At 43.8% G+C, this 51,934-nt stretch overlaps 1 protein-coding gene and 2 non-coding genes across 3 annotated transcripts; 2 read left to right on the forward strand and 1 right to left on the reverse strand.

Annotated features, from left to right (window-relative positions):
- Positions 1–17,919: 17,919 nt before the first annotated feature.
- LOC111869102 (protein extra-macrochaetae) lies at positions 17,920–31,727 on the forward strand. The gene is made up of 2 exons (XM_023860326.2): positions 17,920–18,483; positions 29,123–31,727. The coding sequence occupies exons 1-2, from the start codon at positions 18,040–18,042 to the stop codon at positions 29,177–29,179; spliced, it is 501 nt and encodes a 166-aa protein (XP_023716094.1). The 5' UTR covers positions 17,920–18,039; the 3' UTR covers positions 29,180–31,727.
- A 13,571-nt stretch (positions 31,728–45,298) lies between these two features.
- Positions 45,299–45,370, reverse strand: Trnad-guc. Its single transcript has one exon. It is a non-coding gene; the product is annotated as a tRNA-Asp (tRNA).
- A 379-nt stretch (positions 45,371–45,749) lies between these two features.
- Positions 45,750–45,821, forward strand: Trnae-cuc. The gene has a single exon. It is a non-coding gene; the product is annotated as a tRNA-Glu (tRNA).
- The last annotated feature ends 6,113 nt before the right edge of the window (positions 45,822–51,934 follow it).

Below are 51,934 nucleotides of genomic sequence, written 5' to 3' on the forward strand. Positions count from 1 at the left end.
AAAGGGGGGGGGGGGGGAGTATATTTGTCACTATTTCATAAAGGCTTCGATCACAGTGACCGCGCGGTCTAAGGCATGAACTGTTTTCGCCTGCTTAAACACTGGGATCGTGGGTTCGAATTCCACTTCAGACATGGATATCTGAGTGCGTTTTTCCTGTGTTTGTGTTGTTCTGTGTCTAAGTAGCGGCCTTGCGGCAGGCTGATCCCTCATCAAAGGAGTCTTACCGGCTGTGTATAGATTAAGGAGCTGAAAAAGTAGCTAAGGTCCACAAGAGCTGTAGAGCCATAGATAGATGGATAAATTTCATGAAGACGTATGGGGGAGTGAAGATACAGTTCCATTATTCTTGACCTGGGTATTTGAAATAGGTGAGTGGTGAGCTTCACGCCCTGGCCATTTTATCTCTGCTGCAAGAGCCTGCGGTACCCATTTGGTATGAGACCGGGTGGACCCCAGAGTCGGTATGGACGCTGTGGAAAAGAGGCAAATCTTGCCTTTGTCTGGATTCGAACCCCGACCGCCCAGCTCGTAGCCCGTCGCTATACTGACCACGAAGGTTACAAAATGAAGAGCCTCATACGCTGTGCTTCTCTCTCAAAATATTGGCGATTTGTGTTCATTGTGCGACTCCGTCAGCCAGGTTCTTCAGCGTGTTTGTATGATGGCGGATGAACCGTCTGGACGTGGAGAGAAGAGTTTCAACCAAAGTCACTCACTCTACAGCCTGATGCAGGCACGCAACAGTTTGCAGAACTGCACTTTCCTCCGACCGGTAGCGATGGTGAAAATTTTAGGGACCGGGATATCACAAAGTTTAAGGAACCCTGTTTGAACTGGTTAGACTTTTTACACTGTATGTATCACTAGCTTTATCATTAAAGAGCTCTCCATTTCCGTCACAGACTGTATTTGATTTTCTACAATCCTCAGAATAAACACCAATTATCTCTCCGTGTGGACTCCTATTATCACAGCAGAAGCCATTACAGCTCCGTCCAGTGTAGACTATTTGTGAAGATTGTGTTTTATGTTGGTACTATACAGAGAATTTGTCTCTTTAGTGATGACTTTTATTCTGATAGCGTTCTGATTTTAACAAAAACAGCCGTGAAACAGTGCATGAACACAGGTGCTAGGTCTCATGTGTGTGAAGTTTTTTTATGTTTTTAATGCTTGTCTTAACTCTCACAGATGGTTTGTGTTGCGCTTGGTTTATACATAAAATCTGGATGAAAGGTAACCAAAATAAAAAAAAATATCTCTGAAACTAATTGTTATACACGTATCCGGTCGATATCATCGGAATTGAAAACTCTGAAAGTTTCTTTTTTCATGCCCGTCTTACGCGCTTGCGCCAGCTGGTGACCTTCGGGGAGCTCGTTAACAATGTCGACACCTCAAGAACCGATTCAATGCGTGTTGTGGTTAGCAGAGTTGCAATTTCTTACGGGTGTCCAGCGTCGTTTCAGAACGCAATATGGACGTCAACCTCCTACACGGAAAATCATTCGGTTCTGGGACAACAAACCGATGACTGCAGGTAGTCTGTTGCGCGTAAAATCTCCTGGAAATACACGGACCTCTGAAGAAAATGTCAATCCCATTAGAGAGGCATTCCAGCGAAGTCCGCGCAAATCAATTCGTGCTGCTAGCTTGCAATTACAAATTCCACGTTCAACAGTGCACGATGTGCTACACAAAAGGCTCCGCCTCAGAGCGTACAAGATTCAAATGATTCATGCACTAAAACCGAGTGACCAAGTAGCACGCACAAACTTCGCTGTGGACCTGCTAGAAAGAATTGACGCGTCACCCGATTTCCTCCAGCAAGTGGGCTTCTCGGGCGAGGCGACGTTCCATGTCAGTGGAGCTGTAAACAGGTACAACTGCAGGATATGGGGCTGTCAAATCCATATGTCACATGTTAGTTGGAGAGGGGCAACCCCAATAAGAACGTGTGGGCCGGTTTAATGCACGACAATTTGATGGAACTGTTTTTCTTTTCGGAAAACACTGTGACCGGACGTTCGTACTTGGATATGCTGAAGCTGTATGCGCTGCCCCAGTCACCACCTGAAACTATCCTCCAACAAGATGGGGCGCCGTCATATTTCTGCCACCATGTTAGGAATCACTTGGACAGAGAGATGGCTGGGAGATGGATCGGCAGAAGTGGATCAACCGCTTGGTCTCCTTGGTCGCCAGATTTAACTCCACTGGATTTTTTTTGTAGGGTTATGTGAAGAGCATTGTCTACCAAGTTAAGATCAAAGACTTTCAACACCCAGAAGCCCCCATAAGGGACTCTGTGGCTACGGTAACGCCAAACATGCTTCAAGCAACGTGGAACGAGGTCGCATACCGTCTGAATATTTGTCGTGCCACCAAGGGAGCCCACATTGAAATTTACTGAGGAAACTTACACAGGAGAATCTCTGATAATTTCCTTTTGTAACGGTGTAACCAATAAATGTGTATAATACATGCTTTCTGAGATATATTTTTTCTTTATTTTGGATACCTTTCATCCGGACATTCTGTATGTCCTGTCTTGTGCTCCGGAGGCGGCAACTAACTGATATCGATTGGACCCAACTGAAATGGGTTCCACCTGAAGACGGAGACAGAACCCAGTCTTCTAAACGTTGTGTATTTAAATAAAAATAGGACGATGGATAATGTCCAGAAATACAATAATTTAGAAATTATTTCTTTCAGCACACACAGCGTCTTTTCTTTTTTAAATATTATTTAGATGAATTCTCAAGCTTCTGATGGTTCGCTTAGTGGGGGCTGGAGTCCAGCTGGGTCCACACGGCACGGCGGCTACTGATTGGCCTACTGTAGCCTGCCCCGAGTGATTATGATGATGGAGAATTTTGTGGAATGAAGATTGGCAAGGGAAACCGAAGTACTCGGAGAAACCCCGCCCCAGCGCCACTTTGTCTACCACAAATCCCACTTGACCAGACCCGGGATCGAACCCGGGCCGCTGCGGTGGGAAGCCAGCGACTAACCGCTTGAGCTATGGCGCGGCCCAGCCAGCTACTAACCGCTTGAGCTATGGCGCGGCCCAGCCAGCGACTAACCGCTTGAGCTATGGCGCGGCCCGGCCAGCGACTAACCGCTTAAGCTATGCTGCGGCCCAGCCAGGAACTAACCGCTTGAGCTATGGCGCGGCCCAGCCAGCGACTAGCCGCTTGAGTTATGGCGCGGCCCAGCCAGCGACTAACCGCTTGAGCTATGGCGCGGCCCAGCCAACGACTAACCGGTTGAGCTATGGCGCGGCCTAGCTTCCGATGGTTACTGGAATTACGGAGAAGAGTCAGAAATCCGGGACACACATCTTGGTCCTTGTATGCATGCTCCGTGCCTGGCTCCCTACGTATCCTTCCAGTTCTGCGTCGCGTCTGAAGTACAATGTGATGTTTACTCTAGGTTCATATGGAAATGAGATTTCATCTTGCGATTTACTGTTGGTTCTTTAATTAGTAAGATTTACTCAGATGGCGCTTACATACCTTTCCCACTTGTAAACAATTCCAAGAGTTTTGCGCAAAAAGGACGTAACTCCAGTCTTACACGCTTTTGGAAACAAGTAGAATTTGCAGCATTTCAGGTTCTCAAGAGGTTCTGCTTGCCACCTGATTTGACACTGGTTGTCTTGCTGGGCATATTGTTCGACCCTGAGGATGGAGGCGATATGTTCCTCCGAAACTTCGGTTGACTTTAAACGGATTAAGTGGCGTTATATCCAAAAAAGATAGTAGTCTTCAAATAAAAATTCAAAAACAAAAACAGGTTAACGTAAGAAATTAATTCATATACCCTACAGCGCCGAAGTAACTAACTCAAGTTTGAGTACGTGTGAAAGGATGTGGTCACGGTCTCCGTGAATATCCCACCCCGACCTGAACTTGAAGAGATAGAGCATCATCAAAACCTAACTCGGGATGGCTTGTAATGTGACCGAGATTCGAACCGGATTCCTCTCCGGAAAGTCAAGGCAACGTCAATCTGCTGAGCTTTAAACCAGTCGATACAGAGTGTTATTATTGGATTGGTAAACGGATTTATTCACCACTTTCAGGTCGTAACTACCCGTACAAAAACTATAACACTATCACTATTGCCACACTGTACACTTCATTAGAGCACACAATACAGTGGTCTCACTCTGTTACTAGACGTTTACTTGTAATGGCTCCAACCATGGCTATTCCTCTGCCTCCAGCTCAAATACAGTCTACCGTACAGAACTCACTATCAAACGACTAAGCTCCACACCTCCCGGTTATAACATCTGGGCACGGGACACATAGAAAATATAGTTCTACTGTTATGTGCGTTACCTAGCAACGGCCTCTCTTTACAAAGTCACGGCTTAGCAAAGGGTATACTATAAGGTACAATATTATTATCATCATCATCATCATCATCATCATCATCATCATTATATACCAGAAAATTCGTCCGCTAAATTAATCACTGACGAAAAGCAGTGTTCACCGCTGTGGACCTATACCCTCTTTGCACCAAGCCACGCATTTCTCAGAAACAAAGGCAAATATTTACAATGTGGCAAGGGCGATACGTGACGGGTTATGCTATCTAGAACCCACGTTTCAAGAAGGCGCTTTGTGCCGAGAACTATATTCTGCAGAGTTATGTGTACGAACTCCCATGCCTCAGAAGTCAGTTCTGGCAGCCCGTAGATGACATCTGCAATATAAAATTAAAGGCGAAGTTGTTTCACTGTGCTTCATTAATTAAGCATCACGCCATGAAGACGAATGGGGGAGTGGAGGCATAGCTCCACCATTCTTCACCTCGGCTCTAGATGTAGGTGAGTTGTCAGCTTCGCGGCCAGGCCATTGAATTGGACGTTGGGTTGACCCCAGAGGCCGTCTGGACGCTGTAGGGAAGGGAAAAATTTCTTTCACATGTTGGGAATCAAATCCAGCCCGTAACACGTCGCTATACCGACTGAGCTATCGTTATAATAACTAGAAATAAGGTCTCTTTATTAAGCTTGTGGATTCCACTTCTGTTTTGTGATGGCCCCAGGGCATCTGTTGCGCTGACCACGTGACACACTCTATCCGCAAAAGTTGGCACTAACGTCGCCGACAAGCGGCGGTCGCTCGGTCGGCATAGTTCGCTTGCGGACTACAGGCGACGGATTTTTTTTTGTTTGGTGGTCCCAGGGCAAACGCCCTGGTCCCTCCTCAAGAATCATCCACGGCATACAAATTCAGACATTACCATAAGTAAAGTCCATCAAGGATTACTGGAGAAGCAGAAAGTAAGGCGATTTCTCAAAGCGCCCGTGACCTGATTAAACACTAGTAGGCCTTGCCTTTTATTGAATGGATGTGTATCCAGTATTACAGCTGCAGCTTACACAGCAGAATTAACATCTGCAAAAGTGTCTACATTTCAACGGGAATTCTCTTCGCTTATTACGTAAGCTTTCGTACCTTTAACTTCCCATACTCTCACGTATTTTAGTGACTACAGACGGGGGTTAAATTGGTGAATAGATTTATTGAACACTCACAGGTCGTAACTACAAATAATTATAAGATTCTCACTGGTTTGTGAGCAGGGGTAGCTCAGTCGGTATAGCGACTGGCTACGGGCTGGACGACCGAGTGGTCGGAGTTCGAGTCCCGGTATGGTCAGAGTTTTCTCTTCTCCATTTCGTCCAGACCGGCTCTGGGGCCTACCTAGCCTCCTATCCAATGGGTAGAGGGGGGCTCTTTCCCGGGGGCTAAAGCGGCCGGGGCGTGAAGCTGACCACCCGCTTCCAACTAGTGACGAGATCAAGAAAATATGGATCTATACATCCACTTCCCCATACGCCTTCATGGCGTAGTACTTAATTAGTTAAGCTCAGGGACAGCTTTACCTTTACCTCACTGGTTTACACAGTCTGCAGATTACTGTGACTACAGCACACGAAATAAAGTTTTCTGTATCTGCTTTCGCTACTCGTTGCTTGGTGACGAATGGAAATCGAACCCGAGTCCTCGGTTGTCGAATTCGTAGCCAGTTGCTGAGTCAGCCTGAGTTAAATATATTAAAATGAACAGAGACAATTAATGCCGATCACAGTGGCCGCATGAACAGTCTTCTCCTGCTCGAACACTGGGATCGTGGGTTCGAATCCCACTAGAGGCATGGATGTCTGTGTTTGTGTTGTCCTGTGTGCAGGTAACGGGTCTTGCGACGGGCTGATCCCCCGTCCAAGGAGTCATACCCATTGTGTGAAGAATCAAGAATCAAGCGGCCAAGGTTCAACAAAGGGCTCTAGAGCCATGGATAGAGACAAATAATACCAATATGTCGGGTGTGACACAAACACCGTTGTTCTCTGTGGTGATCTTGTATAATTATGGATGTGAAGGAACAACATGACGGTCACGTGTAAAAAGCACGGGATAGTTCAGTCAGTACAGTAACTAGGCTGCCCTCAGAGGCGTCCTGACCGTCTCTCGGGCTATCCACCCTCCCACCCAGCGAGGACCGGGGGTAGAGGGTAGAGCGGTTCCACTCATCTCAATCTATTGCTGGGGTTATGAATAAGTGGAGCTATGCCCCCACCCCTGTATGTTTCTTACTGGCGTAGTCGCCATTAAACACAGGGTAAAAAATAAAGTTGTCCCTGTGCTTAACTAATTAAGCACCATTCCGTGAAGACGTATGGGGGAGTGGATGTATAGATCCAAGTTTTCTTGACCTCGGCACTAGTTGGAGGTGAGTGGTCAGCTTCACGCCCTTGCTGCTTTACCCAGGGGAAAGAGCCTCGGGCACCCGTTGGATAGGAGGCTGGGTGAGACCGGACCCGGTTCGGAGGACATGAAGAATTGAAAATTCTTGTCCCCATCGGGACTCGAATTCCGACCCACTGATCTTTCAGCCCGTAGCCACTCTCTATACCGACTACGCTATCCCGGCTCTATTAAACACTGAGAGAATTTGGTCATGATTCCCACGGGACTCGGAACTGGCGAGGGCCAGACCAGACCAGACATTAACCATGATTCCTGAGACCAGAGGCTGGGAAGCACTAAAATATTCTCAAATCGAGATTGGTACAAGAATCTGCCGCAAGGAAAGGAAAGTTCCCTATCGATAGTTATCTCGCAACAAGTGTTCTGTGTGTTCGTTTGGCCTGTAGCGTTACGTGTCTTGTCCTGGCGCCCAGCTGTGTCAAGGGGGCATCACAGGGCCACAAGAAGAATGAGTGTTGACCTCTTCTTTACACAAATTCTGACAGATTATGATTTAATATATGTTTTATCATCTTGCCTTAATTAGATGCAGCGATATAGTGCGCTGTGGTTGGCGTCTTGCAGTAGCAGAACTTGCGCAGTCCTAATTACAGTACGGTGTCCATGCGTCTTTCTTAAGAAACGCTGGGATGGCGTCATCTGCCGTCGAACTTCTTACAGAATCGCGCGTTTATTTATGGACAGGCCTAGTAGAAATATATATGTAGGTCGTCCCGAAAGTAAAGATCATTTGGTGATTAAAAAATAAATAAAATTAAAAAACTATATCATTACGGCAGACCTTAAATGATTTCTTTACATAATCCCCGTGAAGATTCATGAGCCGGGTTATCGTAATTGGTATAGCGACTGGTTACGGGCTGGACGACCAAGGAGTCCGAGTTCGAATCCCTGTGGGGGCAAAAATTTTCACTTCTCCATGTCTCCCAGACCAGCTCTGGGGTACACCCAATTCCTATCCAGTGGGTACAGTGGGTAGAGCGGCTGAGGCGTGAAGCTGACCACTCACCTCCAGTTAGTACCGAGGTGAAGGAAATGTGGATCTATACATCAATTCCCCCATACGCCATCATGGCAAGGTGCTTAATTAGTTAAGCACAGGAACAAATTTTACATGAAGTTTCGGGCACCTGATTTGTGTGATGAGTTTCTGTATGCCTGCGTCGTAGAAATCTGCCTCCAGTCCACTGAACAAGCCTTTAACAGTCTTCCCCACTGCTTCATCACTACGCATGCGTGTGGCGCCCAAAAGCGTGGTCCGGAAAACGGGAAGGATGTGCAAAAAGAAACGTCCCATGCAAAGTCGGGCAAGCAGCATACCTATGTCAGCGACCCTTACTTTCTCGGCTACCCTCGTAATTTCATGTTGGATCTGGATTTATTGGTAAAACACAATATTGTGACGTATAGACCATTGCTAGGCAACGACTTGGTACAAAACATTCCCGCGGGGAATCAACGCGCGCAACAACAGGACGTCTATAACTAGATAACGAATCAGAAAACACGTCTACAATACGGAACACTAAAATACGGTGATTTCGTTGGGGTCCGCCCCCGTCCAAGGGAGTAGTTTCTTGTCAGAAGTTGAGAGAGTTCAGTTGAAGGAGAGTCCATTTGAGTGAGTTGCTGTCAAGAGATGGGTCTCCTTCTGGAGATGGCAGTCTAAGGTGATTGAGAAGAAATGACAAGAAATTAATTAGACTGTGCCAAGAAGACACCATGTGTGATTTGAAGTGACAGTGACACTGTTAAATCCGTTGTCTGGATACGACTAGTGAAAACTGAGAATCCTAGTGCGTGTGAAAGAGTCAACTTAAAGTGTGTAGATCGGAGATAGCGCTGTATTGCCTGTAGTTCCCAGTTGAATGTATAAGGTGTCAATAAATCCAATCATCCAATCCTAAACCCCTAGACGTGACACCATACGACGCAATGGGACATATTACTGAGCCGAAAACACAGGTCCTTTTATATTACAGAAAAAGTAAAGTTGCCCCTGTGCACTACGCCATGAAGGCGTATGGGGAAGTGGATGTATACATCTACGTATTCTTGACCTCGGCAGTAGTTGAAGGTAAATGATCAGTTTCACGCCCCGGCTACTTTACCCCTGGGGAAAGAGCCCCTTGTACCCATTGGATAGGACGCTGCGTGGACCTCAGAGCCGGTCTGGACGACGTGGAGAGGAGAAAATCTTGCCCCTATCGGGATTGGAGCTCCGACTCCTCGACCGTGCAGCCCGTAGCCAGTCGCTATACCGACTGCTCCATTCTGACACCTCATAGTTTAACTTATAGACCTACTTACTTAGGTAGAAAAAAAGAAAATTTAAAAGAAAGATTCTTTATGTTGTAGACATGAATCTCGATTTCTTCTTTTGAGAAAAATGGATCCGAAAGTTTATGACCGCACGAAACTGTCATTTAAAAACCAGTAACTCAACGCTCCAACTAAAATATCCTTCATAAGAGCCTGAGAGCCTGTTTTTCTGTAGGCTACGAGTTTGGCGACCTGGAGTTTGAGTTCGGCTAACAGCCGGGAGAGTTGAGCCGGAGTGACTAGGATGCGGGCTCGAGGGCTGGGGTCTCTTCCCGGTGGGGGCAAGGGAATTTTATTTTCTCCACAGCATTAACGCCGCCTCTGGGGCCCACTCAGCCTCCTACAATGGTTGCCAGGGGCTCTTTCCCCGGGAGTAAAGCGGCTATGGCGTTAAGCCGATGGAGCTATACCTCCACTTTCCTACACGTCTCCATTTACATAATTAAATACATGGATAAGTTTACCTTTATTTCGCCTTTTGCCCAGACATTCCAATGCTTCCAGTTTGCTCCAGGTATCCATGGAGATTTCGAAATGTTTCCAGCCGCTGTCTGCAGTAAGCCTATCTCTCGCCTCAGCTGTGGGGTCAGAGGTCAGAGCAGAGCAGAGCAGCTGGGCTCCAGTCAGTACGGGTCGTGGCGCGAGTGGCGCCGAGATATCACCCTCCGTCATCATTCTGTCCCATGTGGACACGCGGGTTATCAAACCATGGCCCGAGCTCCTGGGACAATTTGTCCTGATTGACAATAACAAATCTTGTTATCAAAATCTTGGCTATATTTAAAATCCTGTGGGAGGTTTATGGGGTCAGACACCCCGACCCATGATTATTTAGATTTTGCAATGTATAAAAAATCCTGTTTCTTTTTCATACAAGAATCATCTAGACAACAGAAAAATCAAGAACATTTGGGAACAAATAATTGTCTACTTTCTTTCACTACATCCTGAGTGTATGATACGACACGGACGGCATAGAGAACACCGCGTCCAAAAGTTCTTCTACTTTTGCACGTGTACTATTTGCAACTGGAACGTATTTACCAAACCGTTCCTTAGTAACGATAGGGGGGATACATAGACAGTAAAGTGACGTCATAAGCCTCCTTTATAAATATTCCAAAATCGTCATATTGTACATAAAATTATTAATGACAAAATACAGATCTCACTGAGATGATCTTTAATTAATATGGGACATTTTCGATGTCGCTCCTAATATAAACATTACGACATACGAAGGAATATTAACGCTTTAGATCCCAGTTGTTACTGTACAGGTATGTATTGCTTGCTTTAACATACTAAAACTCTGCATTCTGCCCACACAGTGTATTTGTGTGTTCCGTATGGTTCTCACAGCAAACAGTGACTGTTTCCCTGAACACCATTAACCGGCTGGGCTTTGTACCGGAGACGTAATGTGTTTCCTGTGAGGTACGGACTGAATTGCTATATATTCTGCCCACAGAGTGTATCTGTGTGTTCCGTATGGTTCTCACCATAAACAGCGACTGTTTTCCTAAACAGCATTAACCGGTTGGGTTCTGTAGCGGAGACGTAATGTGTTTCCTGTGAGGTACGGACTGAATTGCTATATATTCTGCCCAGAGTGTATCTGTGTGTTCCGTATGGTTCTCACAACAAACAGCGTTGGTTTCCCTAAACAGCATTAACCGGTTGGGCTCTGTAGCGGAGACGTGATGTGTTTCCTGTGAGGTACGGACTGAATTGCTATATATTCTGCCCACAGAGTGTATCTGTGTGTTCCGTATGGTTCTCACAATAAACAGCGTTAACCGGTTGGGCTCTGCAGCGGCGACGTAATGAGTCTGCTGTGAGGTAGAACTGATTTTTTTCCCCCTGGCACTACAGCCCCAGTGGGCCTAGGCCTACCTCCATGAACTTCTCCGTTCACTTCGGTATTTCTAGATCTTACACATTCGGTAGGACTCCTTGGGCGGGTGATCAGCTCGTCGCAAGGCCTCTACCTGTACATAAACACAGAAAAACGCACACAAACATCCATGCCCTGAGTGGGATTCGAACACACGATCCCGGCTTCAATACAGTCCTTCGAGAGTTTTCATATGCTCCTTACCGTTACAATTGGGGGCCTGTTGCCCCAAATGAAATAACAGGAGAAGTACACGATTACGTGTTACACTGCCTTGAGCCAGAAATTATTTATTCCTATTTACATAAACATTCGCTGCATAGAAACAAATTCAACTGTGAGTTGTATATGATAATGAGAGCTAGGTCCGTATTTATGACAAGTTTTGTATAACGAACCTTTTGTCTCAACTGTATGCAAATTATGTATTATTTTAAACCATCATGAGACGAAATTTATTTATTTAGTTATTATTTCATGTATTAATTTAGGTGGCAATACAATGACATTTGTCTGTCTTGGCGGTTCATTAGTCTTGCAGCAATTAATTTCGATAAGACTGTACAATAAATGACAATTAAGATCAATGTGGAATACGTTATCGTAAAGAACCAAATTCTGTGTCCAAATATTTAAGTTTACATTTTCAAACTGTCTTTTTTTTTTTTTGCAGACAAAGCGATATCTGTGACGTCACATTTTAAATAACCGACCTGTCAACAAAAATCTTACTCATTGTGTAACCAACAAAGTGCACGGTCAGAGAGGATGTGATACTGTGTCGCGTGGTCCGGGCTATTGCACAGCATGAATTCGAGCAATGGAAGGGGAAATCAGGTGAAACTACGAGAAAGACCTGCTCTAGAATCACTTCGTCCACCAGAAATCTTACATTAAGTCACCTGGGATTGAAGCCGGGCATAAGAAGCCAGCGTCTAAAGGCCTGAGTTTATTTAATAAATATAGATTTACTGATATTTTGTAGTAACATTATAACTGATTACCTGAGTCAAACTGGAAACTGAGGACGAGTAATAGTGCCTAATTAGACCTAATAGGATTTAACGAAATGCTTTATTCCCTTCGGTACATTCGTACATCTGACAGAATGGCATGTAATCGTACAGATGGCAGACGGATAGCGCAGGTATCTTCTTTTTTGTTCCCCCTGTTACGTCTTCACGCTACTGCCGTGGTAACCAGTTTGTAAGTGGTTGCTTACCTCATTACGTGAGGTGTGATCAAAAAGTGACACGTCAGGAGTACTAGCTTCTGGGATGTAACGTCGAGTAATCTGATAGGTTACTGAAATTTCGGAGGAACGTACTGCCTCTATCATCAGGGTAGAAGAGTAAGCGAATTAACAAACCAACAAAAAACAGGCATTTCGCGGATCAATTAAATGGTTCCATGAATATAACCGAAAATTATTATTAGTGGGAAAAATTATTAAAATTCTTACTATAATTTAGTGCTGAAGGTTTATGCCTATTCTTGCTGAATACGCTTAACTGGGGCCCTTTTCCGCATTGTAAAGCGGCCGGAGCCTGACGCTAACTAACCACCTGCTTTTAGTGCTGACAATAAGAAAGTGTCGAACTACACTTCAAAGCTGAAGGACAAATTTAGCCTACCTTTACTTTGGAAGGAACAGGCCGTGACCTATTTTAAGTAAATCACGCAAAATGTACTACAGGAGAGCCGTTGTCCCCTGATTCCAGCAGAGTACATTCCCCGCATTACCGTTACACTGAACATTCAATTGCCAGTCTTTACTATAAACCTATTTGTTGATGTAACGTTAGCCCAGTCTTTCCTAAGTTTGCTCAGAGATATTTTTACTTATTTCCTTCTTGCATAATTGCGCTTTACTCTTTCAGTGACAGTCTTCGAAGACTCAACATACTATCCAAGTTTGTATTAAACGTCTCGTCAAATTTTCTTGAATTTTGGTTTTAGTTTAATTCCATGAATATATTCTTTATAAATTCCGAGACCTCTATCGCCAGAAGGTAGTTGCATGGAATAATTAGCGACGGTGAACGTATTGGATACAGAGAATCGATCTTATTGGCGCTGGCATTTTATGAGTTCATATTTTTATGAGTAACGGGGTCCACTCAGCCCCGTGAGGAGAATTGAGGAGTTATTTCAAGGAAATAGCGGCTCCGGTCTAGAAAACCGAGATTAACGGCCGTAGGGAAAAGTTGCGCTGACCACGTGACACCATCTATCGGAAAAAGTTGGCACTAACTTCGCCGACAAGCGGCGGCCGCTCGGTCGGTTTAGTTCGCTTGCGGACTACAGGCCACGGAGTTTATCTTTAGGAGTTAAAGTAATTAAGGTTGCATTTTGTTATTGATCTTTCTTATTCTACTAAATATTTCCAGGTCATTCCTTTGATGGTTTCCAACGAAAATGTAACTCTACTCTGTTTACCCATGCGTGCGACGTGTCTCATCCAATGCATATTTTATTAACTGAAATATTTCAAATGACTTCAGAGTAGTTAGTTAATTATTGGAGAGGGTGGGTGGACCAGTATTGGTCCATTGTGCTTTCCTCTATGATATTCTACCAGTCTCTATTCCCTACCGATATTGGTGCGTACCATCAGTCCCGACCGAGCCAGCGAGTTCGGCATCTACTGGCTTGGCGGTATCTATAATGCTTCCCCCATCTATCAGAGGCGTTAGAGACTACTGTTGGGCGGGAAATGTCCTTGAATTTAGCTCAGTGACCTCCTTTGGAGATATGAGGTTCTTTTACGTGCCGTAAAGCTACGACATGGGACCCACGGCTTAAAGTCCCTCCCGGAGGACTTGTTCCCTGAATTTTTCCGCCCTTAAAAATTCCACGACCTCTGCCGGGTTTGAACCCGCGTACCACGAGTCATGAGGTGGGAACGTTACCTCTAGACTACGGAGGCCGCTGACTTCAGAGTAAGAGTGAAAACTGTGAAGCTCATTATTACGCGAATTTCTCAATTCAGACCCCGTACATTTTTATCACACCTAATTCTTGAATTAAAATTCCCATTAAAGCGGCTTTCCTATTAAGGAAAACGGTTCGTAATTTTACAGCTTCCGTTTCTAAAACATCGTTTAAGCGTATAACAAGCGAAATGATTAATATACGTAAATTGGTTTCCAATACCTCGACCTACACCGCGCTCGGTAACATCTTAACAAAGGTTCTGACGCTTTGTATTCTAACAGTGAATGAATGAGATACATTTCTTTTCATTTTTATCACAGGTCCTGCAAATGACCTTACATGTAATAGGCCCTATAGAGTCTGTAGGGACGGATTTAAGGGTGAGTGACAGGGGCGACCCCCCTGGGGGCCTCCACAAAGCAGAAATGGAATCCATAGATTTTATTGAGATATCTGCTTTTCTAAATCATGAAAAATTAGTATTATCAGTTTGTTTGAGAAATAAGAAAACACATTAAAAAGTTATTGTAGTAAACTAAATTTGTCTTTACTGAAAAGGGATCTCTACATTTTGGTTGCACCGGTGCCCCCCACAATTGTATACCCGGCCTTGGACTTACAGGGGTTCCTCATTGACATCAGTTATTTATTTTTCCTTCCTATTTGCCTATTTGTGGGCACTCATCCATCCATCCATTTCCTGTTGTTCCCACTTGGAGCTTAGGGCATCCGTGAAACTCTTCGTTTCATTTCCGTTTCTGAATCTTATAGACAGTCGATAGGACTCCTTGGACGGGGGATCAGCCGGTCGCAAGTCCGCTACCTAACACAAACACAGAATAAACTCAGGCAAATAGTCGTGCCTTGAAGATGGAGACAGTGTACTCTACCAAAAAGTTGGTTCCTACTTGACAGACTACAGTGTCATAACCTGCAAGACCACAACAGGAACATGTTTAGAGGGTTGCAGCGTCAGGCGTGCCAACCTGCTCGATGCGGTAAGTACTCGTAGGCACTCCGGAATGAATACATTCCGACGAAAAAGGAGGAGACAATTGGGTTCAGCCCCTGAAACTTGTCATCACCACGGTAACCATCAATCCACGGAATAAGAAGGAAGAGAAAACAAATTCATTAATTTTTTCCTACAAAATTTTTGTCGTGAAACAAGCATTTTCACTAGACATCGAACTGTTCACGAACTCTGATCATTTCTTATGTGAACCTGCGAAATAATATTTGATTTTTATAAAACAGAACACGTTGCTACTTCGGTTCAGTCGGCGATAAAACTGGCTACCGGCTGGACGACTAGGGTTCAATTCCCGGTAAGATTTTTCTTCACCATTCCTGTGTCCAAACTAGCTCTGGGGCCCGTCCAGTGGTATCTGATGTTCTCTCCCCGGTGGTACATTGAAGGAAGCTTTTACTTCAATATTTACCTTCATCTGGAAGCCGGGATAACGCAGTCAGTATAGCGACTGGCTACGGGCTGGACGATCATGGGGACGGAGTTCGAGTCCCGGTGGGGACAAGAATTTTCATTTTCCAATGTCGTCAGACAGGCTCAGAGGCCCACCCGGTCTTCTAGCCAATGGGTACCGAGGGCTCTTTCCCAGGGAATAAAGCGGCCGGGACGTGAAGCTGACCACTCACCTCCAGCTAGTGCCGAGGTCAGGAAAATATGGGTCTATACTACCATTCCCCCATACGCCTTCATGGCGTAGTGCTTAATTAGTTAAGCACAGGGACAACTTTACCTTTTTACATTTGTTCACCTTAACATAGTATAGATTTATATCAGAATTCATCTACACCATGACACTTGAGGCAGATTCTACTGTAATTCTGCCAATAACACCGCCCTCACAGTTGACACAGCATCGTTATACTCAAGGAAACTGTAACAGATTGCTTCTGACAGTTTGGACAACACTGGAAATATCGGCTCAGGCGTAATGGAGTCCACTTATCCAACTAGTTGCTCAGGTGCGAAAATCAAACCATTCCTAAGTCTCCGAGAAGAAAGTTGTATGAACAAGTGTGCTTGTTGCGTAGCAACCAAGTAACGGGACAAACTATAGTTGCTTAGCGCAAATAGACTGATACTAAGAACTCATACTCGTCTAGGGAATATGTGGACCCAATGGGGGGTGGGACATTACGAAGTTGAAGACAACTGCAACAAGAGCATGTAGCATGTATGGATTGCGTATAGGTTATTGGCGGGAAACTACAAGGAAAGAGACCACTAGGAAGACCAAGACGTAGGTGGGTGGATATTAAAATGGTAAACTAATGTAAAGATGTTCCTATCGCGGTAGAGTAGTTGGTTGAGGCACTATGCTACAAGCCAGAAGGTCACGGGCTCGAATCCCGGTGAGGTCACTGGATATTTCAATTGACGTATCTCTTCCAGCAGCACTATGGCCCTGGGATCGACTCAGCCTCTAACAGAAATGAGTACAAGGAATCTTCCTGGGGGTTACAAGGCGGCCGGCGAGTAAAGCTGACAAACTCATCGCCATCTGTGAGCCGATTGTCTAGAAAATGTCAGAGCCTCGACGTCTCACAACCCTATGGGCCTCCACGGACTGTTACAGGGACAGTTAATTAGTTAATTAAGGACCACGCAAAAAGACATACGGGAAAGTGGAGGTATAACTCCACCGTTCTTGACCGCGGGCACTAGATAGAGGTGAATGGTCAAGTTCACGCCATAGCTACTATATCCCTGGGGAAGGAACTTCCAGTACACATTCGATAGGAGGCTGGGTGGGCCCCAGAACGGGTCCGCACACTATGGAGTCGAGAACAATCTCTTGCCTCTCACAGGAATCGAGCCCCGTTCGTCCAGTCCGTAGCCCGTCGCTGTGCCGACTGAGCAATCCCGGCTCCTATTTAGATGGATCTTAGAGAAATAGTACGCGGTGGTATGGATTGGATTCATCCGGCACAGGACAAGGACCGGATGAGGGCTCTTGTGAACACGGTAATGATGTTTCGAGTTCCGTAAATTAGGAAATTCTTGAGTAATGAGTCACTGGCAGCTTCTCAAGGGCTCATCTCCATGTTCTTGTTATATTCTTTTAGGAACTACTGAGAAGACTGGCCCAGAAACAGAGACAGAGCAAGTTACTGCAGTCAGGGTAGGGCCATCCACATTGAGGGGGCAAGGATCCTTCTGCCCCTGTCCAGCCAGGACGCGGAACTGTTCCCCAGGAGATAAATCGGGCCAACGAACCACCTTAGTTTAATTCTGAGGTTAGGAATGCTAGCAAGAATGCGTGGCAGCTGGTTCCTCGCTCACGGATTTTTCTACTCTGAAGATGGAGGCGATACGTTCCTCCGAAACGTAGGTTCACACAACATCTATACGGCGCCACATCCCAGAAGACGGCTGGCTTTCTTCACAGTCACCGCCGTGAAAACATCAAATTTTACAAAGAATGCTAGCAGTTTCGTCATCATGTCATTTTCAGGATGCAAACTTCTTATCTCTCAGCTCCTCTGTGTTTCACTTGGACCCAGAGTACATGATTATCTTCGTCAAATTATTCGCTGTGTGAAACCTTTACGGAAAGAAAAGTCGTGGAGATATTTCTTGCCCTTATAAGCGCTGTATTTATTCAATTGAAGGCCGTCTGTGATTCCCCTCCCTCACACTAGAATTATATTCATTGACTACTTGTTTTGAAAATATTTTTCCCACATACGAAATTACTCAATGGCACGAAAGCTAACTTGCATTACGCATCACAGATGTCTCTGCAACCCCAACTAGAGGAGTCGGTGATTTCCTCTTCCCCCAAACGCTTACAACGTGACCCTGCGATTGGGTACAGCTGTACTAAACTCCACCTCCGTCATTGCTGCGTCACTCCTTGATTGGATCCCTTTTCGTGACGTCATAATATCGAGGGAGTGGTAACAAGTGTTTATAGGGGAAACCGAGGGTATGTATAGTAGTGACAGTGCTGTTGGGGAGACATTAGCTGGCTGGTTTCATCATAGGTGTGTGCTTCTAGTTTGTGTTGCAAACGTACCTTTCGAAGTGTGAAGTGAATTCATCGCTATTCAATTATGAAGGCTATCACAGCGGTTTGTGCATCAGGTGCCGCGAGTGTTGGTGGGGTAACAGCGGGCCGCGTGCATCGGCAAAGGCGCGATGTTGAAAATGAGGAAATACAAATGTACTTGTCGAAATTGAAAGAACTTGTACCGTTCATGCCGAAGAACAGAAGATTATCCAAACTGGAGGTGATCCAATACGTCATAGACTACATTTGTGATCTCCAGTACGCCCTGGAGACGCATCCCTCTGTCGCGACGGCTGTTGGCAGCGTCGCAACTGCAGTTACCACTACGACGACCACAACAGCAGCGGCTGCCGCCCCAGTCCAGAGGCTTACGAATTCAACGACTGTCAACACTGCTGCAATGAGCCCCAGACAGCCCCTTGGGGTCCTAGCACCAAATACTATAGTCCCCAATACGTCGTGCGCCACGCAGGAACAGATCTCAACGGTAAGTCCCATTCAATTCACATTATCACCACAATTCGTATCATCACTTAATGACATCCCTTTGGGAGTCTTCCAAATGCATTGTTTCAGTACATTTCTCGCCGTACCAGAGCAGATATTGACACAGCCTTACAAACACTCCACATGTGCCTATGATACAGTTCACAAACCAAATGTAGACGTAACACATTCGTATAGTAATTTATGTGTAATGTTTTTTAACGAGTCTGCAAACAACTCCATAACTGTGGGACTAAAGGCATCAGGTGATCCGATGTCAGTGAATAGGAAGGAATTGGAAAGGAAGTAGCTCAGAAGAATACTACGAAATTTCGAATCGGGCATTATGTATGGGTTTTATTGGACCAGTACGGACCAAAACGTAATTTAGCTGATCACTCAATGTAGATGTCTGTTTAGGTTTTACGAATGTTCATTAGGTAATTTGGGTGGCCAGATGTTTGTGTGGGGGAGCGTCAGACAGAAGGGTAGTCATGAAGTATCGTCACGATCATGATCTTGTTTCGTATGAATCCATTTGTCATACCTAAAAACACTTTGCAGCTAAATATTCTTTCCTGTTTCATGTTCGCTATCTCCTGTGTACCAGCAGTGGTATTTAAATTGTACAGAAACTCGTTCACTTGGGAAGGAAAGCCATTACATGTTATGCCTAGTCATTTGTTCGTCCACTTGTCATACTTCCGGTAAGGTTTTCAGTTATCCAATCACAAACCGGAACTAAACACCCGTGACGGCACTGGGGACTACCGAAACCGTTTCCTGCGGGTCGTATTAAGTACAGTTAATGACGTGTATATATATAATGTTTTTAGGAGGCTCCGATGTGCATGTACAGAAGATACTTGACGGATGCTTGATGTCTTGAAGCAAAAGGAAAATATGACTAGGGTGTGTTGAGATTGACACCTCCACATTGCTCTGAGCAATTAGGAATTCTACCCCTAACAACATTAACTGACCAACATTTCTAATGATGCTGTAGGCAACAGCCGAAGTTGTGGAATTTGTTTCCCTTGCTGCATTTCCTGTAACTTTCTACCAGCTGAGACACCGCAAAACGTCCTGTTTTGTAATCTAACAACAGATCAGATTTCCATTTTTATTAACATTAAGAATTATTGTCTTCTGGTGTTATGACGCCATGTAGTTTGGTAGATTTTTTTTACCAACGTTTGAAGGAATGTGGGACCGGGATAGCTCAGTCGGTATAGCGACTGGCTACGGGCTGGACGACCGAGGGGGCGGATTTTCTCTCCAGATCGTCCAGACCGGCTCTGGGGTCCACCCAACCTCCTATCCAGTGGGTACCGGAGGCTCTTTCCCCGGGGGTAAAGCTCACCACTCACCTGCAGCTAGTGCCGTGGTCAAGAAAATGTGGATCTATACATCCACTACCCCATACGCCTTCATGGCGTAGTGCCGAATTAGTTAAGCACAGGGACAGCTTTACCTTTCGAAGGAATGTGCTGCCTACGCTGCGTAACATTCCTGAAGAAAATAACAGATACTGCCACGAAAGCCTCATCTCGCATTTATTATAAATGAATTGGTGAAATGTAGGCTTTACTGGTTCAGTTTAGTTTGTTGTAATGAACTGATTAGATTTTACAAACTTGGGAGTCGGGCAGTCAGTATTTTCAGCTGATGTTATGCTATTTTTTAGTTGTAATTTGTAGAAGTCGTCCAGTGTGTCTATGCTGCCAGCATGTTTGCATAAAACCTTTCTCGTGTCTTAATAATGGAACACTTACGCACTAAACTAGAGCAATTCTTCGATGCAGGACAAAATGTCTTAATGAAGTTTCGCCCAATTTCTCGATAATTTCTTTACGGCGATACCGGTAAGAGAACGCTGCAGGCAGCCATGCACGGTTGCATCTACACCTGCAGTAAATGACTGAATGATGTATATATTATGGAAGGAAGTCACTTAAGTTGCTGGGCTGCTGACTAACTTATATTTAAGTCACTTAATAGTGAAGTTCACAGGATGGTAATATTTTTTTAATTTTATTATTATTATTATTATTATTTAGTTATTTTTCTTTTTGTAATCCAGGGTGGATGCTAGGTTTGTGTTCCCCTCCCAACACCCCCGCTGACGCCTTAGGTGAGAGGGGACAACCGACGAAGTAGGATAGGCTTTTATACACAGCACTGAATGAATGCAGTGTCTTAACCTGGAGGTGTACGATTCTCATTATCACATTCAAAACGTACTGATTATTTAAACTTCGTCTCCAGCAAGACAGTCTTTTCTGCAGCTGCTACAGACTTGTAAGATTTGAACTTTTCACGACGGTGACGATGAAGAATGCCGTCTTCTTGGATATGACGCCGTGTAGATCTTGTGTGAACCGACGTTTCAGAGGAACGTATCGCCTGCAGACTGCAGCCACCCTCTCACGCTGCTTCCTCGCTCGCGGATTTTCTGCCCTGAAGATGGAGGCGATACGTCCCTCCGAAACGTCGGTTCACACAAGATCTACACGGCGCCACATCCCAAAAAAAACGGCATTCTTCAACTACAGATTTGGGAGAATTAAGAACAATCTTGAGACAGGGATTCAAACGAGGCTAGAACAGCGTTTTTGATTATTTTGATTAGTCACAGCAACGGGCCTATTATTTTATGATCATGCCCATTCATGGTACACTTTCTTGGCACCCGGTACATGAATCCAATCAAGTCCATCAAGTGCCGAGGTTAAAAATATACGTGAAGGTATACCTCTATACCTCATGTCGTGGTGTTTGGTTAAGCATAGAGACAACATGGCCCTCCTGCAACACAAGACATTGAAATCATAATTACCTCCGGGTGGAGGGAGAATTTGCTTTGCATCCTATTTCAAGATTTCAGAAAACAATCTACGGTTTGCAAGCAGTACTTTCATTCCTGTGTTGTCTGCTCGCTGTGAACTCGCGGCAAGACGGGCCGGTCTAACTTCGCAGTTATCTGAGAGCAGCGCACACCTGTGTCCTGGATTTCTTGCCGTGCGCGTCCGTAGCCACGCTGTGCTTGGCACGGTACAGTAACCGCACACCTGGGAAAAAGGACTTAAGGCTGCTCCTTATCGTAAGTTCGTAATCCACCGCGCACCGAGAGAGCAGTGCTTCAGTCTTCCATTATTTAAAGGGGGAGATGTTAGGGCCGGTTTCGTAATTTCTGTTCAGGGCCTGCAGATTTAGAGTCACAAAGTGCTTGAGCCTAATGATACGCATTAAAATAATAATATAAAAATATCACAATGTTCGCATCACAGTAGCAATTTGTAAACGAGTATAGAGAACTGGTTTTCTGACGTTCGTAGTCGCATCTGATGCGGGTTTCCTGTTTCGGAAGCTCTCCATTTTTTTCGTATGTACACAGATTGCCTCTGTGGTCTTAATAGTCACAGTTCCTGGCTGCAGAACAGAGGTCTCGGGTTCGATTCCCGGCGCAACCAGATTTTCTGAGAAATCAGCCTCGTAGCAACTTGAATGGAAAAGTAGTGGCTCCGGTCTAGAAAACCGAAATTATGGATGTATAAGGGTTGGTCCTTCTCGGCCCTTGCACCGCTCAAACCGAAATTAACTGCCATGGGGATCCGTTGCGCTGACGATGTGACACCCTCTAGCCGCTGAAGTTGGCACCAACTTCGCCGACAAGCGGCGGTCACTCGGTCGGTATAGTTCGCTTGCGGATTAAAGTCACGGAGTTTGCTGTTGTGCACAGATTAAAGAAAAAACCGCGGTTGGCAAAGCTGGAAACAAATTGAAATACGCGGGTATTTGAAATCTCAGACAGCCGAGAGAACTCACATAAACAGTACTAAACATTCTTGTAAACATTTTGTTCCTGATTCAAAGAAAACTTCAAATTTCCGTTTCATATTCAGACATATCGCATTTCTGCAGCAACAGTCTTAGATTAATTATGTTTAAATAAAATGTATAGTGATCCCGACCTCAGGGACACGTAAGGGGGAATGAAATAGCTTCACCATTTTTAACCTCCACCCTGGATGGCAGGTGAGTGGTCAGCTTCACGCTCCTGCCATCTCATTCCGCGGGGTACCAGGCCACGGTACCCACTGGATGAGGCTGGATGAGCCCCAGAGTTGGGCTGGACGTTATGCTGAAGAGGAAACTTTCCCCTGCCTGGAATCGAATCCCGATTCCTTGGTTATCCAGCAACCCACTTGCTGTACCAACTGCGCTAAGTAACAGTGGTTTATTCAGGGTATCAAGCGAAGTGTAAAACTGGGCCCGCTGTGTGGGCGTAAAGCCCAGAGTATTTAAATGTTCAAACATTTGATATAAGCTGGCAAATCATTGGGCCTACCTGGAATGATGACGGTGGGGCTCGGATGTTTTGAAGAGTGCAACGAAGGAAACTGGTGCAGTCCATATCGCATGACAACTGAAACAAAATTACGTTACTGCATAATTGGAAGTTGCTATTTAAAGTTGATTTGCCTCGAGGAGGAGGGCCACCGTACTTCTCAGCATCTCAAAATTCAATGGAATAGATGATCATGGGCTTGGTGCCCGGAAATTAGTTTCAGACGCCACGCTTCACAAAGGAGAAATCTACCGGCCGTGGAGGTGACTGTACATAGGAAGTAAACATTACGTCATCATGAATAGTTTTAAATCTCTCCACGAGAGCACTTCGCTGTCAGGCTATTAATATATTTAGTGGCTGTAGGGAGTGTTGGAGAGATTTTTGGGATATGACGCCGTATGGTCTAGTACAGTGGTTCTCAACCTCTGTGAAACCGCGGCCCAGTAAATTCTTTTTTATAACAGGAGAGCCCGGTATCGGGACGCGGTCCGGCGGTTGAGAAACACTACTTTAGTGCGTACGATTTGGAGGAATCCACCGTCTCAGATGTTTAGTCGCCGGCTTCCTACCGCGGCGGCCCGAGTTCGATCTCACGTTAGGTCATGCGGGATTTGTGTTAGGGTAGCACTGAGGGTACGTACTTCGGTTCACCCTGCCAGTTCGCAGTCCATCAGCTGTTCCACACTCGTCTTATCATCTGGGGCTGGTACAATAGGCCAGTTAGTGGCTGACGTACCAAGTGGACTCAGTCTCACCCCACCTCAGGAAATTAAAAATTAAAACCTATCACCATTTTAGGGTCGAAGAAACGAGCTGTACCGTTATGCCCTCCTTAACAAGACACCTGCACCTGGAAGATATTCTTCAGTATGGCGTTCATAGTTACCACGTCCTGTGATATATATAAAAAATACCATGCCTCGATAGCCTGTAATTCATTCGGAGCATTAATGACCTTTCACCGTCCCTTCAGCAATCGTTCTGCAAAATCAAACAAACTCCGTGATTTTAGTCCGCAAGCGAACCATACCGACCGAGCGGCAGTCGTCCTGCAGATGGAACAATTCTACTGATTCTCATACAGAGTAAGTGTTGATGTACGCAGACCCACTTGTCGTGTATGGAGGCGTGAAGGTTTAGCACGGAAATGAGAAGTAGTTCACAGGGGCATGACATGACGGCCTTCCCCATTGTGACATGATAATAAGTGCAGCTATGACTTCTCGACCTTTGACACGGTAGGCAGACAATAGCCCCGTCCGGGTTGTGGCATTGAAATGAAATGTTACAGTACAGACCGTTTTACGTTCCATCGTCTCAATGACGTGGGGCCTGGCCTCAGTATATGAAGTTCCTGTGATCAAGATATGCTGCGGTTGTGAGGACGATAAATCTTAGTGTTCTGAGTTTTTATTTGCGTGATTTCACATTTTCGGAGCCTATTTCGTTTAGTCTCTTCTTCGATCTTACCCCCCTCATCAATGATTGGGCCTCACAAGTGTTTTTCGTTGATTTCTTATTTGCCTTTATTGGTAATTTTCGGCTCCAATGTCATAACCTTAACGGAAGGCATATATGGACAGCGAGACTGAGTTTGGCGCATATTGGCCATAGAACTAGCAAGTTTACGATCTACTCCACTGAAGTATCATCAGAAATGATTTAGACTTGGTACAGTTACATCCTAAGGTTGAGCATGGCTACTGGACCTACGGAGAAGCCCGCCGCTGGGTACGTTATTAAACCAGTTGCACCCAGACATGATTTTATGAACGTACTCCACTATAACACCGACATTACGGGGGAACATAGACTGAGGGTGTTGAGAATATTTGGACCGAAGAGGGATGAAGTGACGGGAGGTTGGAGAAAACTGCATAATGAGGAGCTTCATAACTTGTACTCTTCTCCACGTATAATTAGAATGATCAAGTGAAGGAGCATGAGTTGGGCATGGCATGTAGCTCGAATGGGGGAGATGAATGCATATAGGATATTGGTGGGAAAGCCGAAAGGAAGGAGACCACTGGGAAGACCAAGGTGTAGGTAGGTGGACAATATTAAAGTGGATCTTAGGATAGGATGGAATGGATTTGATTGGATAGGGACCGCTGGAGGTCTCTTGTGAAGACGGTAATGAAACTTGGGTTCTATAAAATGCTGGGAAATTGTTGAGTAGCTGCACAGTTGGCGGCTTCAAAAGAAGTGCTCGGCTCCCTCTAACATGCATCCGAAGCCATCTTTCAAGTTGGTAGTTCAGAAGCCCACCGCAGTTGGTGGAAGCTGAAGGTTCAATACCGTGATCACAGGAGTATGCCGGAGTCAGTTTTAATTCAATCCACATCCTTACACCCCGTTTTTTGAAGATTCCTTATGATAGTAGTGTCCCATCTTTGTCTATGTATCCGAAGTGAGTCTCTTCAGGGGTTTTCCCTCCATTTCTGAAAGTAACTAAACATTTAAACAGCTGACTCAAGAAGGTCTATAGAGTAATCAGTACGAAGGCGACCACCATGTATACACAGCTGGCCAAGTGTTGGGAAATTTTGAACACGCTACGAAATGAGTCACTCGCAACGTGTAGAGGGTGACGAAAATCGTACTGTGATGTCATTCGTGAAATTTCACATAGCAGACACTCCTCGTTCAGTCAGGACGATGACAGGTGCAGACTAATATGCGGGAGTCAGTGTTACCAGCATGACAGCAATTGAAATCTGTTTCTTTATACAGGTTCCGTGTTGTGAAAACAGTAAAATGGGATTGCTTTGCGGCACTTCTTAATCCAGATTTTGTGTGTGTGTATGAACCGCATCTTTTAAATTGATAGTCGGCAACCTGCAGGAGTGATTGCGTATTTATATTAGGGCCTATATGACAAGTTGACATGATCAAAATTTGTATTTGCCGGGGGCGCATTCAGCCTTCTATCCAGTGCGTACCGGGGCGATTTACTCCGGGGTAAAGCGGCCGGGGCGCGAAGTTGACCACTTCCATCTAGCCTCCAGTCAGAAGGTGGAGCTACTATACATCCACTCCCTCATACGTCTTCATGGCGTAGTGCTTAATTAAGCACAGGGACTTGTGTATGTTTTTTTTGTTCAAGGGAAGATATTACTGGTAATAGTGTTGAAAAAAGGCAAAGCTGTCTCTGTACCAGACCCTGATGGCCCATAGAGTTGTGAGACGTCGAGGCTTCCAAATCATATAGACAGTCGGCTCACAGATGGCGGTGAGGTCAGCCTTACGCGCCGGCCGCCCTTTACCACCTGGGAAGATTCCTGGTACTCATTTGTTGGGGGCTGAGTCGACCCAAAGGCTATAGTGCTGCTGGAAGAATTAGGTTAATTGAAAAAATCCAGTGACCTCATCGAGAAGCGAACCCTCGACCTTCCGGCTTGTGACAGTGCCTCAACCAACTACACTACCGCGTGCCCCTAATAACGTTAATGCTACAGCCATGATGCAGCTGAACATTTATAAACTGGTCAGATGAAAGTGCCACACATTAGCGGAAATGTAATTCGTACTGATATGCTCTGAAATATAGAGCAGTCGGTGTAGCGTCTGGCTACGGGCTGGACGACGTGGAGAGGAGAAAGTCTTGCCCCTACCGAGACTCGAACTTAGCCTCTCGGTCGTCCAACCCGTAGCTAATTGCTGTTGCCGACTGCGCTGTCCCGGCACACAGTTTCGCTGTGTACCTTTTGAAAAGAAGTAATGATAAGGAGGGAGTGATAAGTGACTTAGTTCTGTCTTGCAGTATGGCCTTAAACGTGTCTGAACGCCTACGGTATGCAGTAATTGTCAGACCACACGATTTCACGTTCGCTACAGATCACGTTTCCGTTGTTACTGAGGTCTTTTTTGAAAGAAAAAAAAAAAGGAATGTATATAAAACGGCACGAAATTTGGACTGTTGTGTTTGTGAAAACACCTGTGTGAAGAGATTGGAAAGCCGTGGTTGTCAGTTGTTTCTGGTTGCTGTGTTTTCCCACCACCCACTTCGGCGAGGTGCAGCACCGTGCACGGCAACTGCACCGCCTAGCCTATTTCTTTCAATTAACCTTTTTTTTTTTTCTTCCAAGTCTCACCTTCCTTCTTTTGCGGATTGGAGAAAGTACGTGGTATCTAGGAACGTCTGTCACGCTCTGCGATTGGTTCATTCACTTGACCGATCACCTGTGCTTCTGAGCAGAACACCGTTATAACGTTACAACTTCCTTCGATATAGGAGCCCATATTTCTGTAACAGCGAATACGTGTACCAAATCACAGCTACATAGTGGCATATAGGACCCAGAAGGGGACCCCCCTGATTCCTGTGCCTAACCACGCCGTTACGGGCGAGGGGTCGTAGAGGAAGAGATCCACGCATTCAAATTTCATGTGATGTTTCCGCGCGGTGTAAGCATGAACTGTTTGCCCGCTCAAACACTAGGATAATGGGTTCGAATCCCACTCGAGGAATGAATGTCTGTGCGTTTATTCTGTTTGTGATGTCATGTGTGTGCAGGTAGCGGCCTTGCGACAGGCCGATCCCACATCTAAGGAGTCCTACCAACTGTGTAAAAGATCAAGAAACTGAAAAGCGGCCAAGGTCCAACAGAGGGCTGTTAGGGCCATAGATTGATGGATGGATGGATAGATAGGCTGATAGATGTAATCAGACAGCTTTCAGGTGCAAATGCACTAGTTGTGGGCCACTCCCTCCTATGCCCGATCATGACATAAAGGCGTATAAACATGGGACGTTCAGATTCAGTGATTCTAGACCACGACACCAAAGAAGTTAGCATCACGCTCAGACCGCTTAACCTCCGGGAATATGTCCTTTGGTTGCGAGGCTTGGTGAATGGTTCTATTGGTCTACGAGTGCGAAATGACCTTTTGTGTCTAAGTTCACAGCCAAAGGAGAATTTGTATAAAATGTACGAAGACTTCTTTAAGGTACAAGTCCGCAATTGGATTTAACATCCGTTTTAACTGTTAGCCAGTCAGCTTCTCCGACGCTTATAGTTGTCAAACTTCTGGACATATTTCTTCCATTTTCGCCCAGATCAGCTACACGAATCAAATATTGTTGAGACACTTTAAGCAGCGTAAGAGCCTTAATGTTTGAAATCAAGCCCCCAGTTACTACTGCAGATGTTATACGTATTCATTCGTGATCTAGAGAGAGGGGTTGATATTTAAATAGGGTATAAAGAGCGTGGTGAAAGTTCCCACGGAGCCAGCCCACCCTTCTGTCACTCAATATAAAATGCACTAATAATACCCATACACACTCTCTCCACACACACAAGCTGGTCCCGGCTGGCTGGCCGGCCGACCATCCTCATGTAGTAGATGAACACCTGGCATCCTAGCGAGAATGACTTGTGAGCGGCAGGGGGGGGGGGGTTGGGACCTCAATAACGGTCATGGGACCATCTGCAGACCAACACGTGCAAAACTTCGTGTTCATCTGAAACAATCTTAAGTACTCCCTTCCTACTTCTATGACATTCTTTTGATACTGTGATGTCTGACCTCAAGTGTCCAGCTGTAGGCCCAGCTTTTGAATATAGGTTATGTGCGACAATAGGGATTTAACATAACCTCATAAAATGAGTTTTATTTTAGAACATTACTGTAATTTTCCCGACATTATTTGAATTTACAAGGTTTATATTCATATTCTCTGTGGTGTAGTGGTCAAGAGTTCCTGGCTACAGATCCAGAGGTATGGGTTCGATCCCGAGCGCTACCAGATTTTCTGAGTAGCAGTGGGTCTAAAACAGGGTCCACTCAGCCTTATGAGGATAATTGAGGAGCTATTTCAAGGAAATAGCGGTTCCGGTCTAGAAAACCGAAATTAACGGCCGTGGGGATCCGTGCCGCTGACCACGCGACCCCCCCTATCCGCTAAAGTTGGCACTAACTTCGCCGACAAGCGGCGGTCGCTCGGTCGGTATAGTTCGCTTGCGGACTAAAACCACGGAGTTTGTTTTTCTTTTCTCACAAAATATTTAAACCTATTAAGGTTTATTACTTCAGAATGTTTTCTTTTTGTTATTGTGTGTAACGAAATAAGACGAAAAAACAAACTAAGGCATGACTGAAATAATGTCTAATGTGATTGATTTTACAGCTTTACATTCGTGTAGAAAGGATGCAGAAGTGACACACTAAATAGAAAAAGGAAATGTGTTATGAAAATATGTTCACTGCAGTGAGAATATCTTTAGCTTTTGTTATGTGCCTGCCTGAAGGAAGTCTTTAATTGTGTTTCCCTTGATTGCAGACACCTATTCATCTGGAAAAGGTGACACCTCCTGACAGCCGACCAGTATCCTGTTGAGTGAAGTGTCATCTGTCATCATCATCATCATCATCATCATCATCATCAATAATATTCATCAATTAGTTCCATCAATTGGTGTGAACATTTGCATCAGAGACACAGAAGTGACTGCAGATTTTGTTTTGTTCCTGATAAGGTGAAGATGCTTCATCTGATATTGTTTACAGCTGAATCATGGGATTGAATTGGTGTGTGTTGGACGTACTGTTTTCCAAGTACTTTTTAATTTTGTAATTACTACCCATTTATTGCATCATGAACGACAGTTTAATTTGAATTGTTTTATTTTTGTATTAATGCATATTTCTTGAAATAATTCCAACATCTGGAGAAAACATGATATGAAATGAACAAACTGATAGTGCACTTGGTAACATTTTCTAGTGACTTTTATGACAAGCTTATGCTGATAATTCCAGTTGTCAGAAATTCAGCGTGAATATTTAAAAGACAAATCTCATGACGTGTGCAATTTTGTAGAATTTAAGTCACATTTATTTCGTGTAAGATTTTTTGTTGTAAGGCTATTTCATGGTATCAGCCCACATGACTGCTTGAGACTTGCAGGCTGAGCAATATGTCAACATGGCCAGTTCATGGGGTATATATGTTACGTCCAGGTTGATTTGTTAAGTTTTCCCCCCTTAAACCTATTCTGAATTCTGTTTTCATTTTGTGGGCCCATTTTTGTACTGTAATTTATGAATGCAAGCGAGGCTGGGTGCACATTTTGTTCATTTTGGTAGAGAGCAAAGAACTTGGAAAAGTTTCAGTATTTACATTCGATAGAAAGGAAATTCGTTTGGTTTTAGAAACAAATACGATATACAGATTTCTGTCTTCTGGGATGTGACACCATGTAGTCAGCTGTGGATATACTACCTCTGTCTTCAGAGTAGAAGGTGGAACAAGGGGGTTCCTCCAGAAAGGTAGATCATTTACTGGTCCAAGAAGACAGACTTCATAATTACCAACATGAGAGCCCCAAGTTTTATATAAGTATGATGTATTTTACATGAAATTAGTCAGTTCCCAGTTATCAGGTATCCATATATCGAGAATTCTCATCCAGCTGGCAATTGAGCTATTCAAAAATAAATTTTCAGTGTGCATATATTCACCTGCCACTCTGTAATTCCAGCTGCTATACAGCACTACCCATCATTTCTGTTGTGCAAGTGCTGTTACAGCAGAGGCAAGTTGAAGGTGTGTGTGTGTGATTTAGAATCTTCAATCCAATGTCATCTACGAAGACTGCAGTGAAAACATGTTTTGACTTTGAATTGGGCTTGTGTAAGGGTTCTTATCGAGCAGCCAACAAACTTGATTACCCCATGACTGGCAAATAAATGGGAGTTTACTGTGTAGTCATTTTTTCGAAGGAGATACTCGAGAGAAAAAAAGTTGTTAATACCTGAGCTGTTATATAACAAATTGAAGGGTGAAAAGAAAGCTTCAACAAGAATGTTATTGTAAAAGTTAACAGTTTACACACAGCACTCCTAACAGAAATGGAAGTGTATGCTAGATTAAAAAATTATTTGTGATGTCTGGAAAATTTTGGATGATTATGGTTGAAATGAAAACAGCGTTTCTGTGAAATAATGATGATTCATAAATAAAACTGAATATCATGAATGTGATAAAGTGGTGTGAGCTTGTATTGCATTTAATTGTAGACTTCAGTGATGTTAAATTGTAATGCAGTAATGAATCAGACGTTATAAATTAAGACAAAGACTAATTGATGCTTAGAAGTGCTTGTATGATCAATCAATTTGTTTTGCAAATTGTTTAGTATTGAAACAAATTCTGATCAAACATTTTTATAGACGAACAAATTACCTTTTTTCATCATTTTACTCAGTTTCTTCTCCAGTTATATGTTTTAGTGTTACTTTTTTAATACAGATGCACACAATAATTTAAGTAAGGTACCTGTTTTTATAAGTTACAGTTATATGTTAATATCACAATTTTTTAATTACTATCCATATTTTTATTACAACGGACTTACACTACGAGCACTTCCCGACCACATCACGAATGTATGTACGTCTAAGAGAATATGTAATTAATGGAAGAATGTAGTAATGTGTTGAGAGGGATGTGAATTGCATACAATAACAAATACTTCATACATTCGATATAATATATGCACATAGGTAAGATGTCACAGCAGGTCATGGTTTATTTTTTACGTAACCCCCTACCCCTCTCATCCCGTTGTTAAAGTATTAAAACGTGTTTTTATTTTGTTGTCTGTGATGTTAGTCATTTTTTTTCGTTCCTGTACAAATGTATAAACGTCTTGTCTAATGTATATTATATCATCTTACTACACAAAATATTAGTGGTATTTGTACATTTTTAATTATGAAAACAAATTGTCACCATATTGATTCTGTTCACAAATTGTAAATGTAATAATTGTAATAGTAAAGAAAAGTGAGCTGTAAGGAGAGAGCTATGTAAAGAAAAGTTAACTTCTTTCAAATTAAACATGGAAATTCACAAAATAGGTGGAGAAAACTTGCCAAAATAAGTGCTTTTTTTATTTTTCACCTTTTATATATTTACCTTGTATTTCTAATACCTGTTGAAGTTTCCCAAGCCAACTTAGTCCAAAACATCTGCTGAGGGCACCCGTATTGGGGAAAAAGATATTTTGAGAGTTCAGCAAGATATGTGATATAGCAAATGTTGTACCCATCCTATGTTGAAAATGGAATGTAGTAATAGCTTGATGATTAGGGATATGTTTTACACAATGTTCCTTCTGACACATGTCACAGTCCTATAACAATAATTCTCATATCTTCTGTTTGCGTTTATGACATCTCTCAAGACTTACAATTTATATCCCTTGACATTTGTAACAAAGGAGTGGTTTGGGGTGAGTTGTTTGGAGGAAGGGTTATATTGTTTGTTTATTTTAATCATTGTTACCCCTTGGCAAAAGATCACTTGTGTAGGGTTGAATGAAAGATTTGATATGAGGAACTGAGAAAAGTGTGTGCATATATACATCCTTATGTAACTTAACAGCATTTACTGCAGCTGGGTATATGGAGGTAGCATGATGGGTTCAAAACCTGCTTGAAAATTTGTGGTGAGCACAAAGAAGTAACGTAATTTTCTGATAAATTTTCAAAGAAAGATAAAAAGTGTACACTTCTTTTTATGTAAGCCAGGAACTTCGTCTGTGAAGAAGGAATAGTAATGGCGTCGAAACAAACTGTGCATGAAGAACATACAATGTGGAGCTTCGTAATTTATAGTTTTAGACTTTATTTTTCCAAATCCATGTTTGCCTGTCCCCAATGTTCGGTTTTCGCCTCTAGACAAAACATGTAATGCCCCAGCAAATGCGAATTTTGATAACTTTGCCCGTATGCATAGCAGTTAAAAAAAATAGGGTACAGGTTAGGGTCACTGAGACAAGGTGAGTGGTATGAGCAGTACATGTAGCATGAAGGCTATTCATATAATGAGAAATTACGTATACAGAAATACTGGTAGAAACCTCAAGGAAATTGTCACTGGAAAGAAATCGACATACCTACGAGGCAAGGATTGCAGAAGGTAACAAATGTGAAGGTTGGGTGAGACTGAAGTAATTCTGAATAGAGTTCCTGTTCGCAGAGGGCACGATTTGACTCCGCAAAATGGTGAGTGAATTTCTTGATCAACTGTCATCCCAAGGAATGAGTGAATTGCTGATACGAAGGTCTGAACCTTCTCAAATACTAAAATGCACCGTTCCATTTGTTTACGTTAACTCTAATACGAACAAGATTTATCGATCAACAACTCAAGCCATTTGTACTTTGAAATTTTTTCGTTCTTAGAGGGGTGAAACAGTCGACTTGATACTGCAACCAAAACTGACCTATTGTACCAGCCCTAGATGTTAAGAGATTGTGGAGCAATTGGTGGAATTAAGATGGGCAGGTGAAACCGAAGTACGCGCAGAAAACCTACCCAGCGCCACTCTGTCCACCACAAATCGGGCTCCAACCCGGGCCGCCGCGGTGGGAAGCCAGCGACTAGCCGCCTAAGGTATGGCGCAGTCTCTGCTCTGGATACTTCAATGTTTCAATGTAAGAAACGGCCAGTTTCTGTGTCACTTCAAATAAACTGTGACGCTTCATCAATAAAATTTCCGTTATTAACGAAGCAAGGCTGTGTCGTGACTGTGTGTAGTGACTGACTACCGGTCAGTAATTGGTTTTAAAGGGCGTGGAAGGACGAGGTGGCATAATTCAAAGTACTATCCCCTGAATAGGGGGCACGCGGTAATGTAGTTGGGTGAGGCACAATGCTGAAAGTGGCGGGTTCCATTCCCGATGAGATCACTTGATTTTTCAACTCAGCCTCTTACAGAAATTAGTACCAGGAATCTTCCTGGGGGTAAGGCGCGGCCGTCGCTTAAGACTAACAACCTCACCGCCATCTGTGAGCCGATTTTCCTGAAAGTGTGGGAGCCCCGACGTCTCACAAGCCTATGGGCCTCCGCGACCTGTTACAGGGACAGCTTTGCTCTTTTTTATTTTTACCCCAGAATTCCTTGGACAGTCAGATTCGAAAACGGGTACTTCCCAGAGGAAAGTTAGAAGACTTACTGCTTGACCCAACTAGCTCGGTAATGGATGATTATACGACATGTACAGTACTTACAAAGAGACTGGATTTTTGTTAAACGAAACTGAACGTGAGCAATGTCGCCTGAATATTGCAGATGATCTCGTAAAATGAAACTCAAGGAACGGAACAGGGTGATCTAGGGGCCATGATCCAAACTTATGGAGGAGCTTGGTTCTAATCTCTTCCAGATCATCCGGTTATCCTGACAGGTTATGCATGGTTTTCTCAGTCCTTCTTGGCAAATTCTGGATTGTACCTCGTATAGGCCACAACCACTTCCCTCATATAGTCAAGATGCTAGAAGCGTCACCCACAGTACAAAGAATCACAAGGGCGTGCCTTTGTGGGTTCACGACTCACAGATTGTTGTGGAACAAGCCTCAAGTTACATGCTTTCAAACAAATTCAATGCCCGTGCTCACCGTGTCAAGGTGGCATTTAGAAACTTTCCATTCCTAGATAAGAAGCTTGTGTTTTTCCATAAAAATTGTAAATTTACAGACAAGTGTCCATGGACTCGATAACAGCGTTCCTGTTGTGTTTGACTGTGAGTGATGAAACTACCTGAGAACTGCTAACGCACGTCATTCGGTTTTAAACAGCGTGTAATTACGAAATAACGTACACGTTCAGGAAGGCAGTGGCGTGTTAGCGCAGTTCCAATATAGCTGAAGGTAGAAACAGCAAACTTATCCGTGTTCCTACGCGCTGCACGCCATGAAGACGTATGGGGCAGAGGAGGTATTACAGGCTAACTCCACGTATTTTTAACCCTAACAGTGAACGGAAATCAGGTGACTTGGAAACTGTTCTTACTCTTAGGAGGGAGGGGATATTTTGAAACAGCTGCGACGCGAGATAAAGTTGTCATCTAGGTTACAAAACAGGTGATTTAGCGACGAATGAGGTGGGACATTAGAAACAGGGGTTACGAGTCGGGACAGCTCAGTCGGCATAGTGACGGGTGGGCTGAACGGCCGGGGTTGGATCCCGGGCAGAGGTAACATTTTTCTTTACCCCATAGCGCGTTCAGACTGGTTCTGGGGCATACCCAGCCTTCTACCCAATGAGTACTGGGAGCTTTTTCGCTGGAAATGAAGCGGCCGGGACGTGAAGCTGACCACTCACCTCCAGCTAGTCCCGAGGTCAAGAATGGTGTAGCTATACATCCATTCCTCCATACGCCTTCATGGCATACTGCTTAGTTAAGCACAGGGACAGATCTACTTTTTTTATCCTTAGGGCCTTAGAGTTGTGGCCTATTTTAAGGCCCTACCACGGCACTAGCCAGGAACTGTCGAAAATACAGATTTACAGACTGGATGCTCCACTAACATGCCCGGTATAAAAAAAGGTAAAGCTATCCTGTAACTTGCCGTGAGGGCCCATAGGACTGTGAGAAGTCGAGGCTCCCACATTTTCTAGACAATCGGCTCACAGATGGCGGTGAGGTTGTCAGCCTTACGCGCCGGCCGCCCTTTAACCCCCAGGAAGATTGCTGGTGCTCATTTCTGTTAGAAGCGTGGTCGACCTCATGGCCATAGTGCGGCTGGAATGATTAGGTCAATTGAAGAAAATCCACCCCATCGGGACTCGAACCCGCGACCTTCCTGCTTTTAGCATAGTGCCTCAACCAACTACACTACCGCGTGCCCCTAAGGCCATTATTCATAGTAAAATGAGCACTATTTTTTAAGTTTACCAGGAAATGGTCGGTTAATAGCCACATAACTGACAGCCTGTGCCCAAGGACGGGAGAACCTGTAGATACCGCAACAAATGCACTGGTTCTTTTTCGTATCTAAGAGAAACCTGTAACTGGTCACATGGGCACTACACGTCAGAAGTCAGTTGTCTGTGATGCAGTTTACTTCATGATACAAGCGTCTCGTTGGCCGTGATCAATGCTGTAGCCTGCAGCCCGTATTAGGATCGAAACCTTTTAGGCTTAATTTACATTGAATGAAATATGCCACTGCCAGCATTATTAAACAGCCTTTAAATATCTGGTTCTTAAACTATGGTTCGTGAACCTCCCGGAGCCGGAGACACAACGTATGAGACTACGGCTCAGGGGTTCGTTCAACATCAAATTTCTTTTAGCGCACTAAATGTTTATACTCCCCCCTGTCGCCCCAGACGATTAGGGAAAAAGTCTGAATTTTTTAATTTCCCCTCCGTATAAAGTCGCAATTATGTCTACCACGACTTTCAATAACACTGAATATTGCCTACAGAGTAGGCCTATAATTATTACGTTACCATGGAAACCTCAGTCAAAATAGCCTTTTTTTAGCTGAGATTCAAACCGCTAGACCAGCCCCATCGGTTCACGCATTTCTAACCTCGGTAACAGATGGAAATAAGTGGTCAGCTTCACGCTCCGTTTGCTTTATTCCTAAGAATAGAGTGCACCTGTGGGTGGGCTCCAGAACCGGTCTGGACGTTGTGGAGAAGAAATAACGTAAATCGAACTCGATTAGCTGGTCATCCAGGCAGTAGATTTGTCACTGCACTGAGTGAGCTATCCTGACTCCGCAATGCAGTAGCCAACACAGAACTCCACATGGCGGACAGTGTGCTTTATTAAGATGAGTTGTGTCCTCTTTATCCACGCATTACAGTAAGAAAAGTGGACTTCGTTATGGGCCAATTTGGCTGAAACGTGAAACTCTCACGTATCGAATAAATACATTTTTTTTATTTAAGTGTTCTTACTAGCTGAAAAACAGCCAGGAAAGACGGACAGACCGACAGATATGATCTCCACATAATTTGTTATTTTTCATTTCGTAAAAACGTCTAATAACTTCTAATTTTATAGAGTGTCACGTCAGTATAAAACTTAACTTTAGAGCAGTAGATTTGTTGCCTTCACTAGACGAACTTGAGAGTCAATCAAACGTATAGAACACAGAGAGCACATGTAGAAGATAGATGTAAGTATTCCATCCATTCAACCACTCACCCACCTACCTACTTGCCTGCCTACCTATCTATCTGTCCATGCATCATCCATCCATCCACCTACCTACCTACCTACCTACCTGACTATTTATCTGTCCATTCACTCACCCATCCACCCACCCACCTGCCTGCCTTATCTGTCCATCCATCCACCCACCCACCCACCTACCTACCTACCTACCTACCCACCTGCCTGCCTATCTATCCATCCACCCACCTACCCACCCATCTACAGACGTATGTACCTACCTACCAATCCTACCTACCTACCTGTGGCTCTACTGTCTCTTTGTTGGACCTTGGCCGCTTTTTCAGTTTCTTAATTCCATACACAGTCGGTAGAACTCTTTGGACGGGGGAGCAGCCTGTCACAAGGCCGCAACACAACACAAACAGAATGAACGCGTCCATGCCGTGAGTGGGATTCGAACCCACGACCTCAGAGTTCGAGCGAGCGAAGACAGTTCATACCTTAGACTGCGCGGCCGCTGTGATGGGCACTCCAGGCTTCACTGTTGCTACACGACATTTAGGCTTCATTGTAAGCTTATCAGAGTATTTGTAGTAACTGGCGTGAATATTGCGCAGAATGACAGAAGGCAAATTTGTCCCTGTTTGTAATTAATACCACACCATGAACACAGAAGAAAATGTTCCTTCTCCCCCAATTTTCATAGTTTATTTGTAATTTACAGGGCCGGATTGCAGTTGTTGGGGCTACAGGCAATCAAAATGCGGAGACCCCTATCAGCAACAATAACATTTGGTCACTACATCACATATCCGAGCTCTTTTAGAAGAGAAACACTTAGGCGGAAAGTGGAATTTTGTGTAGCAAGGCGATAAGTTCCTACTGAGTGCGCTGATACGCACGGGGTGACCGCGTGGTCAGCCAGCATGGATATCACACGGAAAGAACAAAAAACCACCTGCACGCGACTGACTAAAGGAATCCAGACAACACCCTCCGATTATTTCCGATTTAATTGATGGAAAAAGAAATGTTAATGTGATTCAACTTAACCTCCCCCCGCTCCCACCGTACCATCCCACTTTGCAACCACCTGCTGTTAAATTTTAGTGGTGGATCCAGCCATTTCACATGCAACAGCGACGTGAATGTGAGTAAACCGTAAACTTGCTCAAGCGGTATCGCTTCCGGCATGTGTACCGAAAGGTACCCCGTTCGAATCTCGATCGGGGCACAGGCTATACTGGTGGGAGTTTTATGTGATTTACCTCAGTTCCTCCAGATAAATTCTGGGATATTACCTCAAATTAGGCCACAACCGCTCCCTTTCGCATATATTCTAATTAATTATTTACATGAAGAAAGCAGTCTTCTGGGATTTGGCACCGTGTATATGTGGTGTTAACCGACGTTTCGGAGAAACATATCGCCTCCATCTTCGGGGTAGAAGGAAAAATATAAGAAATCCGTAAGCGAAGAGACCGTGAGAACCGGTAAAAGCAGACTGCTTCGCTTGCGGATTTCTTATATTTTCCTTCTACCCCGAAGTTGGAGGCGATACGTTCCTCCGAAACGTCGGTTAACACCACATATACACGGTGCCAAATCCCAGAAGACTGCTTTCTTCATAGTCACCGCCGTGAAAGCCTCAAATCTTACATAATTATTTACAGATTGTCCTACCATTCGACACCATATATACTGAGCTACTAACAGCGTTGTTAAAACTATGCGTTCAAAAAAAAATTCCAAAATATTTTCAAACTTCTACTTTAAATTTATATTCTCTTAAATTACATCAGAATTTTTCTTTCTTTGTCTGTTTTTTCTTTTCGCCACAAATGGTACAAATCATTTATCTATATCCATAGGGCGTGCGATAAACACGGACAGGACGTTGTCACAACCTTGGCATGAAGTTTAGTGTTACCTCTAACCCACCACTTGCTTAGGATAAAAGAATTATGACGTTAACTCATACAAACATTCAGGGCCCTCCTCAGAAAAAGGACACATTAGTATTGCTTCCACCTCACAAATTTGCAGGACCTCAATATTCGTATTGTTGATAATAATGACTTAAATGTGTTAGGATGATGTTTATACCGGGTTTCACAAATGCCCGTGAATTTCTAAACTGCTTCAAAGTTTCGGATGTACGGGTACGTGGACCAGTTATCACTTACGGATTATGTTACTGTAATTCTTTATGGTTCACGGATATTTTCGACTCCTGTTATTGACGTCAAAACTGAGAAATTATGCTGCGAAAGTTGCAAAACAACATCCTCAACTACTGAGCAGATTAGCTTAGCGGAAAAGCTGTAAATGTCTGTTCCGGAAGTGCTCGGTTAGAATGAGGTTACCGGCTATTCCGACAGAGGTCTCACCGTAGATTTACACGGTTTCCAGGCAAATGCGCGGGCAGTACCTTGAAAAAGGCTGCTATTGGCACCTTCCACATCCTCGCCTATTCGTCTCTTCCTACCGTCTTCTCATTCGGTTCCATGAGATATAAATTCTGCGGAGGAAAACGTTTTACAAGTTTTTGAGGTTTCGACTGTGGTCATCCATCTTCAGGATGTTATTCGCCGTTCCTGTTGACCCGGACCAGGTTGCACCCTTCTACTTCACCTGTGGGTCCGAATGACCACGTTCAAGTCCAAGTCCAAGTCATATTGCGACTGACGGTCAGCCACGTTCGTTGCAAACCTGGTTATATAATCCAGCCGACTCCGCACCCTACACACTAGGACCGTGAAGATGGTGACAGCATATTATTCCGAAACGTTGCTATCCATCTATGCGACTACAAAGTGTCACAACCGAGAATATTCTGGAAAACTTTGTTAAATAGTTTAAGAGACAACCTTTTCGTGTGGGAGCCGGGATAGCGCAGTTGGTATAGCGAGTGGCTACAGGTTGGAAGACTGAGGGGTCACAGTTCGAGTCCCAGTAGGGTCAAGAATTTTCTCTTCTCCAAGTTGTCCAGACTGATTCTGCCGAGGTCCACCCAACCTCCTATCCAGTGGGTACCGGGGTTCTTTTTGCGTGGGTAAAGTGTCCGGGGTGTAGCTGACTACTAGCCTCCAACTTGTGCCGAGGTCAAGAAAACGTGGACCTATGCATCCACTCCACCATACGTTTTCATGGCGTGGTCAAGTACAGGGGCCGCGGTAGCTTAGTTTGTTGAGGCACTATGCTACAAGCCGGGAGGTCGTGGGTTCCAGCCCCGATGAGCTGGATTTTTCAATTTACCTAATGCTTCCAGCCGCACTACGACCCTGGGGTCACCTCAGCCGCAACAGAAACGAGTATCAAGAATCTTCCTGGGGGGTAAAGGAGGCCGGCGCGTAAGGCTGACAACCTTACCGCCATCTGTGAGCCGATTGTCTAGATAATGTGGGACCCTCAACATCTCACAACCCTATGGGCCTTCATGGCCTGGTTCGGGGATAGCTTTACTTGCTTCTTTATACCAGATGCAACTTCACTTACTTACTTACCTACCAATTGTTTGTGGTTTATTTAAGGACACTGCAAGGATCTGAGCATTATATAGCGTCAGACTGTAGGAATATTGGTGAATATTAAATTGGAGAGGACTCTGAAGGAAATGTTCGTGGTCTAAGCGAGGTAATAGACAGAGGTGAGTGCGTTAGCGTCACGTTCCTTCCGCTTTACTCTGGGGGAAATAGCCTGGAGGGTCTCTGAGAAGCCACGAAAAACATTAGTCTGACTGGCAGGGGTCCCGGAGAAGATTCGAGCCTAGTATTTCCAGAATACAAGTCTAGAATTTTACTGCTACAGTACGGTAAGATCCCAGTAGAGCCCATCCGCTCTGTGAAGCAGGATGCGTCACGACTTGTGTAGGCAAATTTATAGAAGAAAAGAATGTGTAAGTTTCTTTAAACTTCACACCAACATATGAAATATAGGAAGTATGTTGAAAAATACTGTAACGTGTTTTGCCACCGAAGACACCAGACAGCGGAAAACGTACCTCGCTTCCCTGTTGCGTAATCGCCGTGATTACAGGCGTTGCTGGGCAACGCTGCCGAGAGTTGTTTATTGCTGTGTAGTAACCGCGGTGTCCCCTATAACGTCACCGCGGTGGAGGGGTGTTTACCGAGCGTTGCGTAATGATATAAGGAGTGGGGGTATGTGACATCACTCGCGAGACCGCAGAGTTCACGTGACCCCACTTCCTGTTGCGCCATCAACGTCACAATATTTTAAATTTTCTAACCATGACGTAGCCGCCTACACCACTCATCGACGACGAATCAGAAAACAGAATCTGGTAACTTTCTAAAGATGACGTAACCGCCTACGTCACTAACTGACGATGACGTATCCTCATTCCAATAGCAGATGACGTATACTTGTGACATTCCTAAGTTAACATCCACAGATAAGCGAAATCCGCCACTGGCATTGTCAATTTGCAGTGAGAAATGATTACAGTGTTTAGAAGAAGGAAGAGAGAGGGGGGAGAGGGAGGATATTCACAGCGCTTGCTCTTTAACAATGTCGGTATGACGGGGAGGGGTGTAACATGTCCAGTGACTGTAGAGAAAAAACATGGTATAGTGCCACGGCGCGTAACCACCGGATGGGTTAGGCCAGAAAAAAACACAGCTCTACTGACTGACTTCCTCCCATTCAACAGGATGCGTCGCTGAATGGGCCATTCATTTGTTTTTACATTTCGTATGTAAAGGCGGTTGCTATGGGAACCGTATACTTTTAACCCGGTGTGTTCTAATCCGCCGTGTTTAAATTGCGCTTCTTCTGGGCATCTCACCGTTACTTAGTTCTCTTTATTGTTTATTTAACGACGCTGTTAAAACTATACTGTGACCGCCTCTGCGGTCTAGTGGTCAGAGTTCCTGGGTTCGATTCCCGGCGTTACCAGATTTTCTGAGAAGTAGTGGGTCTGAAACTGGGTCCATTCAGCCTCATATGAGGATAACTGAGGAGCTATTTCAAGGAAACAGCGGCTCCGGCCTAGAAAACCGAAATTAACGGCCGTGGAGATACGTTGCACTGACCACGTGACACCCTCTATCCCCTAAAGTTGGCACTAACTTCGCCGAGAAGCGGCGGTCGCTCAGTCGGTATAGTTCGCTTGCGGAGTAAAACCACGGAGTTTGTTTTCTTGTTTTTGTAGGTACACTGTGTTTCTAAGCGCGTCGCGTCATAGACCTCGGCTCAAGATGGAGGTGTTAAGATTCATGCTCCGGTCGCTCTATCCCTGATGGGAGAACGTCAGCATATCTACCTGCAGGTTAGTCAATATACTGATTAGGCTACGGGCTTGAAGACCGTGGAATCGGCGTTCGAGTCCCAGAAGGGTCTGAGACTCTTCCCCATTGCTACGGAGTCCACCCAGTTTCCTATCAAATGGATACAGAAGGCATTTCCCGGGGGTCAGTAAAGCGGCCGGAACGTGAAGTAGATCACTTACCTCTACTTAGTTCCGAGGTTAAGAATACATGAAGATATGCCTCCACTCCCCATACGTCATTTTTGCATGGGGCTTAATTAAGTAAAAAATTCAGAATATACCAGCATCGAATGGTTGGATGGTTTTGAATAAGGAACTGGAATGGATGAAGAACGAAGCGGTCGTGGCCTAATTTTAATACACTACTCCGGTATTCGTCTGGAGGGACTGAGGAAAGCGACGACAAACTTCACTATGTTTGTGCTCTGGCTGAGGTTCGAACCTCAGAAGTCAGAAGCTTTATCGCTTGAGCCAATCGGTTTTTGGATCCCTACAGCTTATTTCTTTGGTCCCATAGTCTCGTAAGTGATTTCATAGTTTTCTAAACCACCAGTCTCTATGAACACACAATAGCTATAAAAGGCTTATGTAAAACTGTTACTGTTTATTGGCGTACTAAATAATGGACAGCAATAAAAGTCGCTTTCGTAATGCGAAATATCATCTATGAACGTTGGAAATGTAGAATAAATCATTCTAAAGGAACAGTTAACACTTTACGTCCACATAAAATTCCTTCTCGTCACGGCGTATGAAGTAAAGCAATGCCCGAACTGCTTCACTCCAAACAAGCCTCCTAGCTAAGGTACAAGTGTGCTTACTTCAGGAGAAAACCGTCCGGAACGTGAAGCTGACTGCTTACGGACGTGACAGCCGAAGTTTGATTCTAAGCATGGGCAAAGAGATATTTCTCTTCGGCACCGCAGTATCCGGGCCAGCTGTGCAGCACAGCCAGCCTGCTATTTAACGGATACCACTGAGGGTTCTTCCTTGAGGTCTAGACGAGGTTTAACCTCTGTTCGGCGTAAAGTAAAGGTAGAGGTAAACTTACCGTATTTACGCATGTATAGGCCGCACGTTTTTTGCCAAAAATTCAAGAGGAAAACTGGGGTGCGGCTTATATTCGAAATATTCGAAATCACACTTCATTTAAAAAAAATATATTAATAATTAGTAATACAGGGTGTAATACTCCTGAAATAATATTCCAAGAAAATTATTTTTTCTATAATTTCTGTCTGAAAATTGTGCTGCGGCCTATACATGCGTAAATACGGTATTCCTAAGCTTATTAATTGAAGCACTAGACAGAGCTGAGTGGTCGGCTTCACGCCCTGAGCATCCATTGGATAGAACGGTCTGGACGCTGTGGAGTAGAGAAAAATATTTTTCCCCTACCAACAATCGAACCTCAGCTCCTTGGTCGTCCAGTGTGTATCCTAGTCACTATACCGACTGAGTTGTACCGGCTCCATACACTTTCAAGGCGTCGAGTTTAAGTTCAGGGACAGATTTAACTTTTCATTTAGGCTGAGTACGTCATAAACAGGAGCACGCGGTAGCATAGTTGGTTGAGGCACTATGCTACAAACAGGATGGTCGCGGGTTTGATTCCCGATGAAGTCATTAGATTTTTCAATTTACCTAATCCTTCCAGCCGTACTATGGCCCTCGGATCGACTCAGCCTCTAACAGAAATGAGTACCGGGAATCTTTCTGGGGGTAAAGGGCGGCCAGCGCGTAAGGCTGATCTCACCGCCATCTGTGAGCCGACTGTCTAGAAAACGTGGGAGCCTCAACGTCTCACAACCCTATGGGCCTTCACGGCCTGTTACAGGGATACCTCTACCTTTTACTCAAAAAGGGGTACCTTTTCGATGACGTGAATTTGCTGTCTAGAGAACGTTTTATTGGATTTGAAATACGATTTATACGCGAAATATACTTAAATAAGAAAATGCCAAACGATTACTAAACGTATTCATAGCGTGAAGTTATTCTGGAAATGAATTTTCACTCTGGTACTCTCATGTCCAGAAGTAAATCCTTGTTATGTCCTGTCCATAAAAGCAACTTTCACATGTTCAGAGAGGGGGTTGGGAACGACTAACATGGAGAAGTCTATAAAATATTTTGTATTTAGGGAAATTTCCATGACAATTCTGTCAGTACGTAAACTGTCTAATAATAGAATACTGTGGTTTTCTTTCTTGAAATTCAAGGAGAAATCGTGAAAGATGGAGTGAGATGTTTTGCCTTGATACCCAAGATAATACAGGAAATGGTCACGGATAGACCAAGAGCGCCGTTCGTGGTGAGGGTAGGAAACACGATTTTACTGGGAAAGGTCATCCAAGAGGCCGTGAGTATGGGACCGCTATTGTATCCAAGGTAACGTTCGTTTATTGTTACGGTCCGATTATACTGTGTAGCTTCAGTTCTACGTTAAAATCATACAGACAAACGCAAAACACAACATGCTTATATCATTTGCAGCAGCGGTATCAGGGATAATCCCTTACACCCTGGTATAAGCCCCAAGAGATAAAATAGTACTTGCCACATAAAAGTCTGACTTGCTGGAGACACAGCGTGTAAGTATTGCAGAAATAGTTGACGCCTATCACTCTCAAATTCCCGAATATCGCTAAATACGTAATTTATTTGAAAAGTCACTATATCTGTGATGAAATAATTCAATTTAATCCATTCAATTCATGTTTATTTACGTGCAAACTTAACAGCACAGAGGCCAATTACAAAGTTGGCACAAGTATACAGAAATACACAAAAATTAAAAATATAGAATGCAAAATATAAGAGTCTATATAATGGCAATAAATTAATAATATTTTAAAAAAGAATAAAGTTAGCATTGACAGGCTAGGAAAATAAAATAAGTAAATTTCCAATGGTTATGCCATTATGTGGTGAGAAAAACAATACATGTACACGTACATACACAGAACATTGGAGTATGAACAAATGTTATTAACAATTTTAGGTTAAATGTGATTCACAGAAAGTGTTCTGATTGCAAATATGTCGAGAACTTTACCCACCGCGTTGGCAGCATAATAATAATAATCGGAAAAAGAGCCCATTTTGAGCCATGGCCTTCCTCAGAAGGTTCTGCCAGTTTGCAAAATAAAACTGTTTTATTTATATGTTTGGTCTGAAACAAATGAAAACAATATGGATACTGCAAAAAATGCTATAACATATAATAAAAAAAAAAATTCTCCCCGGCGGGGAATCGAACCCCGGTCTCCCGCGTGACAGGCGGGGATACTAACCACTATACTACCGAGGACTTCGTTAAACAAACTGCGATTGTTTTATTCTCATAGTAATCACGATTATTATGTCCACAATTTTAACATGTTCTTCCATGATTGTGACCGTGCCACTATATGTAAATGTGGCGTATAAATATGCAAGAATCCATATAGCTTAACATATGGTTTCGACTCAGTGCCATTCTGGATCAATACAACACTAAAATTACACTATAATCTCCATTACTTTCACATTAAAATACATGATCGATAAAGTTTCAATACTAGAACGGATTATAATTCTACAAATAAATGAAGTCCAAATTTTGATATAATGTGAAAAAGGAAAAAGGAATGAAAGCTAAGGAAAGTAAGCTGCCACATATATATCGAACAGTTGCATATTACAGTATATCCGGTATGGTCTAGTGGTTAGGATACCTGGCTCTCACCCAGGAGGCTCGGGTTCGATTCCCGGTACCGGAATTTTTTTTTCCCCCAACTACCTCTTTATGAAGGATTTATTAATGAATAATAAATAGTAATAATTTCTATTTTAGTTCTTAATTCCTCAGTGACACATCTTTTACTGCAATTTTCATCCAACAAAAAAGAATAGTTGGTACACCTAGATAATTTGTTTATATGGACTTGGAAGATAAAGATAAAATCCAAGAATTAACATTTGTCTATTTTTCAAATGAACTCGGTGCTTTCATAGGAGAACCATGATGTAAAATTTATGACTATAAAATAATACTGTCAAATGTTCGGAGCCCAGAAGAGATACTTCCATGGAAACGGTAGAACAGACCGTTGCGTAGGAAATAACAATAGCGGTATTGTAATTTTAACAGGAGTCTCCACGGTTACAACAGAAAGTACAATGCATAGCAACGGCAGCAGATATATAAGAAGGCAATACACTCGATAAGACAGTCTGGAAATAGCCGCCGAAGGACGCAGTCTTGGGACAGCCGCCGCAGACAGCAGTTGGAACCCAGCCTTCATACAGCACAGTCGGAACGTAGTCGCCAGAAGTCAAGTGATACCACAGGCGACAATAATTGTATGGTGTATAAGTGTGAGTGCCCAATAAAGATTCGCTGAATCCGAGACCCACGTGAATTTACTTGTCGCGTGACATACCCAACACGTGACATTACTACAAATTCTGCCTCCTTTACACGTCCTCGTGAGCTTTGGCTTATTAATAAGCAGCTGTCCTGAAGCGGGCACGCAGTTTGCAGTACGAAAGTATGCGACAGTTCTGTTTAAACTGTAGGCCCAATGTGAGACCAAATGGTATACCGCACTTACAGCACACAGAGTGGCCACGAAAGATTGACATGAGGTAATATTCCACATGTACCTGACTTGGGCATAAGTGGCAGAGCTCAGTATTTAGCATTGGGCTACACTCATTTTACTCTTTACGCAAAATGCTGTATGCAAATTTGACTAATTTACTTAATAGTGGGAACCGATTATGTGAGCGTTCTTGCCGGGAAACGAACCCAAGTCTTTCATTTACTATACTGCATTCGCTATACACCAAATATTAATGATCTTTTTCTCAAATCTGACCCTAACCAGGAGAATATCTGAGGCGTTTTGGCCTGGTTTAATACTGCAAGTGTCAAGTATCTGTTCACAGAGCCAAGGTCGATTTTCATGTTTTTAAAAATGACATTTTGTAGGAGAGAGAGAGAAAAAAGGGCTAAAACTGTTAAAGGAACGTACAGCACTCGCACAGCCGACGAAAATTCGAAATGGTTACATTTAGGTTCGTAGCTGAAATGTCGAAAACACCTAGAATTCAGGTTTTATGTGGCCAGTGAAAATTGACGTTCTAGTAAGAAGTGGATTACAAATTTTAAGGACAAATAATTAAGTTATATAATTTATTATTTCAACTTGACGTACACCTTTTAGTCTGCACAGCACGTAAAAATATTAACCTAAATCCATTATTAGGTCTGGAAAATGAAGCATTTAACACATATGACATATCCATCACGCGTTCGCTTTATACTCTCTACACGAAACATCACAACATTTACTTACAGAATAAACATTTCGTGTTGAAGGGGTCAACATTTATGTAAAAATATTCTCAGTAGACGGTAAATTGTTTACGGTAATTGATTTTTCTGAATACTTCCACATTTTTTTTGTTTCGACATTATATTATGGCTTTGGCAACAATGGAAAGCAAGACCAAAAACTTCTTTCACAAATTTTAAACATCTGTGACAATTCTGTTCTTTACTCTCATTCCATAACAACAGACAAATCGGTTGCCATCTGACAAGGCAGGCTGACGATACTTCTGGCAGGCATCTATTCAACATCTTGCATCAAGGCGGCAGTTTTCTCACACATGCATGCATACATACACACACACACACACACACACACCAGCCGGCAAATAAAAAGCCATGCAGCCAGCCATCTGGGGAACAGTCTTCTTGTGTCAGGCCAGTTAATTCTTGTGAATAGAAAGAAATCCCTCCTTGCATTGCACCCCATGAAGATTCTAAAGGCCAACTGCACAGTCAAACCAGATGAATTGAATACAACATCTTGACTTTTTCGGTTCCAGCAGCAGCCCTAGTCCTAAGCTTCCAAGATTCATAGGAATAAAGCACGGGCGAAACGCGTCCGATGCACGCTATAGTTGTGCGCCTATTAAATAACGTATACCTCGTAGATATTTCTTTAATAGTCGTTCTAAACAAGAACGAAAAGTTGCACTCCTGTGGGGTCCTTACTTACTCGCTCAGCGGTCCTCTGAGAACCTTCGGTTTCTTTGCGACAGATGCACTTTCTTCCCCTTATTTCCTTTGTTCCATCTCGCAAATCATTCTCTACATCTTCCAACTATCTCAGTCTGTGTCTTCCCTCTTTTCTTCCATTTTTGAATTTTCATGGAATGAATAATTGGTCTATATTCCCAATATCTTTGATTGTGTATTTTACTGATCCTTATGTCCATTCGTTGCAGATACAAATATACAGCCATAAAATTAATAACACAATAAATGAACTTAAGATACCCTAACAGGGGTGTTCTAGATGAAAATTGCTGATCTTGCGGACGTTAACATTTTTTATTGGTTGTTTTTAAGATGAACCACTTCTTAGAAATACAAAATTTAATTTGATTTGTCATGAAATATACACGACCGATAAAGATCAAAATTAATTCGCCAAACAATTTTTTTTTGTAGTTACTATAGGATTCTGACGATGGTGTATAACACACTGATATATTGGGTTTCTGGATTTTATCCATCGTCCTGGTTTTTAAGATAACAAATAAAAACACGACGTTTCGGAAACTGGATCTGTTTCCGTCCTCAGGTGAAGGAAAAGGGAAACACCTATTCTGTTGGGTCCGTTAGAAAGAGCTAGCCTCAGTGATTGACCCAACAGAATAGGGTTTCCCTTTTCCTTCACCTGAGGATGGAAACAGATCCAGTTTCCGAAACGTCGTGTTTTATTTGTTATCTTAAAAACCAGGACGATGGATAAAGTCCAGAAACCCAATATATCAGAATTTTTTTGTGTACGTCCGTAATACAAGATTTAATAAAAATCTGCACAATAGACCCACTCTTTGTACAGTCTTAACAGGAGACGATTAATGATTATGTTTTTTATTTTACTACGTGTACACTTACACATATATCACGTTGTTCCCATACCGTAGCTTTCACGTACTTACACAGATGGCAGCTCTGTGTTCGAACTGATGCCATCTGACGGTTAAGACGTAACATGATTCAAGCAGAAAGGAGGAGAGAAGGAAATAAATGTAAGAAAGGAAGAAAAAGGGCGAAGGATGAGGACATGAAATAAATTATTCCTCACAGAATGTCAACGAAATTTCCGGCTAGTCTAGATGAAACATTAAAACAGACAGCCAAATACTGCAGACGAGATTTTATCATTATGCAAGCAAGCCTAAGGCGTGCCGATCCCGCCTCGAGCAAATAGCTGTAGCAATAGTTACGGGATGGAGAGAAGTGCTGACGTGTACATGCTTAGCGAAATTGTGACTTTATATACATAAAACAATGGACCAGTGGAGAGGTTATCTGTGATAACTGTAACCGTAGATGGAAATTGTGTATTTCACCCCATCTGTTACAGATGACACCATTCAGAACAGTGCAAGTTTGTGTAGAAGATTGCAGAGGAAGACTTCAAAGTGTGCATGGTAAGAAAGTGTAGTGGTAATGTCTAAATAACAAACTCTGTGGTTTTAGTCCGCAAGCGAACTGTACCGACAGAGCGACCGCCGACTGTCGGTGAAGTTAGCGCCAACTTTAGTGGATTGAGGGTGTCGAGTGGTCAGCGCAACGAATACCCAAGGCTGTTAATTTCGGTTTTCTAGACAGGTCAATTTCCGGTCACGGTAGCCGAGCGGTCTAAGGCATGCACTGTCTTCGCTCGCTCGGAAGCCGGGATCGTGGGTTCCAATCCCACTAATGGCATGGATGTTTGTGTGCGTTTTTCTGTGTTTGTGTACAGGTAGAGGCCTTGCGACGGGCTGATCACCCGCCCAAGGAGTCCTACTGTATGTCTAAGATCTAGAAAAACCGAAGTGAACGGAGAAGTTCATGGAGGTAGGCCTAGGCCCACTGGGGCCGTAGTGCCAAGGAAAAAAAAAAGACAGGTCAATTATCCTCATGAGGCTGAGTGGACCCCGTTCCAGACTCACTACTTCTCAGAAAATCTGAATAGCGCCGTGAATTGAACCCGGACCTCTGGATCTGTAGCCAGTAACTCTGACCACTAGACCACAGAGTCTGTCACGTCTAAATAATAGCAATCAGTAAAGGATAAAGGAAGGTAAAATTGTCCCTGTGCTTAATTAGTTAAACATTATGCCATGAAGACATATGAGGGAATGGAGGTATAGTTCCACTTTCTTGACCTCGGCAGTAGATGGGAATGGTCAGCTTCACGGTCCGGCCGCTTTACCCTTGGGGAAAGAACCTTTTGTACCTATTGGACAGAAGGCTGGGTGGGCCCCAGAGTCGGTCTCGACGCTATGGAGAAGAGAACAAATCTTGTACTGTCGGGAATCGAACACGGATCATCCAGCCCATAGCCCGTCGCTGTACGAAAGTTTATAAAATGTCTGTCAGTATTTTGTATCTGAGTGCCATATCACGTGGCCACTGACTGTTGTTATCTGTCAAGTTGTGGCTCAAAGATAATACGTTTCTGTTGTTCTGTGATGAACCAGATAGCGGTAACCACGACGCTCCGTTTCCAGAAGAAGAAAAGCAGAGGTGAGATATTTGTGACGAACGCTCTCGAATACTGGGGCCTGGACTTTGTCCATCGTCCGGCATTCTTCAAATTAGGGAACACAACGTTTCGGAAACTGGATCTCTTTCACTCCTCAGACAAGGTGGGGAGACACATGCTCGTACCCTGTTGAATTCCTTGGACCCAAAATCCAATATCCCAGTCATTCCGAATGTTATACACAATCGTAAAGACCCTTTAGGATCTATCTGCGAGCAACTTTCCTTTTTCATAAGCAAGCTTTGTCGAAAACCTTTTCTTTTCCAGATGAGAGGAGCACAGAGCCATGACTTAAGTTTATTATTTTAATGAATATGGGGACACACGGTAGCGCAGTTGGTTGAGCCACTATGCTACAAGCCGGAAGGTCGACGCTTCGATTCCCTTTTAGCTCATTGGAATTTTTCAATTGTCCTAATCCTTCTAGCCGCACTATGACCCTGGGGTCAATTCAGCCTCTAACAGAAATGAGTACCAGGAATCTTCGTGGGGGTAAAGGCCGGCCGGCGCGTAAGGTTGACACCCTCACCGCTATCTGTGAGCCGAGTGTCTAGAAAATGTGGGTGCCTCGACATCTCACAATCCTATGGGCCTCCACGGCCTGTTACAGGGATATCTTTACCTTTTCTTTTGCCTGAATATATACACAGTGTGTCCAGGTTCTGTTAGGACTGTGTTCGTTAAAAATATAAGACGTGAATTATTTTCAAAATTTCACTCTTTTTATTCAAAATAGTCTCCTTCTGAATCAATACATAGCTGGAATCGATTGAAACGTTTTCGAAAACAGTCACTGTACTCCTTTTGTGGAATCGCAATTAAAACTGCGGTACATTCCCTTTGGATTTCCTGGATGGTGTCGTGATGGTCTCCTTTCATCGCCAACTTAACTTTTGGGGACAACCAGAAATCTGCTGGAGCCAAATTTGGCGAATACGGAGGATGAGCAAGGACTGTGATCCCTTTTCTGGCCAAAAAATCGCGCACAATCTTCGATTTGTGGGGTGGGGCATTGTCGTGGAGGAACGACCAGGAACCTTCCTCTCGATATTCAGGTCGAATTCGAAGAATTCTCGCCCACAAACGATTGAGGACTCCGAGATAATAATCAGAATTCGCTGTCTGACCTTCTGGCAGAAATTCCTTTGGAATCGAAGCAAACGGTTGACAGTGTCTTTACTCGACTCTTTTGCATGCGCAATTTTCTTTTTTTGGTTTCGGCTTCTTTGGGCTTAACCACGCTGCACTCTGCCGCTCTGTGAGAGGCTCATATT

The sequence above is a fragment of the Cryptotermes secundus genome, unplaced genomic scaffold (genome assembly GCF_002891405.2).
Source record: "Cryptotermes secundus unplaced genomic scaffold, Csec_1.0 scaffold546, whole genome shotgun sequence".
Taxonomy (NCBI): Eukaryota; Metazoa; Arthropoda; class Insecta; order Blattodea; family Kalotermitidae; genus Cryptotermes; species Cryptotermes secundus.

What these genes read in the sequence shown, in the direction of transcription:
- LOC111869102 (XM_023860326.2), top strand. Translation starts at nt 18,040, where the DNA reads ATGAAGGCTATCACAGCGGTTTGTGCATCAGGTGCCGCGAGTGTTGGT. An exon ending in CGCAGGAACAGATCTCAACG is followed by an intron (nt 18,484 to 29,122) that starts GTAAGTCCCATT and finishes CCTTGATTGCAG; the next exon opens with ACACCTATTCATCTGGAAAA.